The sequence below is a fragment of the Lutjanus erythropterus genome, chromosome 5 (assembly GCF_056507025.1).
Source record: "Lutjanus erythropterus isolate fLutEry1 chromosome 5, fLutEry1.hap2, whole genome shotgun sequence".
In the NCBI taxonomy this organism is placed as follows: domain Eukaryota; kingdom Metazoa; phylum Chordata; class Actinopteri; order Lutjaniformes; family Lutjanidae; genus Lutjanus; species Lutjanus erythropterus.
In genome coordinates, this window is record NC_139321.1 from 41020018 (window position 1) to 41092106 (window position 72089).

Genomic DNA, 72089 nt, shown 5'->3' on the forward strand with positions numbered 1-72089 from the left:
GATCACTTAGAACGTGACACAACAACGTCAAATCCAGAGTGAAGGAAGTGCATCAGAGCAGCTGCTACCAGTATGGAGGACAGCACAGACAACAACAGTCCATAGACAAGCCCTGACATAAATTGTCTGCTGGCCCTTTTCTCATGCTTCAGAATTGGAGAGCCACGTTACTAACACACACAGTTAAGTTAGAGATGCCTACATCCTTCCATCCTCCATGCAGACAAGTTGGTGAAGTCTGGAAACACAAATATGATCTGATCTCTCGCTGCAGATAAAAATAATTAAAGCTCTGATCTGAGAAACAAACCTGATTTGCCTGCAGTCTGAACAAAGCATGTGTGATGTAACCTGATGTGACGCTTCTCTTTAGCCTAATATCATCAAAACATTTCACTTGGAAGTGGGTGTCCATTCAGAGACAGTCTGCAATACAAAGTGCACAGGGCTGTGTTGGTGGATATTTTTTTCAGGTGTGATTTTACTTCTCTGGATTTTATCTCGTCACAACAATTACAAGGTAAACGATTCAGGTTATAATGTTAGGTACCAGGAATATGAGCTTGCATGTATTTGACTGGCCACCGCAGCACCTGGCAGGATGATTTTACATCGTGCCACTTTTAAGATTGAACCATTTTCAATGAGTCAGAAAACCCTCTATTCTCTGCTACTGTATGAAGTCATGATATGAATACATCAACACGCAGCTACAGCTATAAAGTTATGACCAGATCTTATCCCATTGTGTATAATTGTTCATTGCATGACATGAACAATGATATAGCACACCCTTTCTGCATATATGTCCACATAAATGTTTACATTTAGGTATTGCCTGCTGCAGTCACTTCAGTTCACATTCTTACTTCTCATTTAAAAGGAAAAGAAGACTTCTGTATTCAGGTGTTGCACCTGAACAGGACACACTGAATGAGCATGTATTCTTTGGGTTTTAAAGAAACTGCTTCAAACACAATTGGCAAAAGGACAAAATTAAAAAATCTCCAGCTAAGACCAGAATATAAGATGTTGTCTGTGTCATCAATTGTAAACAGCTTCTTCAAACTTTTTATAGCAGAGAGAAGAAGAAACAGACAATCTTAACGGTCCTTTTTGTATAAAACAGCTGCAGAAAACAACTTTTTTTCAGCTCTGTAGTGTTGTTTTCCCCCCACTTAGCAAGTGCAGGTACGTGGGTGTTAAGTGCAGTGTCGCTCTATGGAAATAACCTTTTCGCGAGCTGTTATCTGCTGGATGAAGTCTACTTACAGATTGCCCATAAACAGCCTCTACTGGTTTGCCGTTGTTGTCCAGGCCACCATGAACGTAGGAGGAGTTCTTTCCATAAAACCTGAGCAGAAAGACAGAAAGGTTAATTTGCTCCACAGAGGGCAATTTAAGCAAGGGAGTGCTGATGAGTGCATATTAATAGTGTGTAAATTTGCAGAGACAGCATTTGTCTTTCCTCAGCAGACATACAATACACTCACACTAAGGTTTCAGCAAACCCCGACCAATAATCACATGACAGACACACAGGTGATGATCATACCTGTGCAGGTAGTCGGGGGCCTGGTTCAGGAGTGTGTAATACTGTCGGACAAACTCTCGCCCGACCAGCTGGGCACTTGGCTTCTCCATCACCATTTCTTTGGTCAACTGGAAATCTCTGCAAGAAGAAGAGGGAGGCGTTAGACAAACTGATGTCCTCATTGACACACCACAGTATTAAAGGGGAAGAGAGAGAAAACTTAATGGTGTGATTTAATGTCCTTACGTTGCAAGTTTTGACACCATATTACAATCTCTTCCTTTAATAATACTAGAAAGTTCCAGGGATAATCAACTGCAGCAATTAGTCAAATAATCGATTAGTCAATCATCAGCTTTAGTTCCACAGATTCTACAATGTGACATAACTGTGACATTGTCGATTAATCCAAAGTTGTTTGGTCTATAAAATGGTGAAAAATGTTGATCAGTGTTTCCCAAAGTCTAAGATGACATCCTCAAATGCCATGTTTTCCCCACAATTCAAAGATATTCACTTAACTGTTGTAAAAGAGTAAATGAAGTAGAAAATATTCACATTTAAAAAGCTGGAATTAAAGATTTTTTACTTTTTTCCTAAATAAAAAAACTAACTCACTCAAGCCACTTAATAATTAACCTGTAATTCACAATTAATAATTTCATACATTAATAATCAATTAATCACTGTAACTCTAGCTCTGACAAATTGTTAAACTGTTTTTAAAAGAAGACTATAAACTTAATAGTGACAATAGCCATCATATGCATCCCAAATTCTAAGCTAGAAATAATAACTCCTTTAAAATGAAAGAGAGGAACTACGTGACATTAGCAAATTCATACAATGGGTAGGAATACTTGAACTTCCACTGTGCAAAACTACCAAGGGATTACAGGATGCGATGACAACTGTTATGGTAACAAAACAGTCGCAGCAGTCACCTTTTTAAATATCTATTGCAGTGAAAAACTGTTTGAACGATCTTATATATAAACCTAATATCACACATGCATGAATTTGCATTTCACAGGAGCTGTTAACACTTCTGAGAATGTACATTTCACCATTAAGCATTCAGCCATCCTGATTGGAGAGGAGTCGTATACGATCCTAACAGTTTGAAGTGTAAATCAGGTTGGGTAAACATGACCTCTGATTTCACGTCAGCAAACAATACCCTCATCACACTCTCATCACATTAGGGACTCAATCTTAATTCATTTTTCTGGACCGTGTTGAAATGCTAGTGGCAGTAAGTGTGTTTAAACAGACTGATTCTAACAGGCATTTACTGCCCCATCTGGGTGCATCGACATGAAAACCGCCCGCCAAAGGCATGGAAAACAAACCCAGACATTAGCCATTTGTTTTCACACCAAGTGGATAAAAATCTGAAATTGCATTGCAGGCAAATGCCACTTCAGGAGCTCTGATTTATTTAATGTCTTTTTCACAAATGAACACAAAGTACATATAAAACGTACAATCTTTTCTTTAATCAAGAAGGACACGTAGGCTACTTAAGTGGTGGCCACTATGGCAACACTGTACTTATGTTGCCGTTATCCGCAAGCCACTATATGCGATCACCTAAATGAATATCTGCATTGCATGCAGTGCCTACATGCTTCACAGGCTTAATGGATCACCCATTTAAAGCATGTCAAGTCTCTTCTAGTTAATTTTCATACTATACTGACATGAATTGAAACTGATGCCTGCACAGGAGGAAGGAAAGGTAATTTATGGATAAGACTGGTAATATTCAGTGTTTTTGTTACTGTCAACAATCCAATGAAAGACCAAAACCAACAGTCTGTCTCACTTTGTCCCAGCCTGTCTGAGGCACTCAGCGCCAAGCCCTCTAGGTCCTACTGAGGATGTAAATCTCTCAAGAGAGAGAGAGAAAAAACCAGGACAGAATGTACATAGATTTGTCCTTTAAATTTCACGCAATCGTAGGACACTGTAGTTTCTGGCAAATGTTACTTGAGCAGGATACAAATTTAACACCAGCCAAATGCTTCACTCAGCAGCCAAAAAAACCCAAAAACACAATGATAGTCCATTGAATGACTGGTAAAATTTGAACATTCACCAGCCATTTGGCTGGTGGGCAAGCATTAATTTCACACCCTGAGCAAGAGTACAAAACATTTTAAAGGGGACTATTTAGAGCAATTCAGACAGAAGGACAGTGTATGTAGTACTGAAACATAACAAACTAAAGTGACCTTCTAAACTGACATCTGTCATACAATGAAAGTTATTGGGTCAATTTTTGTTTTGATCTTTTCATCAGCTGTGTTGACAATAATCACATTAAAGAATATCACCATGAGGGCTGAAACGATTACCGATTTCACAATACTTCACAGCAAAATTTTGAATGTCAGGTTTTACTTATCATCAAAACCATGCTTTATTACTGCACTTTGGAAACTCAGTCACGGTAAATACTGCCTAGCATCAGTCAAAGTTAGCAACAGTCTCCCTGATGCAGCATGCAACATCACATTACTGTGTGTCAAACACATTGATATGGAAAAAGACTTGATGTCATTTCAAATTGTTTAGAGGTTTTATATAGCCTAAAACTTGGTGAAATTATTTCAGTGTGTGTATCGGGACTTTCTGAATATTTTCTGCAAAATTGACTTTAACAATAACACAATAATACTGATAACTATGATCATTTTGGTCACCACAATCAGAATAAGAATTGTTCATACCATTTCATGTCTACTTCAGCAACAATGGAGGTCTGAATTTCACAGAACATTTGGGGGTCAATATAAAATTGTTTTTGGTCTTTTGGTAGGGTTCACTGACAATAAGAGCATTTTATAATAACACCACCCTTACAGAATTATAAAGTACATGTGATCAGTGATAAGGAAGCTGAAACATGCAAATACATAGTTATGGTCATGCAGCAACCAAGTGTTTTCTTTACTGAACTGTCTGCCACACCTGTCCATACATCCTAAAGCCATATGTTGTCCCGACATAACACTTAGCAACCAACACACAGCCAGCAAACATTAACAGATCTACCAGATTAAGCCAATCACTGTGTTGTGGAGCACCCCAGACGACCTCAAGGTGTGCTGGGACAGATCTAATGTTACACGCTAACATCAGGGGCCCTTTAGCTTGCATGGATCCAAGTTTATTTGAAGAATAACTACATATAAGGGCATGCTACCCTGCAGCAGCAGGATCCGAAAGCAGCTTGTGTAAAAAAAAAAAGTGCAAGCATGGCATGCAGACAAAGGCCACGCCGTGCCCGCAGTGACGGTGCCATTCACATTATCGACCGGCCTACACACACTCTTCACCAGGCAGCCATGGCGGCTCCGCGCGGCTCGGTGGGACTTTGTGGAGCAGGTTTCCAGATTTAACCTGGGGCTTCAAATGGCACGCTGGCCGGCCCACTACAGAGCTAAACCGCGACAGCTGGCCGAGCACACGGCCCCCCAAAGTAGGGCAGACAGACACGGGCTATAGCTCGGTTTCAGGAGCAGCCCCAACACGTGTCCCGGCCGGTCCCCAGGCAGCCGCACTTTTCATCTCTGTCGAGCTAAGTTTGCCTGAAAGCTTGGTAATAACGAGTTGAAATTCCTAAAGACGACACAAAAAATTGTGAGGGAAAACTGGGGAGCGAGGCGGTTAAGAAAGACAGGAAGGGAGGGAGGGAGTCACGACTGAATGAGAGCTAGAAGTGGGCTAACATTACACATGGGCGGTGGATATCATTTGTCTAGAAGGGAACTCCAGACCCGCGAAAAATCTCGCGAGGGTGACCATTTCAACCCAAACCTTGACCATAACAAAGTGGTCTCTCTCCCTAAACCTAACATGGTATTAATCACACAGTTATCACCTTGAAAAATCTAATTGGCTTCGATAAACTGCACACTAAAAAGAAGAAGCCATGAAATCTCGCGAGAGTTTCGCAAATCTTGGGTTCCCTTCCAGAAACGAAAGGTGGATAGTGCTTGAAAATCTAAGAGGCAACTAAGCAACGATGGCGACGGCTTTATTAAAGCATTTCAACAAATTAACAACAACTACATCACCTGCTTCTATTTTCAAATACTTAAAAACTATGAGTATTGTTTGATGTCAAGCAATTCGTCACAATTGCCTTGCTAATGACAACGGTTGCTAACGGCTACCATCTCCTGACCAGGATGTAGACGGAGCCCCGCAAAGCGACCCAGTTAATCCACTGAATACGATACGAGACACAGATAACGACTTTCAACTAGAATTTGTGACACTTTATGTCAGAGATCAACTTACCAGTGGGTCAATTATCAAAAAATCGTTGATTTAGAAATAAGTGATTTCTTTGAATCACCTCAGCGGCAGCCAGAAACACTATCGGCTTCACAACGTGCTGGAGTGCTCGGTTACCGGTGTCAGCTCCGCAACCGAACATGACGTCCCGCCCCCTAAAGAGATATCCAGCCAATCAAACTGAACCATTGTGAGTCATGCACCAATTGTCTGGCGCTGGGGCAACAGCCTCTCAATTACAACCAATAAGAAAGGGCTGTGTCGCTACCTGGAGTTCTCAATAGGGCCAATCACGTTACAGTAATGGTTGAAGGTGCGATGGTTTCACCGGCTGGCGTCTACCGGTGAATTTGTTCTCGCTGCGAGTGGTGCACCGGAGCCTTTTCCCCGCAAGGTGGCGACAAAACTTTATTCGGTGTTTAAAGTGCTATAATTGGAGCGGATGACTCCTCGAATTAAAAATCTCATTCAGTGTAACTGGTTTAATGTATCCGACCTGTCGCCATCACTGAGAGTAATGTCAAAAAATCATGTCTGTCTATACTGTCAGCTCTTAAATACAAGGCAAAATGCATAAAAAAGTAAATCTTAACGGGACAAATTGCTTGACTATTGTTGATATCAGTTTTTCAGCCTCTTTAGTCAGTCTGTTGACTTGACTCCATTGTGAAAGTTAATTGTAATTAAAAATTTGACAAAATAATCATAATGGCCACTAATGCAAGCTTTCAACCACATCTCCAGTCTTCATCAGCTGATGAAAGGGGCTCAGTTGTCAGTGAGATGGCTCAGATTTCACCATGTGATGGATGTGCTGAGCATGGATTGAAAGCTCCCAAAGAAGCTAATTACTGGACATGGTTGTTATTGTGTGACAAATTATTTTTTCAAACCAGAAGGTCAAGATGAACTTTCACACTCAGTAGAGGAGTGGATGTACCAGGAGACAAACCCAAATAAATAAATGAAGTTGTTTTTCTGAATGAAAAACACAGTAAACTACTTTATGTTAATGTAAATTATTACATGTCTTTTGTTAACACAATTCTGATTGGTGAATTACAGCATTCTAAGGTTTGTTATTTCTGTATAGCAGACCATTGCTACATGCAGCATGAAGAACAGACCGTTGCTATGTGTAACACACTGTTGCTATGTGTAACAGACCGTTGCTATGTGTAACAGGCTGTTCCTATGAAGAAAAAACTGTTGCTGTGGACACTGTTCTGATCACAGACTCTGGAGGAGCAATAGTCATTTTTAAATAGATAAATTATTAATTAAATTAATTATTAAATTAAAAATAATGTTAGAATTATTTTATGTCAAATTATTGATTTTGTTTGGTGAGTAATAATGTACTAAGTTGGATAATGTACAGCACATCATTATTATTAATTATTTTTGCAGTAATGAACCGCTCACCGTGGATTGTCCCAGTAACGTTTTAACAAGGTGAAGGACCCAAAAGCAGACACTAGGAACCAGACAGAGGGGAACAGTTTAAAAAAAGGGTTTAATGAATTAAAACAGAAGAAACAAAGACTTACACGAATACAGGGAGGGGAAACTCCAAAGACCAAGAAGGGTAATCCACAAAAGACAAACTCAAAAAACAGTCCAGGGGAAAAATATCACGACGGAAGCACAGGAGGGAACACACAGGAAACAGGCTGGCAGACATGGGGAAACAAACAGCAAGAGCTGACAAAGACACAGGGACTAAATAGGGAGAACTAACGAGACACAGGTGGGCAAACAGGTGAAACACATGACAATCACAAAGGGCGGGAAACAGACAAAGACAGGAAGTAAAAACAGGACACGAGGTAGGACCAGAAACTACCAAAATAAAACAGGAAATAACAAACAAAATCCCAAACCATGACAGTCCCTTACATAGTATAGAACACCTGTTAACCTAAAGAGCAGTAGGGTTGAGTCAGGGTTATTTGGTTAACAATAAATGTATTTAGGAGTGTTCACCATATGAAGTTTGACATAGGTCGGCTGTAAGAAAAACTGGTAATAAGGTAGAACCTTCCTTGAAGCCCCTGTAATAAATCCTCAACTCATTATGTAATATTACCAACATTTTGTAATACTGTATTTAACACATTTTGAAATGAAGTGCTTGAAAGTGTATTATGTAAGAAATTTTCACACATTTTTTTAGATAAATTATTACATATTGCAGTGGTTGTTACAAAAAAGGTGAGAGTTGAATTTTTTAATGATGAAAATGCAATTATACTGTGCATTATGAAATCCATTATGAGTGGTTATTACATAATTCAGTTCTATTCAACTTTATTGTCATTAACATAATGTGCAAGCACATATGTAAATGAAAAGGAGGGTTACAGCTTCACTAAAATGACTAAGAAGATTAAGACTGGGGTCATACATGCATAAATATAAAACTGAATGAAAAAAAATGCAGTAAAGTTAAGATATATCATATCATCGAGTTATTAAATAGTGTGGTTTTATAAAATAATGATAGAATTTCAGTTGATGTTGTGATTTAATGTTGCATTGTCCTAAACAAATTTATTTAATTAACTTAAACCGTCTAATACACAGTGAGTGTAGGGTCAATGGGGCCCCAGAGGAGCTGGGGGCCTGCTTTTACAATAGAATAGAACAGAAGAAGAATATTGCAATATTTTCATCATTCAGTGTGTTACAGAAGAAAATGAGGAGAGGAATATGTTTCTTATTTTGCATTGAAATGTCAAGAATAACATTTCAAGAATGATATTTCAACTTTATTCTCAACATTTCGACTTCATTCATCATTCCTTCATTTCTGTCAGTGCTGAGTGGACAGTATGTTTTCTTTCTACATCCAGTTATGTCAAAGTATCTGAACTGTGACTTTAAAGATGAAATCTTTCAACATGTTGTCGCCCTCTGCAGCAGGGACACGTCTACAGCAGAAGGTTGTGTGACAGAATCAGAAGACCTTCCACAATCTTAGTGGGTTTATGCTTTCTTTTGATACACTAAATATGTTATTATGTTGTAAAACATGTCACTTTATGTTCACTGCTTTTTTCTCGGCACCATCGACCAGAACAGGTGTAACAAGCAGGATCAACACATGTTTATCAGTGTACAGAGAAAGTCCTGATGTGTGTTTGTGTCTAATTCAGATGCATTAAAACTCCCAGCTGAAAGGAAATAAAAGACTAACCCACTGTAACAAGGACCTCTATTGGAAACAAACTGCATTAGATTACAGTAGCACGCCACCCTTTCCTCCCTTGGAAAGTGAAGGAGGAAGCTGAGAGCTTTTTTCCTGCTGTAGCTGAGAGGAGGGACTTGGTCTTTGTAGACGAGGCTTGGCTGTTGTTTCACATTCTTGACACTGGAGTCTGGATGAACGGGTGGGGATGGTAACAGGGTGCTCAGCTCTCCTTCTCCTGTCTCCCAGGGGACCGGAGCAGCTTCATGTACATTCACAGTAACTTAAACCCACAGGCAGGGAACTTCACATGCCAGCCATCTCTGGTCGTTATATTGAAAACTCTACTGTTTACAGTGTATGCTTTGTTTTTCACAAAATGTTCTTGTGGTTTATTTTGGGGCCCCTTTCACACAAATCTAAACTATACCATGTTATTTAGGCTGTGGTAGGTCCTGTAAGAAAAAATACATAAAATTCAGTTTCAGCACGTCTTTTTCAGTGTTTGACTGATTTTAAAGCCACAAAGTGAAATTTCCTACAATTATATCACCTTCTTAATACATTTGTACACTATGCTTAACACATGTAGAATTTTAGCATATTTGAATGCATATTATATGATGTGGAAAAATGCATACAAACACCTGCTTTTACTTTGACCAATAGAACTGTAGCTTTTTCCAGCTGGTTTAAACTTGATATCCTTGTTTTATTATATTTAAAGGCCCTACAATATATTCTTACAGTTGCTCCACCTAATTTTCTGCATGATTCTAAACCGTCTTATAATAAAGACACACTAAAAGCAACGTAAGGTCACAGCAGATGCCTTATTTTCCATGAGAAGTGACAGATCTCAAACAAGGAACATGAAAAGATCACAGGTGGTGACAGGCAGCGTGGAGGGTAAAGATCAAATAGCCTACTAAATGAACATGTGAGGGCAGCACGGTGGTGCCTCATAGCAAGAAGGTCCTGAGTTCGATCCCCCAGCTCTCCAGCTGGGGCAGGGCCCTTCTATGTGGAGTTTGCATGTTCTCCCCGTGTCTGTGTGGGTTCTCTCCGGGTTCTCCGGCTTCCTCCCACAGTCCAAAGACATGCATGCGAGGTTAATTGGTGACTCTAAATTGCCCGTAGGTGTGAGTGTGAGTGGTTGTCTGTCTATGTGTCAGCTCTGTGATGACCTGGAGACTTGTCCAGGGTGAACCCCGCCTCTCGCCCAATGTCAGCTGGGATAGACTCCAGCAGCCCGTGACCCTTACGGAATAAGTGGTTACAGAAAATGAATGAACATGTAAAAAGTCACATCTTTATTGTATGGAGTTATTCTGCTTGTTAATCTAAACTACAACAACACTGAATGAAAGGAATCAGCTGTGTTTACACCTGCATTCTCTTATTGTTATGGAGTCTGATAGGGCCTCACTACAAAAACTTCATCAGCCTCAAATCTTATCTCAGTTCAGAATGACATGTAGGAATTTTGGTATTACAGAAACATGTTTCTTATCTGTACTGAGGGAAAAAAATCTTTCTTATCATAGGACAGGAAATTAGCTATTTGAGAACCATCCTGAACTGAAGAATTTAAATCTAGACTCCGGTCTTACTTCAAAATAACTGCCAAAATGGCAGCAACACTGTTGTTAGGTCAGTGGTCAGTAAGGCAATGACAATGAAGATGAACAGCAGCCAAAAAAAGAAAGAAGAAAGCTTCCAGACAAAATTTCTTATCTCATCGATTTGATTAATATCTCTGATTCATCAAGGCTAAAAATGAATGCCTGTATTTTCTTGTCCATCGTCGTTGCATGTTAGCTTGTCAGTGATTTGAAGTGAGACAGCTGTTATCATGGACACAGTCTCATTTACTTCCTAAACACAGATACAAGTTAAGTTTACAGTTTAAATAAGACATGCAGTTAGGATATTTTTAAAGAACTTGTTAGCAGTTAAAAGTTTACAGTGTTATTCTTCTGGCCGCTCCCAGTGTCACAATGTACTGACACATATCACTGTAGCTATTTGAGAAGTTCTACCACTGTTGGTCAAGAAAAAAAAGATTTTCGGCTGCCATTAAGCTTCTTTTCAAGATAGACTGCAGCAGCTTCACATTACTTTAATGTGCTTTGAATATGGTGACAGATTTTAGTGTTTTTGGCTGGAGGTGAGCATGCTTTCAGTTGATTTCTCTTCTTTCTCACCTTTATCATTTAAAGGGCTAGTGTGTAGGATTTATTGGCATCTAGTGGTGAGGTTGCAGATTGCAATCAACTGAATACCACTCACTCCCATCCAAGTGCGTAGAAGAAAAAAAAAACTAAAAACATGGGCAAAAATATGCAAAAACACAATTACACTGATGGAAATGACATGCCATCTCTGTCATATTCTGCCAGTACATCCTCCTAAATTGTACACACTACATTTTTAAATGGGTTTAACTTTATTCATTTTGAATTTGCAAAAGTATTGTGAGCCCAGAAGATTATCTGAGTTCCAAGACGCTGCCATTAAAATATAGCAAACTGACACAGCCGAAGCAGCTGACATGCTGCCTGAATGATACTGAACTGAACAAGTAACAAGAATTTAGACTGAGTTGAAATTCTGAAAAATGAACCATAAAAGTACTTTTATAAGCAAATGCATTTTAGGCATCTGGCTCCTGTCATCTACACTATAAACTCCAGGATGCGCTAAAATTTTAAATTAACTGAATTTGTAAACAAGTTGAGGTAATTTTCAAAACTTTCCTTGTCAAATAAACTTGACAGTAATCAGTTGTGCTTGAGAAAACATATTCAATATGCTTAAGATATTAAGCTCACCCAACTACTCTTCAGTCACATTGACCGACACTGATTTCCTGTCTGTCAGTTCGTCATTTCACACAAAGAACCTGCAGCTGCTCCTGTTGGAGCCACTTTGTTCCAGCATTGACACAAATACAAAATGTGAAAGTGTCTCCAGTGAATTAATCATTACTTTTTTTTCAAAACTCAGTGTAATGAGTTGATAAACTCTATGCAGTACATTCATTCAACTCATCAAGTCAAAAGACCTAAAGTTAGAAAAATTAATGTTTATAAATTCCGAAAATAAATACTAGAACTTTTAAGTTTAATTAACTGGAATGAATACAACTTTTATATGTATGTTGAAATGATGAGAAACGTCTGGTTGATTTCACTTATTTTGTCACAGTGTAGTGCAATCAGCCTAACAACATAAACTCAAAATGTTGCTCATCAGTGTTATAGAGAACCAAATGTCAGTGACTGATCATGGTTGAGAGAAAAACACCAGGAAAAAAAAACATGCTGAAAAAGATTGGAAAACTACTTTTTTTTACAATGTCAAACTAGACTCCTCGTGCATTACTTCTGCACAAAGACAGCATTCACAGACACATAATATTAAAAAAAAAAGATGAGACGACACGCTAAGCTTCTTATAAAGAGACTTCTTATATTTCAGCACCCGAGACTGATAAAAATGTGACTCTAGATTCCTTTTCAAGCATGAAACATGGTCAAGACTCGCCTGTAAACAAAATGACCTGCTTATGACTCATGGAGCCACGCTGATTCTTCATCAGATCATCTCAACAAAAATTCCTCAGCAGACGAGAAAGAAACGCAGATATGAATGCATGCAGAGATTTCCAGATCTTTTCATAGTCTTTTATTCATGGAAAGAGTTTGGTCGTGCTCTCAGTGTCAGTAGAAACATGTTAATTGTGAGAAAAACTCTCAGCCTGCGAGATTTTCCCCTCATTAAACGTCCAAACAATATATGCTCTTTATTGCTTCATATATCAGTACACGCGTGTCCTCGTCTATGGAAAATAAAAATGAACAACTCTTAAAGCAAAAGATCAAAAACCAAAATACACAAAATGACAAAAAAAGATGAGTCCACCACCAAAAGAGTGCAAAAACTAAATAGGTGTTTTGTAGAAAGCAAGCAGAGGGAGCATTTATTTAGAAACTTTATTTTTGACTTTACAGTTTTTGTCTCCTCAAGATTTCAAATTGATCTCCAATTAAAGCCCTGAACAAGTCATAGCATATATATATAATATTGTCAACAACATACATTTACATCAGAGGTCTTTAGTTTTCTTTACTGGGTGTTTTGTTCAACAAACAAGAGAATTCAAAGTTGCATGAAAACATGAACATGTGATGGTTAGTACAGACTGTGCACGTTTCTCTTTTGTTAACTTTTTTTTTAGTGGTATAGGTATGAAAAGATCATTATTAAAAAAAAAAACAAAATAAAAAATTTGCAATTAGCACCGTTACTGTGATTTTTTTTTTTTAACTTAGGGATCAGCACCTTGTCCCGTTAGTAGCGACTAGGAGTTGTCATACTGCTGCTGCTCAGAGGAGCTTAGATGATGAGGTCTTTGTCGACGTCCTCTGCAAACACAGACACCAAACATATGTCAGCACATGTGAACAGTCTGATCAATATCATTCATGCATCATGCATATACATACATTACTTTATAAATGAGAAGTAAATGCAGACTTTAAAAAAAAAACAGTTGAAACAACTCAAAATTTCAAGGTAAGTTACTGTAATGGATTTTTTGAACGTTTTGAAATAAACTAAAAAATGTTTTGCCAACCTCTAATCTTGAGTTGAGATCATTTACTTTCTTCTTCAGATAAATTTGAATCTTTGAAGTGGAGAAACTAAAAAAATATATATATTTCAAAGTTTCTTCACAGTGAGCCATAAACTTGTTTGTCATTTTTTTGGGTGCTTGAAAATTAAATGGTTTTAAATGAAAATATTAAATTATTAACCATTATTCACTTTCACTTAGAGTTGACTCACTCATTTTTGAAATACAATATTTGGGGGTTTCAAAAACTCAAAGATTCAAGTTTACCTAAAGAAGAAAAGTAAATTATCTCAACAAAACATTAGCTGGTAAAACTTTTTCAAAATGTAAAAGGTTGAGTTGGTCTTAAAACAGTTGCCTTGACAATTTGAGTTTCCTCAACTTTTTTGTTTTCACAGTTTGGGACATTTTAGCATTTAGACAGAATTAACAGGCTCTTGTTTTTTTTCTTCTCATCAGTAAAACGATCTACACATTTTAAATGCTTTATCAGCATACTGCAGATATAAATCTTACATTTGCAGTCTTTTATTTATTTGTTGACCCAAATAAAATCTCCTGTGACCCACCTCTGGGTCACGACCCAGTCTTTGGAAATGACTGATGTGGATGACAGGTGTTCTGAAATATTTCTATTAACAACTAAAAACAAAAACAAAAAACTAAAGACTGAAACTTTTATAACTTCTTTTTAAGGTTTGATAAAATTATATATTTTATGAAATTGTGAAAATGAAAAATATATTTCTAAAAAATAAACTTAAGGCCTAAAACATTTGTCAAACTCATGCTAAATTTGACTGAATACTGATTTTTAACAGTTTTTGGGATGAAATGTACAGAAGAGTATTAGAGTCAGGAATAAGAGAAAAAATGAAAGATGCAGAACAGGAAAAACAAATCAGTATCCCTTTATAACAAGAAAAGTTTGTTGTTCTAATAAGATGTTTTTCACACTGTTGCGTTATTATGTCATACAAACTTCTCATGAAGAAGAAACCTTTCTTACTATTTATATTGTTTTAACATGAAATATTTCACATTATAATGTGATAACATTTTGCTATAACCTCATGTTATAACAATGAGTTATCATGTCCTTATGTGAATTGTTTTGTGTTATAGCCTATAGAATGAAACAAGAAAAGTTTCTTGTTATAACATGAGAAGTTTGTATGCTGTAATAATGTGAAAATATGAAAATATGTTTTCTGTTTTTCTTTTTCTGTTGTGACAGCAAAAAATGCATATAATTGTTTTTCTTTTCAATTTGACATTATGACAATAAAGTCAGTATTAGTGCCAGGCATAAAAAAAGGAGGAAGTTTGTTTGTTTGTTCTTGTTGTTGTTTTTTATTTATCTGTTTGTTTGTTTGTTTGTTTGTTTGTTTTTTGTTTTGTTTTTTGGAGGGGGTCATTTTGAGAACAAAGTCACATGTTGAGAATTAAATTGAATTGCCATTTTGACTTTATTTCTTGACTTTTATTCTCAAAATGCAAAAAGATTCTTCCTCCTCTCATGTTTTTATTTTATGCCTGGCCCTAAAACTCTTTCTGACTGAACATCACTATCTGATTATGAATTAAATGACTAACTCAGTTATTGATTATGTTTTTGATTAGTGAGAAAAAGATTAATCAACAGTTGCGATAACTGATTACTTCATTTATCAGCTAAAAAAGCCAAATATTCTCCTGTCTAATGTGAGAATTTTCCACTTTTCATTGTTTATGATGATTAAAAAAAACTGAGTAACTTTGAGCTCCGGACGAAGCAAGAAATCTGGAGAGATCATTTTTTGAACTTAAAGAATCTTTAGTCAAGAAATACCATCAACAGAATACTGAAATTAAAAAATAATCCTGTCTTTCATGTCCTGAAACTAAAGTTGCTGGAAACATCTTAGCGAGCTTATCTAAAGCAGAAATATCTGCAGTGTCCTACAGAACCAGCATTTAATGTTAAGATAATCTTCATTTATCCAGTGGATACTCACGGTCCTTGATGCCGAAGCATGCGGCCCACTCCTCCAGGGCGATGTATTTGTCGTTGTCAGCATCGCACTCCTCGAAGAAGCGGGTGGTGCAGTGCTCCATGGGAATGAGAGGAGCGCGCAGAGGGGAGAGCTCTGTGTGGGTCAGGTATCTGGAGGCACACAGACACATAAAGAGATTATTTATGGAGAAACTTTTACAGAAGCAACAGCAGTGATTCTGATTTGAAACAGACTAAAATGTTGTCGGTTTCTGCTGTATTTACCTATTAAGCTTTGTTTTGTGACATAATTATTGCATGATCACGTTTTGTTTTCTTTAAAGCCACTATTGTGATGTAATTATTTTCTTATCTTAAGGTAACAGCTCACTGGAAAAACCTTTCTATTAGCTCTTTTGCTGTTCTCTAAAATCACTGTTAAAAACACACTTTTGTCCTCATTCACATTGGAGTTAGTTGTGCTTAACTGCAAATTCAGAGACAGCAAAAGAGAAATGGTGGTAAATTTGGGTTGTCATTGATCCGTTCAGCAGCCACATCATCATTTTGTTAAGAATAAGTGGTTCTAAAGTGAACAGCAGCTGGTGAACTGTTGGATCCATCAGTTTCTGTCTGCAGCTTCTGTGGTGTGAGATCAGAGGCTGCATCATCCACACTGGAAACCAATCAGCTCCCAGTCTGCCAGAAGCTCAACCACTGCCCGAGCAACACAGATATTTTAGTTTGCAAGACCTAACATGAGCTGCCTCTGCCACGTCAGAATATAACCTGAATCTTGTCCAAAATAGCTCCTATTTTTTCCCATCTATAAAAATATTGTGGAAGCTTTGTCTATGTCTGTTTGACTCCTTGCGGCTATTTTTTAAATAACGTCCTTTTTGTCCTTGTTTTGTCCTACGTACCCATCAACGGGGTGCTGGTCGAGCTGGCCGAACTGCCAGTGGACGGGGAAGATGTACATGTTGTAGTTCTTCTCGAAGTCGTGAGCCAGCAGGTCCAGAGAGTGATCGCCAGCCTGCAGCCTCTTCTCGTTCTCATAGATCTTCTTCACCTGAGAGATCAGAGGGACACATTACCACATCAATACCAAAAAATAAAGTCACATAAAAAAAAACTAACTAGCTAGATGCCTCGCTAGTTGCATGGTTTAGACGCAGATGGCCAAACACACAGATGTGTGTTTAGTTTGCCATGGCTGTCTGTCCGTGCTTGGAATTTTTTGGAGATGTTTGAGAAGATTTGACATGTCTAAACTGTGTTTGATGAAGTCAAATCATGCAAGTCCTGTGGGAATCGAATAAAGAGCTGTATGATGTGTCATCTCAGTGATTTTCCAACTGAAACTGAGTATCTGTAAATCACGTGTTATCGTGGATTCCACTGCATTCATTGGCACGAGCTGCATTATTCTGCCACTAAAATGCTCATCTGTGCTCCTGACAGGCTTTACCCTGATATCCTTATGCCTACCAAACCAAGCAAAGGAGGCACGCCAGAGGCAGAGACAGGTGGGTCTTACCAAGATAAGCAGTGGGATCCATAATAATACTTCTTTATCAGGTCATTTTCTGTTTATTTTGGTCATCTCTTTTGTTTAGATTTGTTTGTGATCAGTGTGCCATGGGCCGTTAACTTTAAAACACCTTCAACTGCAAGCATTAAAATGATCTCTGTTGCTGGAGAATCAGGGACGGCTCTAGAAGGGTGGTGTGAGGGGGCAGTTGCCACCTCTAAAAGGTGCCTCGCCACCCCAGCTGCCACCCCAGTTTTGGGCAGATCTACTTCAAAAATATATATGACAAGTTGGGCTGGATGGAATTTTACAAGACTGACACTCTGCAAGCGAATGCAGCGAGAGATTATGCTCTAACATATAATTTAATCATCTGTCCTGGTCACATTTTATGTTCAATGAAAAAAGTTTGAAGATTCAACTTACTGCTTTCATTTCCACCTTTAGATATATCGGTTCAATGCCATACTTACATGCCATCACAACATAATGTTTTTGAGTTAAAATATCTTCATTAGTGGGCTTTTCCAAGCAGATATTTGTGATTAATATGTGATTGCACATATTTTTGCCACCCCTTGAATATATCTCTGGATCCGCCCCTGTGGAGAACATCCGATTATTGTTTCATGGTTTAAATTATGCTTAAATTTTGCACTGCAGGTTTAATAACCAATTTAATTAGCGCAACAGTAATTACATCAATCTGAAAAGTTTTCAGTATTACAGTTTTTGCAACTACTCTTAATGATCTACAAAAGTTGTCTCTGATGGGTGCAGTGGTGTGGGGTATAAAAGCTGACACAGTGGATCCATCACTTCTCTCTGGTATTTGGGTGTTTTTCACTCATATAAACATTTCCTCAGTGTGAGTTACTTCTTAAACTGTTTGGATTAGCTGATGTTGTTCTTTACAAGCCATCTAAAGCATAAAAGTGTGTTTTAAATACAATTAAACACTGTGTGTCTCAATATTTGGACTTTAATGTATTATTTCTCTTATAAAGAACTCTGGAAGCAAACAGAATCTTATGGACTTTAATTCTTCTGTGTGTCTCTGCTCTCTGTAAATGTGACCCTCATACCTATATAAGGTAGTCTTTGAAAACCTACTGACTATTGCACTCTTTTCACAACTTCAAATATATTATATATATTTTAAAATATTTTCACTACTTGTTAATAAGAAAATTCAACAAAATGGAGAGCATTAAAGGGTAACTTTGGTCTTTTCAACATGGACCTGTTTTCCCATGTTTTTTGTGCATATTAACAAGACAACAGTTTTGTTTTGTTTTTTTAAATTAGTCACATCTAATGCAGTGAGGTTTATTTCACCCAAACCACAGTTGGTGGTCATGACTGCTCACCCTGAGCTTCTGCTTCTCAGTCAGCAGGTTGTTGTCCTCATCACGCTCGTACAGAGTCACCAGAACGTTCTTCAGCCAGTCCCTCATACGCAGGGGGAACTCGTTCAGCTCGCTGTCCAGGCAGGGCTCAATGACTGCAGAGAGACACAGACTTTCACTTTAATTCATGATGATAATTCACATATATTCAGGCAACAAATTCAACCTCAAGCCCTCACTTCCAAATAAGAGGAATCATAGTATTTCTGATTTGATTATTTAATTGAGGTGTGTTTTAAAAATAGCCCATGTGACTTGACTGAATTCAACTTTAATAAATCAAAATCTGCATTAGTGGCCATTAATGATACGTGACAACTGATCATTATTGTCTATCTATACCTTTTCGCTGCACCTTGGTTATATGAGTTGGAATAAATGAGAAAAAAGCTATATTTAATGAAACCTGCAGATATTTTTGATATATTTTTTTAGAAACTAAGAAGGCAAAACTGACTTCTTGTGGCTTGTTTACTTCAAGAACACTGCTTTTTAAAAATTTCAAATGTTATAGTTTTATTAATAAAGTTATCAATACTGTATTGTTGATTTAAGTGGTCATCAACCACATCACTGCTAATTATAGCATATCAATATTATCAATTATTGAGATACAGATGCATTAGAGAGATACAGTATGACAAATACAGTATGACAAATTTCCACATTACTTCTACACTTGCTGAAAAAATCTTAGTCCAGATGAAACAACATTGTGAAAGTATCTGACACTTTCTGTATGTTGATGATGGGCAACAGGAAACAGGATGGGCAGGTGGGACATAACTTTGGGAGGAATTTGATTTGAATATTGAAAGCTATGTGGAAAAGGTGGTAAAAGCCTTAAGTCGAAATAGTTAATAGCAACATGTGATCTGCATCTAAATAATCAGGTCAAATATCCCAAAATCTCATCCTGCATCCTGTTTTATTCTGCTGTACTGAACATCACCTTGATCTCCATTTGAACCCTTCAGCCCTGACTCATACCTTCAGTGTGTGTGTGTGTGTGTGTGTGTGTGTGTGTGTGTCTGTGGTGTTTCAGTTTGAACAGTAGAGGAAATCTAGCTTGCGTGTCTGAACAGATCCTCCCGACGCTGAGCTGCAGCCTGCAGGTCTGACATGACAGTCTGACCCTCCCATCAATCACAGCTGTGCTAACAGAGAGCTGAGCTCAGCCTCATCTCAGCTTATCATACAGATGAGTGGGAACGAAATACATAAGATACATCTTGATCCTTCAATAGTGAAGAAACAGATAGACAGGCAGATAAACAAGAGAAACCACATGATGTCAAAACAAAACAGAGTAGAATGACATAACAACAACAAAATGTTATGCATTCTCTAAAGATAAGTAGATAAGATTAATCTAAAATGGTTGGTTATCAAGGATTTCCACACGCAAGAAGCTTTTTGGCTTTTCATTATATTACTTTAAAATATCCAAACAACAACAACAACAAAGATGTGTGTAAACAAAAAAAAAGATGCACTTCTTTTACTTTCCTCTGTAGAATCCATCCACGAAGCATCTCCTTCAGTCTGTGTTCGTTGTAATTCCTACTTAACTTTCATGACTGTGATTAAGCCACATTTCAGCTCCAGATTTTAGATTTATTTAATAAATACCACAAGTCATGTGTGCACAGTAACCTAAGGTGGCAGTATGTCTTTTTATTTACTGTAAGGCAGGACACTGTCCATTTCAAGACTTTATTCTAGTTTGCTTCAATAGCTGGTCTGCTCTCAGATAAGTGGAAATAAAACATCCAAAATGCACATTTAGGTGTTCATTCTACTATACATTGTCTATTTGCATCTGCAGATTTCTCTTAAATTTGCAAAAAGTTAGCAACACATGATGCCACACCAGATTTTCCTGTTTGATTCCTATTTATATTATGAATGTTTTTACAGAGGAGTTCTTGTTTATCTTATATTGCTTTTTTGTTATTGTTTTTTTATGGCTCTATTTCTCTTTTATTTATGGAAGGATAAAAAAGAGATATCCAAAATTACCTCAGTAAAACCCTTTGACTCTAACATGTGAACAAAACGAGACAAAAGTTTTGAATCTGGCTTTATCAGATGTCCAATTTTTGTTCTGGAAATTGATGCAAATTGGTGCCTATTTAATCAGATAATGATTAATCTTCTCATTTAAAACAGGCAATTTCTGAAAACTTGTAATATAAGAAGTAATTTTCTTAATGTAAGTAATCAACTAGGGAAGTTTCATGGTGATATCCATGAGTTTTTACCCTATTACTCTTTTCACCTGTGTTGTCTGGCCTTGTATATGGTATAATTGTTCTTTAAGTCACAGGTTTCTGTGACCCACCTTCACACCTGAACGTGTTTAAATCTCAAGAGTACCATTGCACACATGTTAAAATGTGAGCAATTGCTTTTTAATTATGAGATGCATTTTTTTCTACCTCACTTGATTAAAGAGGGATTTTCCCCACAGCCAACACTAACATCTGGCTCCTGTGAGACGGGTGTGTCCAGGGTGGAGGCAACAGACTCAGAAACTCAATGACTAAAAATTGCTTAAATAAGTCATTAAGTGCAGTTTATGGAGCTGTTCATCATTTCAAATCTGTTACAGAACATCTTAATGATCACAGATTTGATGCAATCATGTCACTGACCTTTCAACTCCTAGTGGTTTCACTTCGCATCTGCTGTCATTTACATCCACACTAAAAGTGCATCCAGATACATTTTGCATCAGGACAGTTTTGAACAATTGTGCCCAAACAGTGGAGAGGTTGTGTGGGGTTGGTAGACAACAGTCCTCCACAAAATGATGCATCCTCTACCAAATCACCTGTACTAGATCTGGAGTTAAGACCACTTTCTTGAGAATCTCAAACTAAATCAGAGGCTGACAGAGATGGACTTTAAGTCTACAGTCAATTTCAGATACTATCTGAAATATATGAGTGTTGAGTCAGAGGCAGTGGAATCAGTGGTATCAGCTTCAGGGATCACTCTGTTTTTGTACAGTTGAACGTTTGCAGTAAGAGTTTAAGCTCTGGAAACGTTGGAAACATTAGAATCAAAGTGTGTGTGCTCACATTTGCAGGATCCAATGTAGTCCAGGTGCAGCTTGTGGCCCTTCTTGGTTCCCTCTAGGGTGCACTTGGTGGCAAAGAAGTGGCAAGAGGTGTCATAGGTCTTGTTGTCGGTGCCACAAACCTTAGAAGGAAAATGCAGACAGATGAGTTCTCACAGCTCTTGAGCTTCTGTGTGATGTTATTTATAAGTTGTTTGGAGTTTCATGAGCTCAATGCATGTCTAACATTCCTAAGAGAATCAGGCTGCAATATGTATGAATCTGAAGCAACAAACATGTTTTAATAACTTTGTATTTCTAATGTGTGAATGGATTGTAACGTAACATAAAGAATAAGACTTTCCTCAACTTCTTTGATAACAGCCTGTGGATAAGATGACATTTAAGCACAGTCCTGAGTGCTTTCTCTTGTGCCTACTTACAGGCATTTTTTTCCCAGTATGACAAAGTCATAAGCTGCCCTACTCTTACTCTGATTGGCTAGTGCTCCTTGCCTTTGTTGGTTGGAGTCATCTGGGCTGGGTAGGCTGTGGCTTGGTTTAGGTATGAGAAGTGTGATTGGGTACGACTATCATGGTAAGCCAGTAAGAGGCACGATAGGGCAGGACATAACTTTGCTATCCTGAGAAAAAACATACTGCCTGCTACAGCACCAACAGTGTGGAACACTAGCTAAGTTAGTTAGTTAGTTAGTTAGTTAGCTAGTTAGAAAGTCCACTAATGTCAGCACATGCTAACATTACTGCAAAGCATGTAGGAAAAAATGTGATATTTGTGCTTTTTGCTGGCTAATGTTTGCTAACTTTAGATTGCTTGCTATTGCAGATACACTGCTTGCTATCTAAGGTAGCAAAACACTGACTGATGTTGCAGACAAAGCTGCTATGATACAAGATAAATTTCAGAGCTGTACTGACAATAAAAGTAACAATCAATCCATCATCAAATGGATAATGTCAGCTAATTCAACAAGACTCCCAAAGCTGATTTTGGTGGTAGATTGGCTGGCTTGCTGTTTGAAGTTGTCTTTGCCCCACAATGCCAGCCAGCACTTGCTTGCTCACTATCATTAGTGCTAGCAAAATACTATCAGAGTGGATATGTTACTTGGCTAGTTTGCCAAATTACTTTTAAGTTTTTCCGATTGCTTTCTGCAAGGCAAGCTAGCTAACTGTAAACTAAGCTGAGCTGGGGTGGCTGAGTGGCTGTGACTTGGCTGCATAGTGTTAGTGATTTGCAAATGACAAGCTAGTTAGTGGAGCTAACTAATAAACTATAGGAATATTACAGACAGTAATGTTACATTAAGTATGATTGTAATTTCTTTTCCAGTTTTCGGTGTTCATTTCAGCATTTACTCTTGTTTATGTCACGTCGCTGTTTTGGCCAGATGCTCACTTGTATTTAAAGAGTGTGAGCACAAGCAACTGGATGCTGACTGCAGTTCATTTAATGGCTTTCAGTGTTAATTGCATTAATAACAATTTTCAGAACGTTCCAGAAGGTTGGAACCTTACACTAAACTTAAAAAAAAACATTCTTTATTAAATATTTCATTCAAACATGTTGTTTTCAGGACTGAAAATGCACAAAATGGCTGAGTGTTAATACAAGACATTTCACTCACAGGAGACACAGTACATGGAAACATAAAGTGCTTTGCTTTAAATGGTCAAGCAGTGGCATTATTCCCATCAAAATGAGCATCCTTGGTCCTTGAACTAACTCTTTTCTGTGATTTTTGAGATTTCATGTTAACTAACAGATAAATGGGACTGATCCTGTGATGAGTTCACAGATGCAGGATGAACTCGAATTTACAGTTTCAACACAGTGATTGATTTCAAACTCACATGCTCGAACTCTCCCTCAGCAATGGGGCAGCTGGAGGGGTCCTGGCACACACACATGGGGGTGTTGCTCTCATCGACCTCGCACACTTTTCCCTTCTTGCAGTGGTGGTTCAGGCAGGGATCTGTGAAGGAAAGTACAGATACAAAAAATAGAGTTAACAGTCTGGTTCTCAGGATATGAAACACTGATTCACTGAGTGAGTCCAAACAGACACCATGACCCAATTCAGACACAAACACCTTCCAGTCCTTTAATGCAGCAATTTATTGCCAAAAGAAAACTCAAAAGAAATCATTCATAAATGGGAGGATTAATAGGCAAAATGACGAAATGACCGAATAAACAAGAAAGCTGTCATTAGCGAGTTTGTGCCTGACTTTAGCCACTGTTTGGTCAAAAAGGAAATTACAGTCCTGAAATGCTGCCTCATGAAAAACAGCATAAGTCATGGAAAATGCCGATATTAAAGTTAAACACACAAACCAAACTGCAGAGCAGAGCAGAAGGGCGTTGTAGTTTAGTTTCTGTGCTTCAAGGGACACTTTCAAACTGTTGTGCTTTGTATGCTACAGACATTTCTGACTTTGTTATTTCATTTCCTGTTATTTTGGTATCAAAATATGTTTGTCACTTTGGCAAATATTGCTCCTTTAGAGTTGAAGGAGGCAGTTATAAAGATATATTTACATGCTTGAAGACACAGTATTTGTACTTAAATTGCTTATAAACTGAAATATATTTCCACCTACTGAAAGTGATATAAAATAATCGCTAATTTCTTTATTTTATTGCATTTCTCTGACAATTTAGCAAACTAATTTAACACAAGAAAAACACATAACATTCTGTCTATCCTTCCATTTTTCTTTACTTCATTCATTCTGTCCTTCCTTCTACATATATCTCCAATTTGGTGGATTTTATTGAAGCATAAATATAATATTAACATGAAAAAGGTTTTACTATTATTTTAACATTCTAAAAAGAAATCAGTTGTCAAAAAACTATGATTAATTTGGATATTTAAGTGAGTGAGTTAGTAGGTTATTTAGTAGGCAGATTTGACTGCACAGAATACTCACAGCAAAAAGATTTCACAGTCAAGATTTACAGTATAAATATATATATTGCACACAGTAAATTATGTAACTTATTTTCCCAAACCACAATCTTTTCCTTAAACTGACCAAGTGGTTTTGGTGCCTACCCCTTACCAAACTGTGTCGAACCACGTTTTTATTTTTGTTAACGAAGACGACGAAGGTCACCTGACAAAACACATAAAAAGTGAGATTGTTGACGTCTGCACATGCATAACTGAGCCGGGTACCCAGCATCATATTTGAAGCGTAGAGCCACTGACCAAGATGCCATACTGTGACGAGCTGAGAGCGAGATGATGTCAGGTTATTTGTTACTTTTAGCAGAAGTAAGACAGCTGAGTAAATCATCCAGCTCCACTCAGGCAGAACAAAATGTCTCATTCTGTACATTTTGTACAGTTGGACTGATTTCCGGCTGCTGCCTGGTGTTGTCTGTGGCTCAGTGACTGCCACTTAACTCAGGGTGGAACATGTAATTACAGCTCTCCTCACAGAATGATGCAGTCTGTTATTATGGCTGTTTGATTCACCAGTCTGAGGCTTCACTCAACCTTGCATCCTAGATTCTGTGGCTGCAGGGCAGAGGAGCAGAACACAGCTAAATCAAATGTTGTCAGAGGAGGCAGACGTGTGAAGCAACAAACATGACATTTTTTATAACTGCAATCACTCAGACTTTTAAATCTGAAGAATTTATGGAAGTTAGATCTCCTTTTGCTGCTGAGTGACTCTATATTTACATACTGTCTGTGCACAGATGAAATTTCAAATTTTTCAAGAAGTTTCCATCATTTTGACAACTTTTACTCACTTTACTTTTACACCATATATTGGAAATAAAATTCATGTTTACACCTTTACAATTTTTGCCTGTTTTTGATCAAAAAGAGAGAATTTTGCTAATGTATTCAGATACATTTTGATACTTAGACACATTTCATACTAGAAAATTTTAACTGAAACATGATGAGTGAATTTTCCATCTACTTGAGTCATGGTTTTACGATGCCCGTATAACAAACCATCTAACTTTTCAGGTTAATATTTCCTCACTTAGAGAAAAAATGTGGACCTCCCCCTACTGATTTTGAGTGATTACTGTGGATGATCTGATTATATGTGTAAATAAATAATTCCTTGTTATTGATGACAGCGCTTCAGACTTTTTGTCTCCGCCTGAGCTGCCAGAACATCACCGTCTTAATGTTCTGAGACCTCGTGATTTACAAATTAAGCACCAGATTAACACCAGTATCGTGACATAACTCTGATCCTCACAAGGTAAACCATTCAATTTTGGGGGGTAATACTTTGGTTAAGGATGGGATTAGGGATGGGATTAACATGTAGTTCTTCAGGTTAAATTATGGCATACCTCCTGGAAATCCTAATTATAAAACACAAGTTTGTGTGTGTGCTTGTGAACTTACTCTCAGCAACAACGTCTTCAACAACCTCAATGGCCTCATCAAACTCTCCAACCTCAATCTGCACGGGGTTGGCCCCCACCTCGGTCTCCTGGAGAACATGAGAGGTCAAAGGTCAGACTGTCAGCAGCAAAAGATTTATGAGTCACATGCAGAGGAATTTATTATCATCTGGGGTCCAAAGTGATCAGACTGCAAAAGAGTGAAGCTTCTCCAGTCCACCTTTCTGATTGAATAAAGTTTTTTCTGAATGTTTTCTGGATTCGGTCAGCAGATGATTTCCATGCCAGAGTTTTCTTCTGGTCTATTTCTGCACGACGTCCACTTAAACCAAACCGCTTAAATATCCCTGGTTTTCCTGAAAAAAAAAGTCTAAACGTCACCACTAAAGAAGGTTCCTCCCTGCAGGCCAAACACAGTCTGGGAGCAGCGAGACCATAATATCCAACAATAACAAGCAGCTGGGTCCACATGTGGTGAAGCCATGAAAAACGTAATGGCTTCCTGACCGGCTGGCAGGCTGAAACCAGCTAAAATTAACAGCTGTGGGATCTCTGGTCCCGCTGGACCTCTGGAGCAGGAAATGTTAAAAACGTTCACATGAAGGCCCGCTCCAACAACAGGGATATTTTGGTAATCTAGTTTTGTTTACAACAGATTATGAAGGACATTGAGCCCTGTTAGAAAAGTACTGAAACCTGAAGTCTAAAGGAAATTTTGTCTTTCCAATTAAGGTGAAATCGTGAACAGAACTGTTTTCATCTCTGTCTGTTCTGTAAACAGATCTGTAAAAGCCTCAGAGGTAACAAATGGATTTGTGTGGAATTTAGTGAACAGATAGATTAGATTTGATCCAGATCCAGATCTAGGATTTCCACTATTGACAGATCAAGCCCTTGAGGAACAAACAGACATCGGGGACTTCCTTCCAAATCAGCTGCAAAACATAACATCTTTCTCTGTTTAGATGATTTTAATCTGGAGTTTGGGACCCCAAAACCAAGTCCCAAACAAAATCTGAGAGGTCGCCAGATAAATTAAGACATGAGAAAGGAAACAATATTTCTGTTCCACATTAACCCATGAATGGCTAAGGACTACATTTACTATATTAAGGAAAAGACCCAGAATCTTTTCTATTAGAGGTGGAAACACAACATTTCCTGTGGAAACTGTCAAGACATGTCACTATATATGCCAAAATCTTTTTTTATTTGGTAGACAAAAAATAAGTTTAACATTAATTTGATATAATAAATATCAGATTTATACTGGATCAAAGCACATTATTGAAACTGAGGTTGTTTTAAATCCAATGGTACCAAGCATTTGATATTTTCATATTTTATTTAGTTGATAATCATGAGGGTTCATTCATTTTATTATTATAAGGGATGTTTGGAAAAACTTGTGCTGTAGCCTCATACTTTGAATAATTAAAAAAAATGTGAATGGACTCAGTCTTTTCAGTGCTGTAAAGGAAAACAAAAGAATCTCCTGTGGACATTAATGGCTTAAGTTCATTTTCTCCAGTTATAGCCTTTTCATTGTGAAATACTGCATACTTTCACCTCTTCGCATCTAACAATTCTTTAGACAAACGACAATAAAACAAACTCTGCAGTTGAAGTGAAAATACACATACTTCATTTTAAGGATCCAGAAGCTAAAATTGTTGGGAATGTAACCCTTCAAACATGGTGGCATCACGCCCCTTTGAATGATGGATAAGTTATTTCTCTGTAAGCATGATCTAAATTAATCTATTATGTGCAATAAACTGAAAGGGGTTTTTTTTATTTATGTTTATGTTTCAGTTATTTAACGATGGATCGATTCTTGCAGGCTCTGTAATTCAGCTTTGAGTGTTCACACGTGAAGCCACCACTCTGTCACATGAAGAAATACCACTAAACTTCTTTGGCTGCAGTGTCGGAAACCCCAAAGCTCCATCATAGATCAGATCATCTCTGTGAGCAGCTGCTTGGCTCAGGAAACGCAACACAGATGCCAAATCAAACTCCGATGAGAGCAAAAGTATTCAGGTTGAGTTTCCCTTAAAGAAAGTCAGTGCAACAAGTTGTAAACAAGCCAACAGTTAATCCAGATGATCTACTTTAAAACTGAAAGTGAGATCACTTGAAATCTGTGTAATAATCCCTCACTGCACAGGAAAAATGTGTGGACACAACTACCAAGTGAGTCCTAAGGTAAATTAGTACATATTATTGAACCAGAGTAGTTTTGACTCTGCTCCTGGAGGCTGGCCACAAAATGTTGTGGAGAAAAGTGAGAAAAAAATCAGCTCATCACAACACTGGAAGTGACTGAAGGACTAAAAAAAACATCTGGTGAATCTCCTCTAATTCGCTCCAGTAGCTGTCTTACTATGAAAATGTCTTATTTATGTCTGTGTCTGGTACGCCATAATTTGTATCAGAGATCTATGTTCCTGCAAATGAAGATCCACAGTAATCCTATTTATGCCATTCAGTTTGCATAACTGTAGATGTTTCAGGATCAGGATCAGCTTTATTGCCACAAAGCTTTGATGTCACCCATTTTTTTGTGGACATCATTTCAAGGCCTTGAGTTGGACATGATGACCATCGCGAATCTTGGTTTTTTGGAACCAGAAGTGACCATATTTGGACAAAAGTATGGAGCTGGAGAGGATGCACGTTGGTATGGCTCTGACTGACTCACAAGTAGTCACAAGGTAGCCGAGCCCTAATGTGCTGTGTCGAAGAAGGCTTGCGATTGAGACCATAAACTCAGTAGGAAAGTGTTTACTGAGGTAATAAATCAAGTAAGAATTGGGCTCATTTTCTCATAAGTTTGCATACAGTCAGACCTCTATTTGCAACCAATGAAGTCGCCCCCTGCTGGTCATTAGAAAGAATGTAAGCTTCAGGCACAGCTTAGAAGTCCCTTCCACACTTTATACAGTCAGTGTTTTACACAGACAAGAAATTTGTCTTAGTGATTTAATGTAAAACAATAAACATAATAAGTAGTAAACGCAAGCAAGCACTGCAAGTCCATAAACATAAACAGTAGACACAAAATTGACAATAAAAAAATGGAACAATATGTTAATTAAATAAAAGATCTGAATAATTTTGTGCAGTTTTCAGGTTTTTTAAGCCCCTCTCCAGTGTACTTTGGCATGTTCATGATATGACATAATTTTTATAGTCTTTGTGTGACACTGTTTATTATAATTTAATGAATGAATAGTTTATTTTGGTTAAAAATTAACTATTTCACACAACCAAATTTACAATCAGCAACTGAAAAAAGAATAGGCTGAAGCCCAAGGCTCATTTTTGTCTTTCGCCTATCCATTAAGCTAAGATAAGATAACCCAGAATATCATCAGTACAAAAAAGAAAGAAAGACAGTTGGAGTGTGTAGCCGAGCATCCAGGTCCAGGAGGTGGAGAAAAATCTTCCACAACCATTAACCACAACCCTATTCTCTGTCTGAGCATGAACAATAATGAAGCAGAGCTTTAAGCATTTTTCAAGAAAAAAAACTTGGCTGGTGTACTCAGGATGAACATCTGGACTTACCTCAACAACTGGCTCCTCAGTCACTGGCTCTTCCACGATGACCTCCTCCTCAGTCTGGGACACAAACACACACCATTATAACGCTTGCACGTGAATGCAAACTTGTGAATACTAATAGAAAAAGAGCAAAGGAAGTCTGAAGCAGACAATGATCTCACGCACATGAGCAACTACACAATAGTACACACACATGCACACACACTTTGAATCTTCATGCACATGAACACACTGCAGTGTTCTCTCAGGGGAGTAATTGGATTTAGGAAAACAAACATTTCATCTTCACAGGCTTGCAATGAGAACACACACACCCACACGTAGATATACACAGGAACTGCACATGGATAGGAAAACACAATCATCAGGCACGCACGCGCGCACACACACACACACACACACACACACACACACACACACACACACACACACACACACACTCATACACACACATACACATACACACAAAAGGCATACATGGAAAGTCTCACATGTGAACTGATGATCAGACAGGAGAAAGAAGGAAACACATCCAGGAACAAAGAGAGGCACATGCTCATGAAGACAAAAGTAGGCCACACACACACACACCATCACACAAATGCAAACATTATAACTTACAGGAGCAGCCATGGCGTGGCCAGCCAGGCAAAGGACGAAGATAAACCACACCCTCATCTTCAAAGTCTGTGGAGACAAATCAGAGCTACAGGTGAGCCACAAACAGAAACTATTATTTAAGGAGCAAAGACACATAAACGTATATCTAGTTTTACAATCACTTTGTTGTCATTTTCCCCAGAATATTCCTGATCGACACAGTAATGAAGAGGAGGAGAAACACATCAACAGAACTGTTCCAGGCAGTATTTCACTACTAGTTTGTCTTTGTTACAAAATGCACAAAGACTGAGACAAGATGATGAGTCACTCTGAGACAGTAAGACATGACACCACATATCTTTCTTTCATGTGATTAAATTTTAATTATTTTTTACAATATTAAGTGTTGATAAAATACAAAATGGCATCATTCAGTATGTTTTAGGTGTTGGACCTTTCACCCAATCTGAACCAAGACCTAAAGAACACATCATGAATTTCTTTTGCAGGTTTTTCAAATGGAAACTCCCGCTCAGCTGTTAGCAAAAAGCGCTGATTTGTGTGACAGCACTGGTGCCCTCCCCTCCATGCATAGCAGTGTCATCATGCAGAAACCTATGTCAGGTTATGTGGGAAATCATTTTCAAAAGGGCCTGGAAAAATTAAATTTTGACCAAAAAAAATCTATACTTACTCAAAAATTTGATTGTTTGGACTTAGAAGATGCAGAAGGATATAAAATGTCAGAACATAAAAAGTTGGGATTATTGCATAGTTACAAACAGCTGACACAAGCTCCCCTGAAAGGCTAATTTGAAATATTCAGGAGAAGTTCTGAAACATCATCCAATCATCATCAAGTTTTCTAAGGAATGTTTAACAAATATCCACAATTCTTTCTTGTTTCTATCATGTGGTGTGCGATACTTGAATGGATGTGTATGAGAAGCAGAAAAACACAGCCTGTGTCCCAGTGATTATTTTATGATTTTTGAAAATCTTTTATTTTATTTGCTCTCATTAAGTATATTCTTTGATTTTGAAACAGTAGCTGTATGTTGCTGTTAGAACTTATATGAAACATATGAAATGTTACTGTGTGCACTGTTTATTGTAGATGGGGGTTTTTTCACAGTAACCCTGCAACTGACCACGCTGCCACGCACTTCCATGTTTGCAGGTGCATGTGACATTTTTAACACCAGAAAATAGGGCTCCCCTGAAAACCATTGTTTAATTCAAACCCTGCAACACTCCAACATCAGGTGGTCCTCAGAGGGTTCCTTGAGGAACACCTGGATACTAAATTAAGCCTCCTTTCAGAGCACAGAGGTGAGTTTGAGCAAAGAACTTGTATTGAAGAACTTAATTATGCAAGTAAGATGTTCTACTGTACAAAATCAAAACAAAATTGTATTAAACATTTAATGCCTCTAACAAAATGGCCTGTGTTGAACAAGGAAACATAAATATGCCTGCTACTAAAACTATTTATTTGAAAAACATCTGAACACTGTAAAATATTCCTTCAGAATTAAACAACAAAAACTTAAATAATTGGTTCACACTTTCAAATTCTGATTACTACCAACAGAAAGACGTAACAGAACAAAACATGACTTTTGCCCCATTTCCCAAACGAGCAAAAAGTGAACGATAATGATGGAATCTAGAAAAAACAGAGCACTCTTAGGATTTTGTCTGAAAAGATAGATTCACTAAATAAGTTTTTGAGAAAAATAACTGTGACCACCTGCTGAAAGTACAGTTGGTTTTCACTTTTTTAGATAAAGTAAAAATAATCTGTACCATGATTTGATAAGAATTGGGATCAATAAGAAGAATCTGAATCTGAATTAGAGCGGATAAAGTTTAAAAAATAACCCACCCTCTTCTCATGAAGCCCTGCAGTCTTTCTAAAGATAACAAAAGCATCTGGACACAACATGTCACACAACCCTCTCGACAGACTGATGGAAGCTCTCCAAGTTCACAAACAAAACCCTCAGTGTCTGCTTTGTTTACTGGCAGGTCGTGTTAAAATTGTCTGTGGCTGTTTTGTGGTTTTGTCGAACAGACTCTCCCAAAACATCATTTCACTGAAAGGATTTTTCTCTCAGTCTGGAACGTAAATCAGCACAAGCACAGTAGCTGGGAGCATTAAATTAAGCTTCTGAAACAGGACTGTAACAGGCTGGGTTAAATTATCTTTCTGCTATTTGGATGGAAACAGGCGCGTAAACAGCTCTTTATGTACTTTCACTGCAACATTTTTCCACGACCTGAGGCAGCATACTTTAACGCCTCATATTTCCACCAGGCTTCTGTTTGGAAAAATTACTTTCCATGCAGCTTTGCTAAACACATATTTATATTTGTAAACCCATGACAAATATGTAAGAATCTGAGCCTCATGTGTGATTTTAGGTATATGAATGAGTGGAGCAAAGTTCAGTTCGCTGTGAGGCTGACTAATAAAAGAGATAAAAGATGATTTGGATAAAAGCCTGCATCTATAGCTTTTAATATTAGATGTTCCTGTGCTGCATGTGTCTGCTTCCTTTACATCCATTCCACAAAATCACAGTGAGAGCAAGAAAATAGAAGAAACGTTTTCAATGTGAACAACTTATTCTCAACCATTCTCAACCAATTACAGTAACTCTACCTCCAACATATTCTCAAAGCAGAGCACAAATATTCCAAAAAGTGACAACCTTGTTTTTTACAATATTAAAACCAAATACTCAAATGAATTAATTATAAAGTGTTGTGGGAACTTAAAATTTGTTGACAAGGTCTAATAACTTAAAAATGTTGAGTGACAGTAAAATTTATTTTACTCATTTGTACTCAAATCCAAGTATGTACATTACATTAATGAAATATTACAAGTAATTGATTACAAGTAAAAGTACTGGTGTAAAAATACAAAGTATTCTTCCTTCCATCAGTATGTCATGGTTTCATTGACCTGTTTAAGCCATATCAGGTACAAAAATGCAAACAAAAGGTTGGAATAAATATCTTGTGGCCAAGATACTGTATGCAACCTGGTCTCGTGTTATGGTGAATGAATAACACGCGAAAGTGGGATCTTAAGTCATTAAGTTTAATTAAAACATCCTTTTTTTTTTGCTTTTTGTGTGTTATTTAGCACCATTTATTGTGTATGGGATTGTATTGTGCACAGATGGTGGGTCATTTTACAGGCGAATGTCACAGAGAAAAAACTGTTAGGTGACACAAGGAGGAGGTCAGGGTGGATGGATGGGTCAAACAAACACAGGACTGTCAGCCAGGAGACCAGGGTCTGTGTCGAGGACACTCACCTGACTCTGACCTGACAGAAGTTAATATGAAGGACTGGCTCATCACCTGCTCGAAGTCTGACAGTGTAAAGATGTGTTGATGTCAGATTGAAGAGACGGGGGTTGACATGTGTCTTGAGCGGCTCGATGTGTGATCAGGTGTTTGGCTCGTCAGTTCACTACTTTGCTCCAGACTGACAACAACTATGGGATGAATTGGTACAAAATTTGATATAGATAGTCATGATCCCCAAGATTAATCTCAATATATTTGATGACCTTTTAACATCTCCATCACCATCCTCAGCTGACAAAATGAATTTGTTTCAGCACTTTGGTTTGTGACCAAATTTCTGCAAAACTAATAACATTCCTATCAGTCTCAGCTGTCATGGATGGATTATGAGACAATGGGCCCCCTGGGTACAGACATATGGCCCCATCATTTCACCTACATAGGAGCAAAACACAGACTTCATGCTTGTTTTGCCTCTTTTTGTTGCGACTTTACATTTCTTTGCAGTTGTTTTGCATCTTCTTGTTCTCATTGTGTATCTCATTTTATTTGTTCTGCATCTTTCTACAGTTTTGTGTCTCTTTGTGGCCATTTTGCATCTCTTTGTAGGTCCTTTTGTGTTTGTTCTCTCTTTGTAGTTGTTTTGCATCTCTTTGGGGTAATTTTGTGTCTTTTCCTGTCATTTTGCATCTCTTTGTGGCCGTTATGTTGCAGGTGAAGCTCAGATGTGTCCAGTGATCCATTTCAGTGGCACTTTGTGCTTAGTTTAATTACTGTATTAATATTTGCACAGTAACACAATAAACTAAGATAGTGAATATGACCAACATTATACCTGGCAAAAATCAGCTTGTTAGCATTGTTATTGTGGGCAAGTTAGCATTAGCATTTAGCTAAAAGCAGCTCTGTGAATTTTTGTGATGTAGTGCTGTTTTGTTATATTTTAGAAAAAACATGAATTTTGCTCAGGATTTTGCCACCATTTATGCAAAGACCACATGCTTGCCAAGTTTACACATAATGCTGGGCTGTTTTTCATCTAATCGCATGGAAAACATCTGAGTTGTTTACATGCAGACAAATTTCCTGTGAGATCTGGCTGCCGTGAGAGCAGATTCCCAGTGTGTCGCCTATCTGTCTATCTTTCCTCCTCTCCTCTCCTCTCCATCTGATTGTCTGAGCATCCATTGTTGGGTACTCAAACTGCTCTCTCCGTCCCTGATTCTGTTCCTTCATCATGTCTCGTCTGAAGGGCTAAATAAGGGCTTCTTTGTTCGGTAATGGACCATGGCACTGCTTGGTCTTCCTCCGTCTTTCTCTATTAGTTATCTCCCTCGCCACCTCCATGTAGTGAGCTGTTGCACCCAGACATCCAGAAACAATCTCTTCCCTGCTGACATCAAAGCACATATAGTATATAGGGGTAAGTTTAAGTGTCTCAGGAGGCTGACGGTAAAGATCAAAGTCCATGTGAGTTCATTCAACCTGCTTCACTTTATGTCAATGTTTGCATTTCTTGGCTTGATATAAAAAAAAGCTGAAACTTGTCTCACAGTGACAGACGGGACCTCTTGTTTCTGTTGAGTTTTGACTCTGCTGGGAGGGAAATTCCTCATGCAGGGCAATAACAGTGAAGTGAACTGACACAGTTTGTATAATACACTGAACGCTGCAGGAGATCAGCGGGGGATAATAAGATTTACAAAACAGGGTTGGGAATAGTTGGAATTCCTGCACCTTGGATAAGAGGGCAGCAGGTTTAATCCAACAAGGAATCAATAAAACTAAAAGATCCGATCTTCTCCAGGATTTTTACACTCTGGAAAATGTTCTCCTTTGTTCTTTCAACATGTGCAGCAATTATCAACTCAACACGCAGAGGAGATGGAGACGAATGCCTCTCAAAAACATTGCCTTGAGGGAAGCTGAACTTGACATTTCAAGGAGTGGAGGAACATTTCGCTTGGCTTGTTGCCGGGCGTCTTAAAAAACACAGGAAGGCCTCTTGACACGAAGCATCTGAATAGGACGACGTGTTTGGACAGATGCACTGAAAAGGGGAAAGTTTGCACACAGTCGATCGGAGGTGAAGGGTGTTGACACGTGTTGTTTTGCGCACCCTCAAGCAGCACCAGAACGTTCCGTTATTTGAACAACAAAGATACATGGATTGCTCGCCTGTAGGCCCATTTTTCTTCTGTTGTCACCCTTTAAATAGTCAAGTCACACATCCAGAAATGACATGTTCAAAATATGCTGTAATCTAGCTGTATGAGATGTAGCATTCTTCCTTGAGAGCAAGTTTGTACAAGTTTTATCATCAGATGAAACCCTCAGAACATGACTGGAGGGCCTACATAGACACTGCAACTGCAATGGTTTGCTTACACTGTACCATGGAAGTCTTTCCATGGTAAAAGTCTCCAAATTTACACCAATAATGCTTGTATCTGGCTGACAGCAGTTTTTTTTATCCACACCTTAAAGTCTTATAAGTGTCTGGGGAACCACAAACTCAAGTGATGTGCATTAGTGCCACTGCAGATCCACCAATCACACTAAATAGCCAGATTTCCAACCACACAGCCTGGAACTTTTAGTCCCAGGAATTACTTTTCTAGGAACTAAAAGTTTCCTCCATCCTGTTGTTGTCTGTGTTTCCAGACTTGCAAAGATTAGGCAAATTAGTCCATGATGTCACCACATAAAGCAAAGGAACCTGCTGGATCTCGTCATCAGTATTAATGCTCAAACAATGCCTGGACTTCATTGTCACTTCATCTGCTGTATGTTGTCTTCTGTAACTTCATGTTCATGTGTTGAAGCAAAATGAACAGAAAAAGAAGCTGGTTTGCTATTGCAGATTTTTAAAATGGTGGCTGAAGTAAAATGCTCTGAGTATTAGTACTTTCCAGAGGTAATACACCCCAAGCAGAGACTTTTTAGGAGGTAAAATTAGACCCTGGTCCCTGTTGTGGAAATTTGGAGCTCCTCCAAAGGTTCATAGTCCATGAGGAAAGTAATGTGGACACTTTCAAGACTAATGAGAAGTTTACTTGTGTTGCAGATCTTGTCAGAGACAATAATGTAGCATGAAAGGACATCAAGGCAAGTCTAAGGGAGGGTTCATGGCCTTTTGCTGGTCTCCAGCCTCTCTGGAAGTCAAAGTAGCTGAGTCATGTGCAAAGGTCCAACTGTACAACAACAATGTAAAACCAGTGCTGTTGTACGGCTCACGATGATGATGAGTGACGACACGTGACAGGGAAAAGATTGAAGCCTTCTACAATGGATGCCTTAGTTTGCATTAGATGGGCTCCATCAGGGAAAAGGAAGCAAGGTTGTTCCTAAACAACTTGGCGACAAAATGGGATGGCTGAGTTAAAGGAGATGGACCTAACATGGGGTGAGGCACACCATGCAGCACAAGATTGTGACGGAGGCAGATTGTTGAAGCCTTATGACCCATCAGGGAGTAATGATTGATCAATAATAGATTAGTTAACAATTTAACAGATTAAAAATGTGTTAACCAGTAATGTATGTTTTGTGAAACATTTCCACAGGTTTTGAGCAGGACAAAGCAGCCATTTCTAGCGAGAGCTAAAATGCTTAAATTACCCTAAATGAAACTTTAATGCAGAGAAAGATATGCATTTTGTATCTTATTAATTATTAAAAATATTAATAAATATTGATTATAACGTATTCTCTTCACTGTTGAGTAAGGAAAACACACAAAATTTGCAGTCTTAGTTTGGAGAGAATTTCTTCAGATTGGTTTTATATTTATTTCACAGTCTGATATAACCCCACTAAATATGTATTTTAAGCTTTTCATTTTGAAATACATAGGCTATGTTGTTATATATTCTACTTTCTGTTGGTTTTATTTAAAAAAATAGCTTTACTAATGTCTTCTTTGGTCCTCAATACTTGGAAAATGTTGTTACACTTGCTGTAAACTACATCTAACAGGTTTTACTGCAGCATTCGTCTTGGATATTTGTCAGTTCTGTTAATCTAAAAAATAAATCTTGGATCTGCACGTCTGTTTTGATGTATGCATGTGGGTGTCTGGTGCCTTAGACCGTGACTGCAAAAAGGTGAGGGTAGGAAAAGAGTGTTCCTACTGAAGAGAAGAAAACTACAGAGCGACATAATTATTGTTGCATTATTTTGTTCCACCTGTCGAAAGGAAAATCTGCTGGTGCGTCATGCAGAGGCAAAGGAGGGCTTTAACAATGGTGAGCAGTGTTAGTGAAGCTCCAGAGATGAAAAGTCGTGAGCAGGCTCGGACGTGGAAAAATACAGAAGCCCTGGCAGAGGACGCAGACAGTGAGTGTCTCCAAACAACCTGCACACAAGGGAACTTCTCTGCACTCTAGAAAAAGCTGAGCTAAAAGAAACTGACTGACGGGAAATTTTGTCAAAAGAACTTCTGACACACACACATATAAGTGCTAAGTATGACTGAGAGTAATGTGATCTCAAAGAAGGGAAAATAAAAACTGGTCTCATCTCCAGAAAGCGCGGGGTCAGTATTTGATTTGGAGGGACGCGGTGTTCCTGTCGCATGTCCGCTTTAACATATCTCTGTTTGGTCAGAGAGTCATTCGGCTCCGCTCGGCAGGAAAGAGGAGGCTGGACGGACGGACGGACTGACGTAACAGCAAAACAAATTATTTTATTTGGAAAGCTGCTCTCATAATCAAACAGGGCCGAGGCTAAAAGGGAAACTTCAGGCTCATAAAGGGGCCCTTTTTCTCCGCAAATGTATTTAATTTGGGAGGTTAGTTAGGTAAGCAAGTGTAAACTCGGCAATGGAGGAAAACAACCTGCACTGGAGCTGCTGCTAATACAGAAATTGCCCTCACTTTCCTTCTAATATCTTAGTCTCTTTTTCAGACACTCATTAAAGGGAGCAGATTTAGAGGAATTCTTTTTTCTGCTCCTTGGTGACATAACAGATGAGTTCGCAGGCCTGGAAAAACAACCTGTAGCAGCCTGTCTGCCAGCAAACAGTGCAGACAAACAACACTGGCATGCAAAGGACTGAGGAGGCAAATATTCAGTAAAGGCTCTGGGAATGAACAGTGATTTCCTCTGTCTGTACTGAACTCTGTAGACAGTGTAGATTTCTATGATGGAAGAACCTTGCAGTTAATCAAATACCTTTAAAATCTTCACTGTGTACAGAATATAAAAGGCAGAAAAATTGCTTTCCTTCTTATTAAAAGGAATAGCTCTGATTATTTGAAGTGGGGTTAAATGAGGGACTTGTTGATAGCCAGATAGTCTGTCTTCAACAGTAGATGCCAGTTGGCCCCAGTTTGGAGAAGCAGAGAGGAGTATCAGCACGAAACAAAAGGTATTTGAGCCACTTCAAAAATGTTCACCTAAAAAAATCAGTTGTATCAAAGTGTACACTATAATTAGAATATTTCCAAGGCTTAACTTTGCCATCAAACAGAGTTTGTCCAATGGCAAATATCACTCTCTCCAAAGCAACCAAATCCATTGCCAAAGTCAGTCATTTTACCTCACAAACCAGAAAGTTGTAGGTCTATCTCTGCCTTGGGCTGATATTTTGTTTGCGTTATTGTGTGACTTTGGTGAATCTGTACTAGCCCTTTAAAACCCCCAAAGACGAACAAGAACACAAACAAACTAACAGTTGAAGAAGCAGTAGACCAGCAACTACCTTGTTCTGCAATGCAAAATCATTGATTTCACCTATGGAGTTTGGTATGGAGTATTTGGCTTATATACCTGCAGTTTCCCATTAGAAGAGGCTTCTAGCAGCAAAGTAAAGTGATGAAAATATTCTAAATATAGTATCCACGTAAACTGATACTGATTTTTTAAGGTGGATTTTTTTTTTTACAAAATAGCTTACACATTGAGGGCGTCGATCCAGCATCTCCTGTAAGAAACACACTGACCATCAATATGTACCTCATAAAACCCCACTTTAAATGATCTGAACTATCCCTTTAAAAAAGCAAAACTTGAAATTTGCATCCAGTCATTTCTCAAAGATGACTCCTTTAACCTTTAATGACAGTTGAAAGGATTAAAATTCCAAGAGATCTTAAAGAGCAGAAGAAATGAAAAGATGGCAGTGTCATCAGAGAGCCAGTATCTTCATGGGTATTTTGCAGTGGTTGGGTTGATCTCTGAAGTCATTTTTCACCCTGAGTTGCTGTTGGCCCTGTGCCAGCAGGGTCTTAGCCTCTCAGTGGTCACTTGTCAGCTCCAATTACACTTCAAGCCCAATGCTGCTTGAGTATTGTGACAAAACAAGAGGTGCCTGTGTGGAGTCTCATCAGCATTTTTTAAAAGCTTCTTCATTACTCTCAAAGAAGACATTCTGCGGAAAGGTCTCCAAGGTCCAAATGACCAAGACAGGACAGAAGAATCCACCATCTGGTCTTTATGAAGTTTTAGGAGGCAAACAGGAATGTAAAAGGTCAAACAGGTGGTACAAACCCTGTCAAGAGATCTGAGTCTGGCAGTGAAGCTTTTCTGAGCCCTTAGTGATCACTTAGTAAAAATACTATCAGAAATGTGAACTGCTTTAAATAAATTCAGAGTTAACTCTTAAATAGCGACCGTGGGGTGTACATCATTTGGGTGTGCATCAAACAAAAGGTGCACATTTTTTAAATAAAGGTTCACGTGACAGAAAGAGTTTTAACACAAAAATTCCCTACAAACACAGTATGTCCCTGCAATGAAGTGGTTTTGACATATCACTGCTGCTACATTAGATGTTAATATAATGATGTTGCTGCAGTGTAACTAAAACATTGCAGCATCTCAAAAAGTGGTGAAAACACTGGGACAACATACAGACAGAGTTTAAAATGGCGTGCTGGTGATGACACTCTAGAATTTCACTTGGTACGTTGCTACAGCGTCACATTGTATGATGTAACTGCACGCCTGCAACAATGTTGTGTTTGTGGAGTTGTTCCAGTGTCGTGGTTATCCAGCGTTCCCTTCACATGGGATGGAAGGTCAAGATGGGAAAAGATTTATGAGTGTGACACGTTCATGATTGAATCCATTTTAAACTTTGTTTTTTGTGCTTTATTAGTGACTGGTCTCACATTTTTTGTCTTTTCGATCTTTGTTTAAGTGAGCTCACTAAGACAAATTCCACTGAACTCATGGCAATAGAATTGTGTATCTAAATGTTATGTCAGACATGGAAAACAGAATATCCCAGTTGTAATTACAACTTAGATGCTGTCAAGACTGCAGCTGTACAAGTCAAAAGCTGGTCATTACAGTCACTCAGACATGACTTGAATGCAGTATTATGCAATCTGAACCACTGGAGGACTTTTCATCTGTTGATGTTAGTAGAAGTGATCAGAGTAAAATGTAGCTGCATCTCTTTTAAGCTGTTATAATTTTTTGGGACAATAATGTTGCATCAGTCTTTAACAACACCTAAAATCAGTTTTGGTTTTCTTGGGATTTGTTTAGAAAAATAAAAGCACAACATGTTATCCTGTTAAAGGTCCAGTGTGTGAGATTTAGGGAGATCTATTTGCACAATATGGCAGAAATGGAATATAATATTGTTAAGTATCTACAGAGGGCACAGGTCCTCTTTCATGAAGGTTGCCATGTTGCACTGCCATGTTTCTACAGTAGTGCAGAACAGACAAAGCAAACACTGGCTTTAGACATGGCCTTTCATGCTTTTTGTGAGTTTGTAGCCACCATAGTTTCACCTACAGGTTTTGCAAGGCGAGGGTGAGATAAGTGGTAGCTCACCACAAGATTCTATTAAATCCTACAGACTGGTCCTTTAAATTGACTGTAGACTACGACAAGACCATGTCAGAATTTCTGACTGTTAAAATAAAGAAAGATGATCAATGAGTGATCGAGCTACAATGATGCTTACACTAAAACTATAAACTTGATCACTCACCTTTACTGCAAAGTTTTATTTTACTGACCTTTATTTTTGTTTACTTTGCTGTCAAAAACCAGTCTTCTCACAGGTGAGTCCTAGAAGGCTGATCTTGGCAACCTGCAGCAGCTATTTTCTCAAATATCGCATATCAAGCCTCTTCAATCTAAGGTACCTCCTCCACTGGCAATATGACGCCTGACAAATTCAAATTCTCCTTGGAGAGCTCGGGGGGGGGGGGGGTTAAGTTCCCTGGACAAAGAGCAGTTTCAGAGAGACCACCAGTCGACTCTGAGCACAAACAAGAAGAAGAGAGTGAAGGAAAAAGAGAAGAAAAGTCAGGATGTGTGTAACCTGAGTTTCTTGTCACCTGACCTCTTTGACTTGTTGTTCCCTCCCCCCCTTTCCCCTCAGCAGGACTGTGTCTTGACTTTCTGATTAATTTCATTGGAAAGCCAGAAACAGACAAAATATTGTCTCTGCAAAATAAAAGCTAAATACCTCTTGTACATGATATTTGAGTTAATTTCAGACTATTGAGTCTTTCATTGAACCACTGAAGACAATGATGCTTTGCTCTCTTTCATTTGGCTTTGACTGCACTTTGCTTTTATCCTCACTGTCTGTTTTCTGTGTTTTTTTTTTGCAGTATTATTACTGTGAATAGTATGGAGCTGCTTTTGTACGTCTTGATGCTGCTTTCATCAGACCTCCTCTGCCTCTGAACAGATAATGGCTCAATGATCAAAAGAAATCTTTGTTTTCTTTTTGTGACCCATTTTTTAATTGTTTTTTTCCTCATTCGTTTTGAAGGTAACATTCATATGAAAATGCCATAACAGAATTTAAAATTAAATAACTAAAATTGATTCAATTTGGTAATCACATAAACTTTCTACACATTGCTTTCAATTCACATATGGTCATGAAATAAAGTGGAAAATACAAAAGTACAAATAAATAGTAGATAGCTGTATACTCAGGAAAGACCCAAAAATAACAGAATTCAAATCAGTTATTAAAAGATCAGGAAAAAGAAGAAAACCACAGATTAAATGAAATAATAAAATAAAATTCTAAACCTCCATCTAGATGGAAAATTTTACTTTGCACACTCTACACCTCAACCCCAAAAGTTCTTTAAGCTGTTCTTTTAACCTGCAGTTACATTTGCATTGTACACAGTTATTAAATTCCCTTCTACAATCTTCATTCCCTTTTCTCTTTCTTTCATTATATATATATATATATATATACATATATATGCATTGCTTTTGTCATCTGCAGTGACCTGTCTCAGTGCAGGAGGCCAGGCAGCTTCCACTTTATGAGGTCAGTATGGAAGCCAGCCAACAAGTCAGTGTGCAAGTAAGACATCAGTCTGATTTGAAATAAAATACTGTAGCATGAACATGAGTTGTAATAGCTGAAGAAACAAAGAAAATAGCACTACCTAGAGAAAGTCATTCAAGAAGCCTCTACTGTGTATGATTAAGAGGTGATTTCTGGGAAGTTAACTGCAGCAACAAGACATCATCAAGCACTGAGCAACTAACATGGAGACAAAAAAATAAATAAAATAAAAGCATGTTGCAGGCCACATCTGTAAATTAGTTAATTGGGCATATTAATATTGTATTATTATATAATATTATATTTCTTGTTTCTGAACAACTGTTTCAGGGGAGGCTCAGTGAATGGAAGTGAAATAATATTACATTAGTTATTATCAGTTATTAAAAAGACATTACATTAAATGTGTATGATTTGGTTTAATAGATGCCTTTGGACAGACTTTTTTAAGTGTGTGGTATAGTCTGAAGTTATGTAAAACAGCAGTATTAGCCTCAGTGTCTAAGGGATCAAATAACATGATCATGATCCCACAGACATACAGAAATTGAGCAAAATCAGCAAGTGAACTAAGGAGGGGCATGTTTTACCAGTCTTTGTCTGAGGGGACACCCACGGTCTTCCTGACTTTGACAAAAAACTGAAGCAACTGAGATTTTTTCCAAAAGGACTGAATCACACGTCTCTGTCTCCCCTTCCAAGAGATGTGGACTCAAGTCAAAAATTTGATGAGTTTAGATAGAAGACTTGCACCTTGACTTGTACTTTAACACAAGTGACTCATGACTTCAGTTTGTGACTTTGTGACTTGAAATACTTGATAACTTCCACCAAGCCAAAAGTAGTATTTCTAAAAAGTGTGCTACAAATTAATTCATTTCCCTTCGTTTCCTGAACGTTAACACTATTCATTCCCAGCAAATTTAGATTTAATTCCTGAGATGCACTTTGTTTTAACCAAACAGCATCCAATCACATTGCAGGACAGAACTTTGAAGAAGTAACATTACATTACTGAGCTCCAGTTGAAAAAAATTATACCAAAGATAATTTTCTTCATATGCAAACCTACGAAGTGTTCGACAACAACTTTTAACATTCAGCATTTGACTTTGCACAAAAAATTGTAAGTTGAGGCATAACAAAGAGTGAAGAGCACATTATGACTTTGGGATCCAACCTCAGAGTTTAGGATGTGAAACTGTCTCTGTCATTCTCCTGCCTCTGTCCAATTTCCCTTTTATTTAATCTTTATTTATTTGTCTGATGTCTTGTTCCCTCCCTCAGTCTGCCTGTCTTTCACTCCATTATCTGTCTATTTACATTTTACATTTACATTACAATTACAAATACTTTATTAACCTCTTTTCTTCTACACCTCCTTTTATTTTTATCTCTCCTTTCTTTCTCGCCTCTTAGTCTTAATTGTCTGTCTTCTCATCATCTCTTTGTCTTGCTGTTTATTCCTTCCTTCCTCCTTTCACTCCTTGTCCCTTCCTGTCTTCCTTTTTCTTGGTTTTTCCTTTTTCTCTGCTGACAGTATAAACACCAGGTTTTTTTTCTCCATGTCGAAGCCACGACAACAGCACAATCCTTCCTTCCTGTCGGGGGGATTAGAGATTTTCTTGAGTTTGCCTAGCTGGCCCGGTATTTCCCAGCATTCTTAGCTCCAATGCCACCACCCCCTCCCCTTTCTTCTCCTCCCACTTTGGTCCAGACCTGCCACCTCAACAATTAAGCAGCCGGGGACGCTCTGTCTCTACCTCACTCATACTAATGAAGACACATTGTTCCTCAGTCCTCCCAAGGACAGCTTGGAAAAATGCTCGACAGGTGTGACGAAGAAACAAGGACTTCATTCAGAATCAAAAGACAGTGATTGTGTTTGTCTTTTAAACATGTCATTCAGTGTGAGGAAAATATTGTGTCTTCACAGAATCTGGACTGAAACAACCCTCATGAACAACTTGCTCCCATTCAGCCACAACATCATTAGTGAGGTCCAACACTGATGTTGGGTGATGAGGTCTCGTTTGTTCCAGTTCATCCCAAACATGTAGGGTGATGTTGAGGTCAGAACTCCATGCAGGCCAGCCAACATCTTCTACAATAAACTCAGAAAACTATGTCTTTTTAGAGCTTGAAATCCACTACAGCTTTCTAACTATGTAATTTAGAATCTTATTTTAAGTATCTAAAAGATACTGTAAATTAGTTCTAATGCAAATTTGAAATATTGTTACTTAAACTGATGGTTCGGATTATTTAAAGTGCAACAAGCAACAAAACATACTTAAGCTATTTTGAAAAATGTCCACCTACAAAAATCAATATCTGTGCAAGTGTGTGCAACATTGAGAATATTTTCACTGCTTTATTTTGCAGTCAGACACCCTTTTCTGGCAGAAAACTGCCATTATATATATACCAAATATCACATTCTCCAAACCAACCAAACTCCAAAATCAGTCATTTTACCTTGCAGAACACAGGAGCTGCTGGACTACCACTGCCTCGATCTGTTAGTTAGTTTGTGTCATTCGGTGACTTTGGGGTTGTAAAAGTTCAGATTCAACTAAGTTACACAATAAGACAAACAAAGTAAAAGATTGAGGCAGCAGGAGACCAACAACTTCTGTGTCCTCAAAGTAAAATTACTAATTTTGCCAGTGGAGTTCTACTTGGCTATTTGGCTTGGAAAAAATGTTTGATGCCAAATGCCATCCACTGTAGGTAATACACTGACTGTGGATGAGCACCTCAAACAACCCCACTTCAACTGTCAATCTATATCTATTGGCTATCCCTTTAAGATTTCTCTCCACTGAAACTAAAGGCCAGAGATCAAATTGTGAAAAAAATGATAATCTCCCAAACTATGCAAGAGTTTCGTCTCTTTCTGCTGATCCCTCTCCCTGTGAGTGAGCACCAGTGACATCTCAACACTTGAAGGCATCTGAACTAACTAACGAAGCATTTTGAACAGCTGGTAACTGATCGCTATGGCAACCCACATTCCTTTACATGGGAGTAATCAGGGAGGGGGAGTCACAGAGGGATGAAGAGAGAGAGAGGCAGGGAGGGAGAGATATTTGTTGGACAGACGCTCCCATTGCTCTATCAGGCTTTGTTGGAATCCCATCCACCCCCACTCCTCCTACTCCTCTTCTTCTCTCACTTCTTTCTTGTTTTCTTATTTTTTTACACAGAGATAAACCCTGCAGAAACCCATTTACAAAACTGTGAACACTCCAAAAACAGAGACAGCAGCAGTGCCTGCATCTAGACTGAACTCTATAACTAATGAACTAATGATTTTACAGTGTAATCAACCCTTTAGGATACAACAATAAAAAAAAATAAAAAATTAAGCAGCTTGTGTCTGCACCCCCCCTCCTTCCTCCACCAAGCTCTAAACCACAATCCCCCCCACCCCTCCTCTTCCTCCTCCTATTGCCGATGTGGCACACAATACCTCCACAGAGAATGAATCCTCATAATTACAGCTTGTTTACCTGCAGGGAGTGATTTTCCCTGCAGCTGTTTGAGCAGTAATAACAGAAGAGACTGTTCACTGAGATTTGAGAACACAGTAGCTGCCTTTTAAACCAGATGTCAGTCATTGTAAAGTAATAAAACACTTTTATTATCTGTTAGGAACTTCATCTGTGTAAATCTGTCAGTGCACTGGATTAAATCTGTTAAAAATGTCCATAAATAAAGCAGCTAAACTAGCTCATACATTAATGAGTCTGGTGGAAGTAAAAGTAAAAGAAAGTAAGTTTAAGTAAGTTTTAAAATAGTAGTAAATAATAGGAAAACTAAGTGGAAAATTGAGAAATTACCTCTGACAGCAATACAGGCAGTTGCTGCAGAATCTGTTGCAAGTAATCAAGTGTGAATTTTCAATATTGGATGGAGATTATTGCTGTTAAACTGTGTGTGTTAAAGTCTGATAAGAAAAGGTTCTGCTGCTTGGTTCACTTTGCTCAGACTGGCAGGAAAATAAACTGCACATTTAACTTGATGTATTGCAACTGACAAAGAAATGTGAATTCATTTGGGATCGTGCAACTTCTGCAAACTTTTAACTCAACATAAAAGTATAATTTTAGAGCATGATTGCACTGTCACAACCTAAATTTGTCAGATTGTTCTCTCCTTCCATAAATCGTTCAGACTAAAAAGTCAAATATAAAGTCCTCTAGTCCACAGACCAGTGTCACATGATGGAGTCAGGATATTTCACGCAGAGTGAGAGCTCTTACCTTTGTCTTTGCAGAACAGGGACACCAGAGGAGAAGTCAGCAGTGTGCGGGGCCCGGGACGATCTAACAGCCTCAGCAGTTCACACAGAAGACATTTCCAGTGGGACGTCCCAGTTAGGACACATACCCCCCCCCCCCCCCTCTCCCTCCCTTCACCCAAACCTCCCATTACTCCCTCTTTCCCTTGCTCTTTCTGCCTGGTAGGAGGGGCTTAATGTTCACTCCCTGCTCCTGCTGATATGTGAGTCTGGACTGGAACCTGCAGACAGTCTGGGAAAAAAAAAAAAAAAAAAAAAAATGAAAACAAAAAACCCTACTTTTTCTATAGTTTGTAACAGCAAAAAAAAATTCACAGTTTTTAATTATGACATTTAAAAACAGAACATTTTAAAAGACAACAGAAGATTAATGATAAAATAATGAAAGTACTAAGAAAAACTGAATGTAGTTAAAAGAACATAATGTACGTTTTGTGGAGAGCCACAGATTTTTGTGACAACAATGCTGAAGGGTCAGACTGCAGTCAAGAACAAAATGTCGCCCCTGTGGAGGAACATCAGGTTTGGACAATGACACAATAAAACCACAAATACACTTCCAGCATCTGCATTGTTCCAGTGGTTCACGTGACGGAACTTTCATTTGTTCACATCCATAAAATGTACTTCTGTCCACATCTATTTTATGGCACATGCAGACAGTGATACACTGTCTGGACATGGACAGCAGGACAGACAACAGATCCATGTACAGTTTTGTTTAGACTATAACTGCGTACATGGATCCACATATGTTCACAGAGGTGCACATTCACTTCAAGCTGCACATGGAAAACCCAGCAGATATGGGTAGTGTGCTTACGGCAGACCTTACAATTTTACAAAAGCTAAGCTTTGTTTAATCAAGTTGAACTGATCTCTGGGGTGTTTACTCTTGGGTTGGCTGTGCTGAATCAAATTGTGCTGCGCTGATTTGCATTTCCATTACCACTTTTATCGTGCCAAGTTGCGTCAAGCTGCACCCGAAATGGACCTACTCTGTTGTAGGGCCAAAGTGAGCCTGACCTGCCTCCAAGCGGGATGTGGTCACGTCTCACCAACTGTGGCCAACCCTTGACAACCCTCCTTTTCTCCCCCTCAAACAAGCAAGATACTCAGCTCATGTGTGTGCAGGAGAGTAGAGAGATAAATGTTTCTAAAAGTTCTTCATCTTTCAGTACTTCTGTGGCTTCTAACTAAATCTCTGTGCTTTGAAATGTAGCTTCTCTCTTGTGGTGCCGTTTGGCTCATGGTTAAGTTACTGCTGATGAAACCCCGACTGAAAATACTTCCTGTTTGTGCTGCTTCATAATAAAAGTGTTCAAATAACAAAACAACAGGGGACTTTTATTGCGAAGAATTTAAGGAAACAGTGTGTTTATCCTAGAGACATATAAGTCTCATATACCACTTCACAGCCGCATGACTCGAGCCTCGAGCTTGTCTTCAGTTAAAGACACACTTTCAAGCAGGTAGCTCTGTTATAATGGAAGTGCAAAACCCCTGCTGTGCTGAGTCAAGCCAGGCCAGCTCTGTGTATGGAAAAGGGCCATCTCTCATCTCTCATCCACCTTAAAGAGTGGTCTCAGACCACTGTCTAGTGAACTCTGGTGTGAACACCATTGAAACCAATCATAGGAAGTACTGTCATAGGTGTTGTTTCATTGGTTAAAAAATGTTCTCGCATCCTGTTTTGGTGACTGGTAAACTAGTAGCACATTTGCTACCAAATTGTGAACTGGCAGGGGACAAACCTGGACTCATGCTGAAGTCAGAAATGCCTGCATTATTTCATCATTTAATACTTGCTGTCTTACAAGTTCATGTATGCAGTCCACTAAAGTCTGCTGGTATGCACTCCTGAAAAATACCAGCAGAACAGAACCTGATGGCGCTCCATGATATATGATATCCAGACAGGTATGGAGAGGAGGTTTGCTGTCTTTTTACAGTCCAACTGTATGGCCAATCAGGCACGTGCAGAGGGGGGGGGGGGGCGGAGGGTGCTGAAGCACCTGCCCCTTTGCCCCTTGATGCCCAAAGTGCCCTTTTGTCAAAGTGTTTTTTTGTTTGTTTGTTTGTTTGTTTTATGTAAGTGTGTGTGTGTGTGTGTGTGTGTGTGTGTGTGTGTGTGTGTGTGTGTGTGTGTGTGTGAGAAAGTCTGTCTGTGTGGCCCAAAATAATAAATAAAACAAAATAACAATAATTCAGATCTACCCTCGGTTGGTCACATGATCCACGTAGACGTGCCCTCACTGCCCTGACGTGCCCAGATGTGCCCTGTAGCTAAGCGCTGCTAAGCAACTGATCGCAGTTGATCCGTGTCCCGTACAGATCGACCTCTACGGTTCGGCATGCGTGTGATCCGTGGACCACATGTGAGCATCAAAGTTTTACTCACTGTTACTTTTGTATAAGTTATAATACCAGAAATCTCAATGCAGAGTTGCAGTGAACAGACAGGACAGTATGCAGCTATGCAGCTGTATGCAGCGCATCTCTGTGAAGAGTAACTGATTTAAAAGCCGTCACATCACCTTGAGTGAAATCCAGACCATAACTTTTTTCACTGATGTAACTCTGCTATCACTAAAGAAACAGATCATAAAACTGTGATGATCATTGAAACTTTGGTGATATCAGCTGTCTTAACTTCTACACAGCTCCTCTCTGCTCACCAGAGCAGCTCTGTCTCACCCCGTCTGTGACACAGTGTGTCTGCTGATTGATCGTGACTTGATCGTACTAACCAATCAGATGTGCTGCTGTAAGCGGGACATTGAGCCAGACTACAGAGCATAGTTGTGTATTATACTGTACAGTGTATAATGATCTAATATATGTACATACAGCACTGTATAAGTTTGAAGATTTTAATATTATTACCATTATCATTACTATTATCATTATTATTACATTACATAACTATGGTGATAATTACAGACAGACAACAATCAAAGACAAGTGCATTTTTAAAATAATTTAACCCTAATCCCACCATTTTTTTCTTTTTTGCTGATCTGAAAAATGATCCGATCCGTGACTCAAAACCGTGATACAATCCGTGAGCATCCTGTGTGTGTGTGTGACTCTGCACACACCTCGCATAAGTTATAGCCGCTAGTTAACCACACACAGCGTGCTGAGGGGAAAAAGTATGTCAGGCCTCTTTTTGTGTCTATATGTTTCTTTTGTCGTGGGCAAAGTGCATTAGAGAGATGTTTCATTTTACTGTCAAGTTAGTTGCAGTGTTTTCCCTCTGTTTCTAGAGGCAATGAGGCATAGGCTGTTATTTCACTAAAACTATGCAATGTACATGCATATTCACATAATTTTGGATTATTACAGTATAAATACAACAACAATAACAATAATAATTAGAAGAATTTGAATTGTGACTTTCTCAACCTCTCATTTAAACATATCAGTACTTGTTTCTAACATCTGTATATATACACACAAATTCAATACAATATGCATAAATATAAAATATATAACTTTTATAACCTTGCTGTCTTTCACAAACTGGATAGTCAAACTGAATAAAAGCACAAATACATTTAAATAATACATGATTTCTATATCATTTAATTATTTTTTACTTCATTATTATTATTTTTTGGGCTTTTTCCTTTTAGATAGGTACAGCTGAAGATATGACATTCCTGTAATATCTTCAGCTGTAGGGGGTAGAGAGAGGGGGAATGACATGCAGCAAATGGGTCACAGGTGGGAATCAAACCACAAGACTTGGACTGTTTGTGTTTTTCCTTTGTGAATGCAAACTGGACCAGTTGTAAAACTGAAACACTGTACCATAGTGGTTTGATTCAGGAACCAAATCTCTAAGTACGACTTCACCCAGAGTCGTAGCACAGAGGTGATGGTGGAGGATTAAGTGTCAAAGGGAAAAGTAAGTGTCTATTTGGTAATACTTCAGATTGCTAAGGAAACCTGATAAATGAGACATTTACATCTGTAAAGTTTGTCTGATGAAGGTAGCAGCATCTGGAGGCAACACCTCTAATCTACAAACACCTTCAAGACCACCACAAGAGTGACTCTACAGCAAAAGTACAACTGTAAAGGCCAGAACATTAATGAGCAAAATAAGCAGACAGATACCAGCATCATCAGTTTTAGTGTAAAATGTCTGGTTTAATCTCTAACACCTGTGTTGTCACAAGTTTATTACCTGGTGGAAAATAACCTCACCAAGACATCCCTTATGACAGGTGACAGAATTTGAGTCACATGGACCCTTGCAGAGCTCAATGCTACCTGGACACAGATAGTTTCAGTTACTTCACAATTACTGGAACACGAATAACATGAACACACTGTTTGCTGTAAATGGTTCAGGGTTGACTTTTTCTTTTTCACTTGTGCCAAATAAAGCATAACTAATTCTTTCTCCGTCACTGATGAGACATTCTGTCAACAGCTGTTTTCACTGCCAGACTGTAGGGGATGCTGAGATGGATCATCTGACAAAAAACTGTCTGTCAAAGAAGAAGATAACCACCAGAACTGAATGGCAGCAGAAGAAGATGATGTTCTGTAGTGTGAAATCATCAGTGCTCAGCTGCAGATGAATGTAATGTGAAGAGATAAAAAAATAAATAAATAAAAACATGAAGTCAATATTCTGCTTAAAAAAGTCTCTTTTTTGATGCAATCAACCAAAATTCAAGAGCTTATATAATAATAATAAAAAAAAAAAAGAATGAATGACGCTAGGACAAAATGATTTTTGCGTCATAAACAAGAAGATATGGTCCTTCTTTTGTGAATTTTGTCAAAATTGTTGGCGCCAGCTGGTGGGGAAAGTGTTAAGGCATTCAAGGTTATGTTTAGGCAGCCAAACAATTAGGTTAATGGCAGGAGAAGAGGAGAACACTGCCTGAAGCATAAGACAGGAACACAGTCAGCAGGAATGAAATGAAATACATTTGTAAAGCCATTCACCACCCTGTCCTCCCCACTTTGACATTTCTGTGTGTCTTTAGGACGTCACACAACTTCCTAAATTGGAAGTAAAAGCTCTCTGTGAACATAAAATGTGAGTGAGTGTAAATAGGCTGAATATAAACATTACTTGTAGGAGAGAACATGGAAGGGTCTAATTTAAGGAGACTTTGACTTGTATTTGATATCGCCCTCTTAACCCTACGACACACCCTCTGTGACACTTCTATATTTCTACTCTGCCTCCTCCTCCACCTCAGGGAGGTCAAAGGTCAAGCTGAAATACAGGACAGTGGTCACAGAGCTGGTGATTCAGAGTGAAAATGCCAAAGGACTACATGTGCAATAACAATACCCACTGACTAAGTAATATTTGCATCATTGCTCACACTGACTCCTGGAAACATAGTTGGCCCGGAAGAGGAGGTGGAGTTTAAAGCTTCACAAATATTTCTTCATTTTTAGAAGTTATTTCTTTGGAATTTTAGTTGCTTGTGTGAAAGCATGACCTGAATATTTTGTGAGGTATTTTTAATTGTATATTACAAAGGTTTTATGTATATAAATGTTATTACATTTTTTTTTACTATTTTGTTTTTTTCACATCTGACCTGCAAAGGTTTACCTAGCTAACACAATCTGATTTTAACAGCTCACATACAGGCCTTCTTGTCTTTCTTTTTCTGTAACCTCATCTGACACAGTGTTTTATAGGTTACATTTTTAGCCACAATACCAGCTAGCACCCAGTTGGTCAGTCCACCATGAGGTTGACATTTGAGGTTTGAGTAAAATGTCTCAACAAGTACTGGGTGGATCAGCATGACATATTTGGTTCAAACTTTCGTGTTTCACTCAGGATTAATAGTTGTAATTTTGGTCTGGCCTTAACTTCTCATCCAGTGCCATCGTCTGGTTTGGTATTTCATCTGGGGGAAAGTGCCTTATGTTCTGCGTAACACAGAGTGTTGTGTGCCTGATGCGCACTCTCATCTGCACGTTTTGGGTCATCTCATCACTTTTTTGATAAACTAGCAAAACCATAACCTAAAAAGTAGTTTATTAACCCAATTTTTGCCTTAATCCCAAGATTAAACATACAGGAAACCTCACACCTGGTGTTACTGTCATTTAAAACAGAGATGATTTTTTTTTCTTTCCTGACCATTAATTTACGATGATACACTTAGATTTTGCCTCCTTGTACTGCTGGCATGACTGCAACTGTTACTAATTAGACTTAACAGCACCAAAATTATATGACGTTGGGTTTGTATTCTGCTATCAGTGTAGTATTTTACCCTAACAGGCTTACAAAGATCAAGTAGACTGATCTCATATTGTATGTGTGTATTATTCAGTCTAATTTGCCAAATTTTCCAAGCGTTGGAAGTAAAACTAGCCTTTACTTCGCCACACTGAAACAGACACAAAGCTCACAAAAGTGTGCTCTGCTACGTCCTGCAAAACCACGCCCATCTGTGGGAGTCCCTTCCATTTCATTCTGTGTTTAGTGCTAATCAGCAAATGTTAGCATGCTAAGATGCTAAACTACACATGGTGAACACGTTACATATACATCCCTGCTGTATGTAGTACTTACTTAATCCCTTTCGTCTCAGGTGTGACATAAGGCTGCAGCAATCTAATGCACAGAAGTTGTTGCAGTTTCTATAGCATTAGCTGAGACTGCTGGCCTCACACCCAACCATCTCCCATTTCTGGCTTCTGGAGGTTTTTGGAGTTGATTTGTTCATCCTCTCCTCTGGCCCATTGTTCAATGGTATTGAGTTACAGTCCCACACCACATGAGACCAGACAGATTTTAGGTGGTGCACAAGCTGCCCCAGGACATCAAGTCCAACAGACTTCAGCTGCTGTGTAATGAAAGTCATAACCACAACTCAGCAGGATGCAGGTTAGATTTTAGCACATTGTAGCAGTAGCATGATGGCTGGACGGTCTTGTGTTATTCATTCACACCTGATACCATAAAGACTAACTTTTTAAAAGAAGAATTTGAAAATGCAAATGACAGTTGTCTTAAAGCCATATTGTATAAAACCAATGATCTATCAATCTTTACTGGGGTTGCAAATTGTAAGCTCTTTCCTTAATCAATCATTGGTAAAATGAATGATCAGTTAATTGATTAATCATACTCACAAAATCTTAAAAATGTTGCATTTACCAAACAATACCAAAAGCATTTCCTCCTCAGTGAAGGTTTTACTTCCACAGCAACATGTTACACATTAACGAAATAAAGGTTCTTACTAGAACCATATAGGGATTTTCAGGTTGTTCCCATAGAAAAAACATTTTTGGTTCCTCTTAGAACTTTTTATAAAAGTTCTCTTGGAACCCTTTGAAACAGTTCTTCCTAGAACACAACATAAAGGGTTATACCTAGAACCATCTGTGAGAGGTTTCACCTAAAACCTCCTGTGAGAGGTTCTACAGAGAACCCTTTTATGGTGCAACGGTTCCACCTAGAACTTTATTTGGAGGTTCTATCCAGAACCTTTCTAACTCTCTAAGGGTGCTAACAAGAAACAAGCCAAGACATTCTACCAAGAAACTTTTTATATTTCAAGGGTTTTATTCAAGGATTTGAACAATCCTTGAAGAACTCTTTCTTCTGAGAAAAGGTTCTTTGGATGAAAAGGTTTTTTACTGGAAACCTTAGTCTGACACAGAACCGTTGACAAACCCCTTCTTCCAAAAAAGGGTTCTTCAGAAGTTGTTGTTTTTTGAAGTTGCTCTGGGTACCACAGCACTTCAGGAACAAACCTTTGGAACCCTAAGAGTGTAGCCTATGAAACATGTAAAGGGCTATATTTCAGATGTTTATTTGATAGTAGGATGATTAAATTCTACATGACTGATCAAATTCTTAACAAAACAAATCAGGACTTGATAGTCTAACAATGGCAGCAACATCAGTGCTGAATAAAAATGTTTAAAATGAAAAATCGAATTGAATCGTGACCTTAAAGTCAGTCAAATCAAATGTAGATTTGGAGAATAATGACACCCCAATCACAACTGCAATCGTCTGTCTCTCTTAATTTGCCATGAAGGTCAAGTGTTTGTGAGACTGAGTGTGCGTGAATGCATGAACATATGGATGCACGTGTGGTCGCAAATATTTGCTGATTCATATATTCCCTGGACATTGTCAATGAAGTAGAGTGAAGCATTTTTGTATTACTCATTAACATGTTAAAGCTCTGAAGCCTCAGTCCCTGTGAGGCTGTAACTCAGAGAAAACATTCAGTCCTCTGAGAGTTCACAGCAAACTCTCAGTCTCTGGAACATTCACCTCATCACAGCCCAGACTCATGATTCAGTGTTCAAACACCTGCCGTCCACTGACAGACAGGAGCAATCAAATCCAAATCCATTCCTCACGCTCAAAACAAACACTCAAACACTCAGTCTGAGTTTGTTCTGCTTGTTTTTTCTTCTTTGGGGTTGGTAGATTGCTCCTGTCTGTTCCCACAGTGCAGAACAGAGCTGATGTGAGGAACAGCTGGATGGGAGGGAGGGAGGGGTAGAAAAAAAAAAGCTGCAATGCAACGTGGCGTTTTCCATTCTGCCTGGAAGCCACAGTCCAGGCAATGATGGAGAGAAGAGGAGGAGGAGGAGAGGAGGAGGGGGGAGGTGTCATTATAGCGTGAGACTCTCTCTTTCCTCCTCCCACATCACTTATCCTCTCTTTCACCCTTCCTCCCTTTTTTCCCTCGGTTTGTCTACTTTTTCTGTCTCCCTTCTTTTATCCCCCCCCCCTCCTCTCCTCTCACACCCTCTTCTCTCTTTTTTCCTCACCCCTCTCCCCTGCTCTCTCACCCACCCTTCTCCGTGTAAACGTGGCAGTTGTCTCTCTGTATTTGAGTTAACATGTCTCACAGAAAGAGATGATGAAGAGAAGAGCTGTAATTATGTTTTCTCAATTATCCATCTGAAGCTCTGCAGGTTTAAACATGCTGAGATATGAAAGACCATAGTATCACTGTCATATCACTTATGCACTTGCAGACAGATGTTTAAGGCTGAAACATTATTAAATACTATGAAAGCCACTGTAGTCACATGTACTTACTCCTCTGTGCCACATCACACACCCAAAAACGACCAGAAAGAAGGTAGAAAAATACTCATCTGTCAGGGTTTTTGGCCTTTTATCAGCCAAGCTAAAGCAGATAAAACAAGAGAGCTCTCAGTCACCAGCCACTTCATTAGTTAAAGCTGTTCAACTGCTTGTTAACGCAAATATCTAATCAACCAATCACATGGCATCAACTCAATACATTTAGCCATGTAGACATGGGCAAGACAACCTGCTGAAGTTTAAACCAAGCATCAGGATGGAGAAGAAAGGTGATTTAAGTGACTTTGAACGTGGCATGGTTGTTGGTGCCAGACAGGCTGGTCTGAGTATTTCACAATCTGCTGATCTACTGAGATTTTCACACACAACCATCTCTAGGGTTTACAGAGAATGGTCTGAAAAAGAGAAAATATCCAGTGAGCAGCAGTTCTCCGAGAGAAAATGTCTAGTTGATGCCAGAGGTCAGAGGAGAATGACCTGACTGGTTCAAGATGATAGAAAGGCAACAGTAACTCAAATAACCACTCATTACAACCAAAGTATGCAGAAGACCATCTTTGAACACACAACACGTTGAACCTTAAAGCAGATGGACTACAGCAGCAGAAGACCACACCAGGTACCACTCCTGTCAGCTAAGAACAGGAAACTGAGGCTACAGTTCACACAGACTCACCAAAGCAGGACAGTAGAAGATTAGTAAAATGTTGCCTGGTCTGATGAGTCTGGATTTCTGCTGCAACATTCAGATAGTCGGGTCAGAATTTGGCAAAAACAACATGAAAGCATGGATCCATCTTGCCATGTATCAAAGGTTCAGGCTGCTGGTGGTGGTATAATGGTGTGGGGGATATTTTCTTAGCACACGTTGGGCCCCTTAGTAGCAACTGATCCTCTTGATGTCCATCAATTTATGACCACAGTGTACACATCTTCTGATGACTACTTCCAGCAGGATAATGCACCATGTCACAAAGCTCAAATCATCTCAAAGTGGTTTCTTTAACATGACAATTAGTTCACTGTACTCCGATGACCTCCACAGTCACCAGATCTCAGTCCAACAGAGCACCTTTGGGATGTGGTGGAACAGGAGATTCGAATCATGGATGTGCAGCCAACAAATCTGTAGCAACTGTGTGATGATGTCATGTCAATATGGACCCAAATCTCTGAGGAATGTTTCCGGCACCTTGTTGAATCTACGCCATGAAGAATTAAGGCAGTTCTGAAGACAAAAGGGGGTCCAACCAGGTACTTGCAAGAGTGTGTATATATACAAAACATAAGCTAAAACCTTTTTATAAGGCTCATAAGAGTTTCTCATAAGAGCAATACTCAGTGATGTCTTTTTGAAGTCTCTCAAAAATGTGAAACACAAGAGCACATGTGTGGGGAATGGATTCTATCTTTATCTGCTCTAACTCAAGCTGCGAACATTAACATGTCCGGCTGCATGGTGACAAACGTGCATTCACGTAAACATCTTTAACTTTATTACAGTATGTGACCCATTTCCATCAAGAAATGTGCTTTGTATTTCATTTGGTGGAAATTCACAAAATAGCTGAACTGAGTAAACCTCACAAACAGGCTAAATATTTGGAAGGATAAAGTTTGAAAAATTTCCACAAGGTTTTCACTAAATTTAACTTGAAAACGTTGTATTTTCCTCAGGCTCACCTGTATGTAAACAGAGCAGTAAACTTCAGCTCTCACAGTGGGAGGCTTGCAGCCTAAATGAGAGGGAGAGGTGGAGGTAGGGAGGGGGTAGATGAAGGCAGCAGAGGACTCAGAATATTTAAACCCAATAACAAACATCAAAGCTACTTTTTTCCACCACTATTTCCTCTATAAAGTCACACTGACTCTTAAAATGATTACTACTGTACACCGAGGGACAGGGAGCCTTTTCACTTTGATAGATGTTTTGCCTTCAGTCAAACTGGCCCTCCTCCTCCTCCTCCTCCTCCTGCTGCTGCTCCTGCTGCTCAACACAGAACAGCAAGAGCACAAAGTCTAAACACACACACAGAAGAAATTATGGGTCTTTTCAGGGGATTTTTTTGCTCATATGAACATACTCAAAGGTGTAAATGACATGCTTGTAGTGTAGCGCCTCTCATTGGTCGGCCAAACAAGATTGAAGTTAAATTAGAAATAGAAAACTTCATAGCGCCCTCAAGAATGAAACTAAATTAAGAGAAACATCATACAATCCAAATAAAAGTTATTATTAGCTCTGCAATTCCCTGTCAGAAGTTAATTGCTGTATAATTTTTTTAATGTCTGAAGCACAACTTTTCAGAACTCAAAAACAGAAACTAGGCAATACTAGACAATACTAGACAGTACTAGACAATACTAGACAATACTAGACAGTACTAGACAATACTAGACAATACTAGACAGTACTAGACAGTACTAGACAATACTAGGGAGTATTAGATGACACTAGACAATACTAGACAGGACTAGACAGTACTAAACAATACTAGATGATGCTAACCAGTACTAGACAATACTAGAGAGTACTAGACAACACGAGTTAAATAAACTTTACTGTCACTCAACATTTTGTAGACCTTTTTTAGACCTTGTAAACAAATTTTAAGTTCTCACAACTCATTATAGTTAATTAATTTCAGCATTCGGTTTTACAATGTGTGTTTGTTAGAATGCTAGGTCTTAGTGGTGGTAGAAGCAAACTGTACCTCTTAGCTTAAAGAGAAAATCATTATCTTTTTCCTTAGTACCCTCCATCTGTCCACTTTCTATGGTTGCAGTGGCAGCAAGAGAGCACAAAGTTTCTGGTGCTGATCAAGGTCTCCTTCCAGTAAAACGTTTCCAAACACCTTCACAAAGATCCTGTAATTTAGATTTTTTTTATAATGCTTTTAAGTTGTTAATTACTGCAGTGTGTTTAGAGTACATGTAATTTTATTTAGCCTGGCAAAAGTTTTTTGATATTGAAGAATAAGAATATGCTTTTCATACATTTATTGACCAGGCAAAATGTAATTAAAAATAAATAAATAAATAAATAAATAAATAAATAAATAAAAAATCTGCTCATTATAAATTAATCTATGGATTAAATGATAATAAGCACCTTGGTATATTGTTTGGTTGTAATACACTGATCCAGGAATTGAATCGACTGTTCTTTGTTCTTCAATCTGGATGAATTGGACAGCTGGATGCCTGAAACGTGACAGAGCGAACTGTTTGTGAGTTCGAGGGAAGTCTGTGATTTCGTTGTTCCTCAAAACAGTCTGGCTGAGCCGCCACACAGAGACAAAACCCTGATGGAGGGTTACAGGCTGTAATTACACCGACACAGAGGACAGCAGATGAGCTCACTGCCTGACCGCTGGGATTTCAGTCCAGGGATTTGTAAGGGACACGCAGTCAGCCACAATAGGTGTCCAAAATCAGCCACAATCGTGTGCGAACATAATTATCCTGGAGGGAAATGTGTGGACAGAAAAAAAGTTGCGGTTAGACAAAATCTGAACAGGTAAGGACATAATACATTATTGCTGTATGTGGTTTGATTTTTTTTGTTCACAGATACATTCAGATGACAGAACACATGATTTACTATATAGCAAATGGACTGACTTCTGACATCTGTGAATGAGATTTCAAAATCCCCTCACAGGTAGAGATGACTGAAAATGTATTCATGTCCAATGAGAAATGTATGCCAAGAGTCCCATAGGAATGTCACAATTTAGTCTTCATAATTGATCTCATAATAGGGAACCAATAAATTATATGACAAATATTTGGTTATTTGGTTCCCAAACTGTTCCCAGTCAATTTATTCTACCAGATTTCTTTCTAAATTCAAGCAAAGTAATAGAAACCAAATGGTGAGTGTGTTGAATCGAGGAAAGGTGTTTTTTCTTGAATTTAACTTTTCATTTGTCAGAAGAAGATCCTAAAACTACCCAAGTTTTGTGCTTGAACCTACCTAAACTATGACAGTTTCTCAGTTCTTCCACTCGCTACACTCCGCCAATGAAAGGCATCTGATTAGCTAACAGCACCCAAAGTTGGTAGCTGTCAGTGGTTGCTTGAGCAACAAGTAAAGCTATTTGTCCATCAGGAAATTCATTGAGAGTTCAGGCAGAGCAGTCACAGCACATCTCAACAAAGGCTTTGTTTTTCTATAAAATATGATCTAGTTTCAGAAAAATCAGTGAATTTAGTTAGAAAGTTGTGTTTTGTGCAGGATCAGTAAGACCCGGACCACAGAAACACTCCTCTCTGGCAGCATCGCAGGTTTTTCCAAACTTAATTCTTGTCTTATTTGTGGTCTGATAAACAGTAAATTCATCAAATTTATGTTAAAAACAACAACACATCACATCTTTGCAAACAGAGATGATATATGTGTTTATTTACATATAGAACGAGGAAGTGACATCATTTCATAAGTAGACACTTAAGTTGCATCTGGAGATGCCAGGTGTGAAATGACGCACTCAGAGCTGACCACATGATATTGTAAACATGCATGTTCATGTAAGATGTTTACATGATTGCAATGGTGTTTGTTTACAACCTGGATTTAGACGTTATATATCATATATGACATGGACTGTGTGGGCCCCCACCACAGCCTGCATATCCCTGTTTGGGGACTGTACCTTGAAGCAGGTTCAACATACCCAGGGTATCTTAAGTAATCTGTCTTGATTAAACCTAACAAAGGCAGTCAAGAATAAGCGCTCACATGAAGCTGGATATCGACTCGGTGAGTCAGCTCAGGGTTTCCCAATCTAGACACGAGCGTGTTCACATAAACAGGGCAGCTTTTGCAACAGCTGACCAGCAGACCGGCATATTTTACAAATGAAGTGCAAACTATAATATTAGACAAATAATATAATAATCCAGACTGAGAGAAACACCCCTATAGCTGCTAAATGCAGATGGCAAAAGAAAAAAAAAGGGCAGATTGTGTGAAGAATAGTAATAATAATATATTTACTCTATAGAGCGCTTTCAGGATCCTCAAAGACACTTTACATCAGTTCAAATGATCAAAGAAAACACACTAAATATTTATAACACACAACATTAATCACACATTAGAAACAGTTTAAGGCGCAAATTCAAAGTTCTCTAACTATGTCTCCACAGCCTCTCATGCACTCACAGCTGGGTGTTTTCAGGTGGTGCCTGATGTTTTCAGCTGGAAAAAAAAAACACTTTGGACACTTATATAATATCACTGCTCCATCATTAGAGCACGAGTAGATCTGACTGTAATTACATTTGTGTATTCAGTTCAGTTAATGCTGTGTAGTTAGCGCTAGTTCAGTTAATGCTATGCTAGCTGTGCAGATATATTCTTATGGTGTGTGAGACAGTATAGGTCTTATTCTTTCAGCAGCACCCGGTCCAGTCAAACTGACTTGGGAGAGAAATATATGATTTAATACATTTACTGATCATCTGTCTGTCATCTGATCTGCAGACAGATGATGTGTAAATGTATTATATTAATATGTGTGAGTGTTTATATGGATATATTTAGGATCACCAGTCAGTCAGAGTGCAGTCAGTAAGTTTTCTTTCATGGCTTTATAAGTACAACCAGTACAAGGCTTTAGCTCTTCAATCAGTCTGTCAGATGATGAAATCGGTTTATAAAAGCACAATGAAATAACACTTTTCCCTGCACTGTGCGCCGAGCTCCACAGGATCTCGGTGACACCCAGAGCTGTTTAATAAAGTGATATGATTGGTCAGCAGGCAGTGCTTTATCTATACTGAGCTCTTATCTTTTATCAGGAACATAACCTGCTCCAGAGCAGATTAGGCATTTGGCAATAAATTACCATGGCGATCTAACCTGGCAAGATGTGTACCACCATCGTAGTACTGAAAATCCAGAGTCAATCCTGAAAGTTACCTCACTAACCACAAATCCTGCTCCATAGTACAGTCCCCTGGTCCCATTTTCTTTTTCTCTATCTGAGGCTCCACATCTGCAGGCTTTTGTTTGTCTCTCCTCAATCTTACTTTGTAAATAGTTGTGTTTATTTCTAATGAAAACTTAAATTTGGCACTTTTACCTGATTGATTCCTCTCTTTGTCACTGACACTGAGCCAGTTACAAACACATGCTGTGCAGTCAACTATTCTTTATTTAACTTTATTTTAAACTGAATTCTTCAAAGATACCATAAATGTGAGGTGTAAAGGTGCAGCCATTAAAACGTGGAGTTATAAGCATCATATAGGTTGAATGAAGAGCTGGAAAAAGTTGAGAGAAATGACATAATGATCCTGTCAGACAGCGTGGAATAAGATAATTTGTCTGGGGTGAAGCTGAGGATGAAACGCTGCACTGAGTCAAAGCAGCGGACGTCAGCAGCTGCAGACAGTTTGGTGACGTGTAGACCAGAGAGCTGAACTGCAGCTCGGACACAGTGTACCAACACCAGACACACATACACACTCACACTCACACACAACAGGTTTTTAACTGTATCTGGCTCTCATCTTACTACCACACACACACACACACACACACACACACACACACACACACACACACACACACACACACACACACACACACACACACTCTGCCTGGACACATCAGAGGCTAAGGCTGCCTGCTGTGCAGTAAAAAGTTAAAGTGCTTTCAGCTCTCAACACATAAAACATAAAACTTATTTTTACGCTGAAGTGTGGATGGACAGAGGGCAGATCTTTATTTCTGCTCCGTCTCATTACTCTGAGAACACACTCGCTTCCTGCCAGACAGAAAGTACTTTCAGAGAAGCTGACGAGCTGGCAGAGGCAACGTTCCTTCACTTTTAATAGAAAACAGAACCCCTAAATTTTTAAATCCCCCTAAACACTTTATATTGAGACTACATTAGGGAATAAAACAACTAAACAAAGTGAATACCTTAATGCCCTTCAGTCTGCTCTTAGAGAAATCATGTGGGCTTTAATAACTTCACTTAAGCTTTAGGTAAATGCCATTTATTGCACAATTATGGTAAAATTAAGACATTAAACTAGAATTAGTAGAATTAGTAGAATTACTCTACTAGAGTAGAGAATTAATGGATCCTGAGTTGATACCAGTAGTGGAACCAAGTCATTGCTCTGCAAGTCACAAGTCAAAATCCTGCTCCCAACACAAATGCCAAGTCTAGTCCAAAACTTTAGGTTTGGAGTCCTAAACAAGTCATTATGTAACAGTGAGTTTGGCCTCATTGATTTACAAAGTTACTCAGCTGTTAAGCTAACATTAGCTAAGCATTACTCCACACTGACTTACTGTTCTTTGTGTAACTTCAAATATCAAATGAAGCTGGAAGTTGTTGCACCTTCATTGATAATTTTCTACTAACCTTTGTTTTTGTATACAAACAAATTATTTTTGCTTTTTTCCAACTAAAGCTCAGTAATGTAACATAAGTCCTTCATGGTTTACTCCTGTAACATGATTGGATGCTGCTGGATTGGTTCAAAAGTAAAAAGTTACATTACTCTTTATACTACTTTTGCACATTGTTGGCAGCCTTGTCTTGCTCCAAAGGGAACAGCTGATCCAGTGAATTATTAACACCCAGAAAGCTTTTCTTGTCAACTGTCTGATCTCTGGCCTCCAGATTAGATTCCATCACCACATATAGCCCTTTTCCACACACAGAGCTGGCCTGGCCTGACTCGGTTCGACTCAGCCTGTCAGCCAAACACGGCGGGGGTTTGCATTTCCATTACAACAGGGCTGCCTCCTTGAAGGTGTGTCTTTTACCTGATGACGAGCTCAAGGAGGCTGTAAAGTGGATAAACCATTCATGTACAACACACTGTTTCCTTAAATTCTTCACAATAAAAGTCCCTGTTGTTTCATGATTTAAACACTTTTATTTTGAAGCAGCACAAACAGGAAATGTTTTCATTCAGGGTTTCATCAGCAGTGACTTAACATGACTCCTACACAGCTCAAAGCAAATAGAAACTGTAAAATAATACAGTTACCTGAAAGTTCAAACACCAACACAGGAGAGAAACTAAACTTCGAAGCACAGAGATTCAGTTAGAAGCTACAGAAGTGCTGAGAGCTGAATATAAAGAGACTTTTAAAAATGTCCTCCTCTCCACTCTCCTGCACACACATGAGCTGAGTATCACATCACTGGGTGGTCACGGCTGGCGAGACGTCACCTCAGCCCAGTTGGAGGCAGGTTGGGCTTTGGCCCTGCTCCAAAGTAGCTCTATCTTGGGCGCAACTCGGCATAGCTCAGCACAACAAAAGTGGTAAAGGAATTGCAAATCAACATTTGACTCAGTAGTGCCAGTGAAAAAGCCTCAATATTCTCTCTGAAAGTAGCCAAACAATAACGACAAACTTCCACTTGTAGACAGTATCTCTCTCTTCCTTTCTGTCATTCTTCATGCCGTTAAGCTTTTTGGCTAACAGCTGATGTGATCCTCACAGCAACATGCAATAGAATCTACTAGAACTACTTGCTTTTCCACAAGAAATGTGACGACCAAGGAATGAGGTTCAACAATCAACTATCTTTCTCCAGAATGGCTTGTAGCACTTTTAAACAGACAAGAATGGACTGAAGGAACCTTTTAGCTCCAGTTATTTTGGGTGGAACATAGCTTAACATGTCAGTCAGAGGATGACCAATGTCATTCCTTCATCCAGGGGTTGTTGATGTCGCCACCAAATGTCATAGCCATGCATTGAGTAGTTGTGGAAGAAAGTTGTTTGACCAACTGAAATTACCATCTTTAGAAACACACAACTAGTGTGGCCCAAAACAGGAGAGCAAGATGAGAGACCAAAGCATGGCATGAGAACTATCTGATATATTTATATAGCTCCAGTAAAATTCTAGATAACAGAAAGCAGACCGCAGACACGCAAACACATATGATTCACAGAGATAGTAATCTTCACCCAGAGGCTATATGTAAATGGAGAATCAGCAAACATTAGTTTGCATTTGCTGAGAGAAAATCCAAGACTTTCTAGAAAAAAATTCCAGCAGCATCATTTCGAAATTATTTTTTTTTTTAGAAACCCACATTGTATTCCGTCATTTTTAAAAAAAAATATAGACAGCCTTGTTGTGTGTTATCCAGTTGTGGAAAGCAGTGCTTCAATGGAATGTTTAATTTTTACATTTACACCCGTACTTTTCCTGTTATGACAGGCCAAAGTGTCTGCTGTCTGTTGTCCAATCTGAGATGTGGTTTGACCGAAACTATGATGACCAGACATCCCAGTTTCAAGCTGGGGTGTCTGGAGTTTCTGTAGGACACTAAAATGTCCCACTGTTCAACATTCACTATCAAACTGTCCCGGTTTTCACTACAATTAATGAGGCTACAAGGGTGCACAAGCATGCACTGCACCCTCAGTTTAATGTTTCACAACTGGTTCACACTACACGCTTGAACAGCATGTATGCATGGCGTTAACTGTTCGTTTTCATTTTGGCACCCATTAGCAGATTAGAGTGTCCACACAGCCCGCAGCGCTGCTCATGCACATGTCAGGCACGGCTCACACTTCATCTAGGGATTTGGAGGCTTGTCTATTTGTTCCACACGATGTTCGTGGTTCTCTGACCAGTCACATTACTGGTTTCATCCCACTGAAACAGCTGTACCAGTCACAGTTAACTGTTATAACAACAGCTCAGCATTATGAAGAAACTGATTGGTGATGATTACAGAAAAAAGCTATTTTAGCTTTAATTTTAATGTAATTCACTTTGTATGTTGTACTGTAGCATCTTGGTGTTGTTTGCCGTGTGTACCGACACTACACTCACGCACTGCTGTTTTAGCACCAAAGAATACAAAAAATAATTAAAAATAATTGTACCTGATTTATCATTTTAATTTATAATAATAAAATGTTACATATATCATTTTTTTATTCATCCTGATGAAAATGTATGTGGTATGTACATAATTGCACACATGTGTATGCATGACCACGCAGTACAATTTAGGTTTTGAAATATGGTCACCCAAAACCATGCAGTGACCAATGATCATATTATAGTCTTGTCATGGTGCTTTTTGTGTACTATTAGTGTATTATTTCTTACAGTTTCTTCAGCAGTTGTTTTGTCTCTCTGTGGAGAAAATGTCATCCTGTAATATTTCAATACTGATGATCTGTGTCTGCGCATAGTTTCACAATCTTGAGGAATTTAGTTTAAAAACTGTCTCCATGATTGCATTTACTTTATTAAAACCATCTGCTAGTCTTAGAACACCACACACATAATGGTACACTAGTAAGATGTAACAAGCTACATTTTCTATCAAATTAGACAAAAACTAGACCCTTATTACTAAACTCTTTATTAGACCCTTAGATTTAATTAGAGGATAAAGAGGGGTACATTACAAGAGAACTGTACTGTAAACTAAAGTGAAATCACCTATCGGCTATTTCTAGACCATTGCCTGATTCTTTGATCAAATCACATTATCTGCCTACAGTATTACAAGAAGTCTGTGTCATCACCCAAAGACAGAATGTTCCTATACATCTATAATTTTGTCCTTTACTTGGCAGGTCTGCTTTACATATTGTTTTTAAATTGGGAAGTAGCAGATATGTGATTTCACTTTAGTTTACAGTGCAGTTCTATTGTATTGTGTCTCTAATTACTCTCTGAAGGGCTCTTCACACTGCACTTAGTCCCAGGCTAAGAGAGCTGTAACCCAGGGCTAGTAAAAGTGCAGTGTATATAGTGCATATAGCCCTGTGCTTAGCTTAACCCTGGCTTAACAATATCTGAGTGAAATGGGCTAAGTTAACCTAAGCTTAACTCTTAGCCCAGGGTTAAGGATAGCCCAGGCCTAAGAATATGCAGTGTGAAAAGCCCTTAAGAAAACCTAATAATGGTCTAATAAAGGGTCTAAAGGCTTTTGCACGTTGCATTTAGCCCCAGGTACAAAAAAAAAAAAAAAAAAAAAAAAAAATTAGACCTACGCAAAAGGAGCTGCCTAGCTGCCTAGCTAAGAGCTTTCACACTTGTACAATCCTGGAACATTCCAAAGTGGGCTAGCCCCAGCTTTAGCGTAGGGCTAGTTGGCCCTGCTCCAGAGCAGGGTTAGCCCTGTGTTTGCAAGGTTATCTCCTGAAAATCAAGAAAATCCAGGGCTAAAAGTTGCCAGTGTAAAACAGGGTTAAAAGGTTAGAGTAAGAAGATAACAGGCTTTAACCCAGAGCTAGAAGATGGGCAGTGTGAACCATATGGCCCTGGGCTTAGTTTAACCCTGGATTAACAATGTGTGCGTGAAAAGAATATGCAGGGTGAAAATCCCTTAATACTGACTGATAAAGAATTATATTATACAACATATTTTATACATATTTTGTCTATTTTAATACATAGTGCAGTTTGTTACATCTTATTGGTGCACTGTAAAATAAAGTGTGACCACTTTAAATGTACAGCGCCTCTTCACCACCTCAGCAGATATGAAAACTCCAGCCTTCACTTGTGTTCTATGCAGGTTCATACATGCATTGCTGCATGTTCAGTGAAAACTCTAAATAGCTATCTGAGCTTTTAATCTCCTTCAGCAGAAAGCACTTGGGCGTAATGGGAGACTCACGCTAGCTTCAGGACTGCTGCTAAATGCCAACACAAAGTTAAATGTCACAATATCTGAGTCCTGTTTACAGAGAACAGAAATGAACTTTAAAAAGGAATCACATTTGCACCATTTAGCAAGTTCAGAGTTGCTGATGAAGTATTAATCAATCATGACTGTGCAATATCAGCCCAAGGCGAAGCCTGACATTATAGGCTGTACTTCTTACTGTAATTAATCTCTGCTGGTGGGGATCTTGGGTTGTTACAGGCTTGTTACAGTGTCAGCTCGGTTGCTGCAGCACATTCACAGCTTCCACTCTTCAATCAGATAAAAGCGCATATAGTACATGTATACAGTATGAGTTTGGGTTCATGTGCATGTATATACATGTTTATCTATGTGATTCTGAGGGTCTGTTTTCATCTGTTTTTTAGGCTTGGTCTGTCTCTGTCTGGTCCTGGGTTTGATCGTGTTTACATTGGTGTGTACATTACATGCATCTTCTTGCAGGTGCTGAATGAAGACAAGATCCTGTTGATAGTAGGCATTCGAGATAATCGGTATCACATTCCAGTCTGATCTGTTCTTGTACTCTCACTCTGAACTATCTGATCCAGATTCAGTCACTCTTTCAGTTTTGGAATGTAAATCAAAACTGGAATCGTCTTCGTACCCGCCAAAACAAGACAGCTGCACGGGGCAACAATAAATACCACATGGCTTTGTGTTGTTGGTTTTCTTGAACATGTCTCAGTGGTGTCTGTGCCACATGTTACAGCAGAGTTGGAGTCTTCAAGCCATAACTGTGGTACAATCACGCTGCTGTTTGTACATATTTTGCTTGACTTCCCTTATCAGGGCTTGTGTGAGACTGTTGTTTGATTGACATCTCTCCCACTCACTTGTTTGTTAGTTTTGTTGCACCAGGTAGGAAGAGACTACATACATTTATCATTCTTATCAGTACATGGAGTTTGATGACCTCAGCTCTGAGGTGATTTTGGTATCCATTAATATGCCAACAACTGTGGGCCCCACAGTCTGCCTTTGTTTGTCACATTCAACATCACAAACCCATCAGAAAACAGAGTTAGTGAACAGTAGAAGCAGCATGGAGACAGATGGAGTTTGTGGCTGCAATAGAAAAGAGATGCAGAAGTTGACAATGGAGGCATCAAGCCTTTGTATGATCATGCTGGGAAAAGCATGACATGGATTATTTATTATTATTTATATTCTTGTATTTCATATTTTTCTCTTTTTATACTTAAACAGCATTCAGCATTGAAGGGAAAAGAAAAAAATCTTTGTACAGGAAATCTTGTATTTAATTGTACATATCACAATAAACACTTTGATTTGACAGTCAACAAGAAGGACAAAATTACATCTAACTAGAAAAGTAGACTCAAACTTCTTAAAAATGGCACACACACAGCCTCATATTTAAAAAATTCAGTCTTACTACAGGAGGGTTCCCCTCTCAGTCCTCACAATGGTCTACAAAAGGTATTGTTATTTTGTCAGATGTATGGGATGATAAATGAATGACATCCTTTATTGATTTGTGTTATATGTATAATGTCCCCACAACCCCACTTTTCTTTTACCTTTAGCTCAGGTTAGGGCTGTCACTTTTTATTTGAGTTTTGGACATTCGTTCAGACATGAGGTGAAAAGTTCATGTTTTAGCTGTAATTAACTGTTTGTTTGCCTTGTGATCCAACAGAGGGCGCTCTAAGAATTCACTATCATGTTGACCTATTACATGCCTACTGACCTATCACTAAACGAAGCTAATGCTAATGTGCTGTTTTGCTATGAAAATGGAGGACAATAGGAAGCAAAGCCATCCTGAGCGGACAATCACAACACCAAAACATCTGAGAAGCAGTGTGTGGAAGTATTTTGGGTTCTACACCGTGAAGGTCAAAGTCACGGACAAAGATAAAGCTGTTTGTCAACTTGAATTTGAATTTATCTGAATAAATTCGTTCAATCTTGATTTTCTGAAAAAGCGACAGCCCTAGCTCAGGTTAGCAGTGATAACTTTTGGCGTTCCAGGCTGTGTACCTGTGCTGTGAGTCCATCTGCAGATGCAAAGTAAAGCTTAGAGAAAGACAAGTTTCTGACCTTGTGCTTTGTTCAACAGAAGTTGCCACGACAACCTTTAGTAACTCATTCACTCCATTCTCTACTAAACATACACTTCAAATTTCTGCACAGGATGTCCCAGGTAACTCCATTTGATGAAGGTCATACTTTCTCCCAACTGTGAGCTCTGCACCAGTGGGAAACAGGGTCTTTTCTGCACATGTATAGGAACTGCTGAGGGGTAGTGCATTTTTGGAAAATGGTATCAACAACCTTATGTAATCTTATATTAAAGTGCCATGTTGTCCTACGCTGCTACTATTGAATGATATCTCCTCTCTAAAACTCTCATCTCATCGAATGCTTGGACTTTTAGTTGGTCTGACATTGACAAAAAATGTTAACCTTCCACTGGCAGCCTCCTCATTCTCTGTCCCAGAATCACTGGCTCTGCTGGACATATATGGAGTTGTCATAGTAAGAATGCATAATGCAAATCAGTCAACTCTTAGTGCCTGGATCTCTTTCACTGACAAACTGAAAGAGCTTTTGGATTCATAGACCAAATATAATTATTGTTGTGTAAATACTGCCATTATAAATTGTTTATTTATTTACCACTTTTTGATTTATTAATTATTTTATTTTCTATTTATTAATTTTATCTCTTCTTTTTCCTCCCTGGATTATTTTCTTCTTGATTTCAATCTGCTAAGGCCAAACTGGTAGGGGACTGTGTTGCTTTTGAGGGGAAAAGTTGCTGACAAAAAAATACATCTTCCTTTCTCATGAATCTACAGTTACATATAAGTTTTTTTCTAGGAAATTATACAAACTGTTCCTTCCACTGCTTTTCACAGTTTTTGTGCAAATAAAGTAAACTTAAATCAGTACATGATTCATTTCCCTTCATGCTGTGACAGAACAGGAGGATGTAATTCCACCAAGAGTATTTACATGATATATTTTCAGTGATGTAAATTATGGGCAGAGGTCTACTCGAGTTTCCACCCAGAACAGGATGATAAAGTTTCACCAAACAGCAAGGAAATATACGGCAGAGACTCCCAGAGAGATGTGAAGCCACAGGGTCGGCTGACTGTTTGCTCTCGTCAGTCAAACTGCACATTTCCCTGACTGGCTGTAACCTCCTGGTGATGGGTGTGTTTGTTTTGGCACACTGGACAGGATCTGACAACCCTAACTACACCCCACCCCATCCTCAATCCAACCCATGGGACGCACATAGACACATATATTACCTGTTACTGGTCAGCTGAGGACAGAGTGTTTTTAGTGTAGTAATATGCAGGCCGTTCTCACTCCCAAAGTGTGCAGGGCCTTATGCTCCAAACTATGACGCTGTAGGTACCCCTCCATCGTCATTTCTGGACATGCCCCTCTACTGTGAGTTTTCTTGTGACGTTGAAGTCAGACACAGTACTTTCACCCTGCAAATTAAGGTTCATATCCTGTGTGTTCATAACCAAAAGTCGCCATTGATTTTTTTTTAAGCTACGTAATGTAACATAATGCAATGTGGCAAAACATAACGCTGTGTAACATAAGGTATATGAAGTTACGGAAGAGTACCTATTGAACTCAAACTATGACCTTTTCTTTAACCTGACAAGGTCGTCTTTGTGCTTTTATTTTGAAAATGTACCTGGACATTGCACATTTATTATTGCTAAATTGACCAGTTAGTCCTGCCTGAATCAACATCAGAGTTTGAAGTATAGGGCCACTGGCTGAGCTGCTGTATTTGATTGGGATTGAGAGCATGTTGTAATATGCTAATATGATAGCATTAACGATGCTAAGCCTAATACAGCAGAGACTGACTGAAACTGGAATTCTACCTACTCTCCAACCATTAAAAAAAAAACAATTACCTCATCGGATTAACTACTATCATTATTCAGTTGATTTCAAAAGATGCTAAGATGATTCACACAGTTTCTCTGAACTGTCCCCCAATATTACCACATTCACCTGAGAGTAGCCACATTAGCAACATGATAGCACCAAATCCAACAGGATGAGCCCTGAGTCTGAAGTTGAGTGATGAACAGCTGATATTTATCCATTATTGAGATTAAATTGTTTCAAACAGGCGCTTAGAGTAAAATC

At 38.6% G+C, this 72089-nt stretch overlaps 2 protein-coding genes across 2 annotated transcripts in view; both read right to left on the bottom strand.

Annotated features, from left to right (window-relative positions):
* Positions 1 to 6002, bottom strand: part of g3bp1 (GTPase activating protein (SH3 domain) binding protein 1) — a 14031-nt gene extending 8029 nt beyond the window's left edge. Inside the window, exons 1-3 of the mRNA XM_084719811.1 lie at positions 5846 to 6002; positions 1556 to 1672; positions 1273 to 1354 (exon numbers count right to left, since the gene is read on the bottom strand). Of these exons, the coding sequence (XP_084575937.1) occupies positions 1273 to 1354; positions 1556 to 1650 (177 nt within the window). The 5' untranslated portion in view covers positions 1651 to 1672; positions 5846 to 6002. The remainder of the gene's footprint in view (positions 1 to 1272; positions 1355 to 1555; positions 1673 to 5845) is intronic.
* Positions 6003 to 12987: 6985 nt separating this feature from the next.
* On the bottom strand, positions 12988 to 47253 carry sparc (secreted protein, acidic, cysteine-rich (osteonectin)). The gene is made up of 10 exons (XM_084719812.1): positions 47118 to 47253; positions 30255 to 30320; positions 29637 to 29690; positions 26065 to 26152; positions 23531 to 23652; positions 21679 to 21799; positions 18554 to 18687; positions 16573 to 16721; positions 15672 to 15820; positions 12988 to 13462 (listed from the first exon to the last, which is right to left on the bottom strand). The coding sequence occupies exons 2-10, from the start codon at positions 30309 to 30311 to the stop codon at positions 13434 to 13436; spliced, it is 903 nt and encodes a 300-aa protein (XP_084575938.1). The 5' UTR covers positions 30312 to 30320; positions 47118 to 47253; the 3' UTR covers positions 12988 to 13433.
* Positions 47254 to 72089: the final 24836 nt, after the last annotated feature.

Coding starts and splice junctions, on each gene's coding strand:
- sparc (XM_084719812.1), bottom strand. CDS start 30,311: ATGAGGGTGTGGTTTATCTTCGTCCTTTGCCTGGCTGGCCACGCCATG. Junction 26,153..29,636: donor CTGAGGAGCCAGTTGTTGAG/GTAAGTCCAGAT, acceptor CATGTTCTCCAG/GAGACCGAGGTGGGGGCCAA. Junction 13,463..15,671: donor ATGCTTCGGCATCAAGGACC/GTGAGTATCCAC, acceptor CTGTGTTTGCAG/AGGACGTCGACAAAGACCTC.